The following is a 72,089-nucleotide window of genomic DNA, read 5'->3' as shown; positions in this document are numbered from 1 at the left end:
CCTTTTATGCGAGCCACGACCTTTGTTTCTTATACCAGCCGGCACACGGACAGTAGGAGGTGCATTAATTACTGGTTGTTGGTAACCAATCAACTTTGAAAACCGGTCAAACTTTGGATCAAGCTGCTTGGTTATACGACTCTGATCAACTCTCACTTTAAGTTGCTTCATTTGATCCCTCACTAAAACAAGTTGATCAAGGTCGGAAATCAAATTGCTAACCAAATACTCCCCTATGTAGATGATTTCACGAGCAATCTGTTTAGCCTTCTGTTGCACATCCTTATCACCCACATTTACATCGAACGTCGTGTTTAATTCATTCGGGACCACATCATTTGTCCATCTCTTCATAACATATTTGTTTGGTATTTCTTTAACACCAAACATCTTGAAAAGAAAATAGATGTGTTTACATAGCATCCCATACTGCTCAAAACGCAAACAGCTACACTGTGCAGTTACATCATTTTCAAGATTCTTGAACCACACGTAAGAAAACCAATATATATATATATATATATATATATATATATATATATATATATATATATATATATATATATATATAGGGTTGTAAACGAACCGAACGGACACGAACACGAACAAGGCTTTGTTCGTGTTCGTTCGTTAAGGAAATAAATGTGTTCACGAACGGTTCATGAACACTTACCGAACTTTATGTTCGTGTTCGTTCATTAAGGAAATAAGCGTGTTTGCGAACGGTTCACGAACACAAACGAACACAAATAAATTTGGCGAACGAGACGAAGGATAAAAATAAATGGCCTAGAGAGTAGCACTCGAACTTGAATCCCTTATTGTGGAATGGAAGTCGATTGTATCATGGATGCAAATAATGAGAAATGAAAGGGAAATGATACATAAACAAGGTGAAAGTGGGTTTTCTAGTTTAATTGTTAGGGAAATAAAATAAATAAAAGTTTAATGACATAAAAAGTACAAATAAAATATAAGAAAGTACAAATAAAATATAAGAAAGTACAAATAAAATATAAGAAAGTATAAAGATCTTCAATTAAAACACAAACATACGAACATAAATGAACGCAAATCAACAAATGTTCACGAACACCTTACCGAACGTTCACGAACACAATCGAACGAATGAGACCTCTGTTCATGTTCGTTCATTTAACTAACTGAACGAAATTTCTTGTTCATGTTCGTTCGTTCATTAAATAAACAAACATAAACGAACTTCCCGCCGAACGGTTCACGATTTGTTAGCTGAACGTTCGGTTTGTTTACAGCCCTATATATATATATATATATATATTAAAATTTAAAATCGCATGTGTAAATTAACAATTTCGCATGTATAAAAAATCATTTAATTGTACAAATTTAAAATCGCATGCGTACATCAAAATCGCATATTGCAAAATCATGTTCTGAATTAAATTCGCATGTAGGTTTTCAAAAAAGCATGTTTTAAACATATATGCTACTAGTCTAAGTACTCGTGTAATACACGGGTGGCTACACAAAATAATTTAAACTTTAACATTGTTGACATAAATAATTTAATTATGCATACTTTCAAATATTAACGTAAATGATGGAGAGTACATCAAATAATTGAAATACATGAATACCATAAAATTTCACAACTCATTGAAGATCTCTTTATATACGACGTTAGTTGTTTTATTTGTAGGTTTGTCATTGTTGTCAAGTATTAGTTCATAAACTCCATCTCGTGTTTTAACCATTGATAAAGCTACGTACAATTGACCATGTGTGAAGACTGGTTGTCTCAAGTACAAACCAACTTTTGAAACCGACTGGCCCTGGCTTTTGTTGATCGTCATGGCAAAACATAAAGCTATTGGAAACTGCCTCCATTGAAACGCGAAAGGAATCTTTCTATCTGAATTTGCTTTTAATTTTAATGAGAAGATTATGCTAATTAAATCAAAATCGGTTTAAACTTATTATTAGTTACTAAATTTAAATTTAAATTAAACTTGAAAATGATTTCCTACTATATACAATTTGATTAATTTTAATGTTAATGAGATGATTATGCTTATTAAATCAAAATTGGTTTAAACGTATTATTAGTTATTGAAATTATATTTAAATTAAACTCGAAATGATTTCCTACTGTATACAATTTGATTAAAAAAACAAAATTATTTGATAAGTTAAAAAAGATATAACTATTATATTAGTTTAATCTTTACGTATTTTAAATCAAATTTTGTGATAAGGAAATAATTAACTATGGAATTTGAATTCGAATTAGTGTTGAAACATTTAATTGATAATTAAGGAATTAAGGAAAAAATTAGTTATTATATTTGTTTTTAATGTTAATGAGACTATTATCTTTTTACATTAAATTTTAGTTCATAATTAAGGACATATTTAAATATACATATTCAAGATTCGATGAGCAAACTTTAAACCATAAATTGGCAGTAGCGTTTGAATTTCTGTACCACACGAACTTAACACAAAATTTGCTTATTTGGGTTTTAGTCTAAATGGTCATGTCAGTTTCAGATTAAACTCACGAAATAACTTTTGATAATAAAATCAAAAACAACTTGTACTAATTTGAATTTTATTAGCCCTCTAAACAGTGTATGATTCAGTTTATCGCCTTTTTTGAACGGAAAGGAACGACGTGCCAACCACCGTGACATCGGGCGTTGTGGCCAAGGTCGACTACTCGACCGTCGCCAGCCCCTTGGCTCTCCCCAGATGCGCGGAAACCCGACCTCCACCCACCCGAAGGCCCGACAATGGATAATCGATAAACCCTCGCCTCCCATCCAAGTCGAACTGGCGCCACTCTATTCGCTATTCACCTGGATGCCGTAGAAAATAATGAGGAGGGTGGGAATCGAACTTGGGTCACAAGGAACCTCAATTCTTTCCCAACCACTCTTCATCTGGATTCGCTCTTCAGTTTATTGCCTTCTAGCAACTTGCTAGTATGGTCGGCTTCAATAAAAATCACCCGCCTTTAAGAAAAGGTTAAGAAAAACAAAGCAAACATGCCTCTAAATGACCAGGAAGGGGCTGTTTGGTAGCCTCTTAATCCATTCAGAGGCTGTCTTTTAATGAAATCATTTGTGGCCCTTATGTCTGAATGAATAAGAGGTAACCTTATATCTGACTGGATAAGAGGTAACATCTGAATGGTAAACCATCACATGTCACATTCTTCTACATTATCTTTGTTTAAACTCTTAAATGATTTCATTAAGAGGTAGCCTCTTAATGTCATTCAGATGCTACCAAACAGCCCCGAAGTCTTATAGTCAAGAAACATAATTCTAGTAACCCACCCAATGTTTTAAAAGCTAGTTTTTATACCGTCCCGGATTTGGCTCAAAAACGGTCTAACCGGGTGTATCGGACGGTTCAACCGGCTGTACCGGACAGTTTAACCGGTTCTACCGGAGTACTGGACGGTTCAATCGGTATAGCTGGCCAGTTTGAACCGGTTATTTAAAACATTGAACCCACCTTCATTACTACTACAAACATGATTCTAAAACAACTCATAACGCGTGTAATTCTTGAAGCAAGTCTTTCGTGTTGCGTGCTCCCATGAAATGTCAATTAAATCAAAAGTGAAACCAAAGAAAAGATTAAGTTATTTTGTTTTCTCCATCATTAATCAACATCATATCACTACACATATTTTTTTTTCAAAGGCAAGTTTTATTTCAACACCAAAAATTATACACAGGCCTAGCAAGTTGTTGTGATCCCAACTTTACAAAAAATAACCACCTACTGTTCTAAACATAATAACCACACCTAGACCCGACACATATTATAAACTGATTTTTTCCAACGATCCCGCTCCATGCCTTGCAGTTTGGACCTGCATTTCACCCACAAATAAGATGTTGCCTGGGTTTCCCGAACATCACTGCACATAATAAAATGAAGTACATCTCAAGATTAGAAGGAATCAATGGCGGTGAAACGGAATTTGTGATACGTAAAAAAAGGAAAATAATATAACAAATGAAATTAATATTATAAATTTAATATAAAGCATTTTTTCTAATAAGCAAACACATAAAAGTGATATGATCCTATAATTTATTAAGTGCATAGATATTTACTAAATATTAATTTCTAGCTAATATTAACACATAGTTTAAACAGTAATTAATTCCATAAAAGGTTAACAGTAACACATAACGTAACTAATACTTGTAAATTTGAATAAAACAAAATGATGATAATTATATTTTCATATAAGAAGTTACATATTACATACATAGCATATGATAATAATTTTAGTACCTGTAGTCTTACTTCCGTGAAACATCACCAACTAAAATCCAATGACTATCTCATATCTCATTCACAACCTCAAGTATATGACTCTAAAGGACAACATGCCCTACCTGGACAATAGGTATTTGTATTCACACCCAATTCTATCGAAGTTGTTGCAACATCAATTAAGTGTGAATTCATAGAAGCCAATATCAAATGAGTCTTTCCTTCATTATCCATCCACTGCACCTGAAACAACTATTCATACATAATTAAAAAACCGTTTGCGATTAAATCATCATATAAAAAAGTTACCATTCAGTGTAATTTGAAGCTTTCTTTGCATATAAATAGAATCAACTTCCCTCTGACGTTTGCTGGGCTGAAAGGCAAGACTATTATGGTTATAATGTGATGGGTGAAGAAGAATAGGAAATCACATGAATGCAAAAAATTTAATAGTAAAAAGTTCATAAAAGAACATGATTTTTATGTTTAAATAGTAGAAAGATAATTACCCAACTATGCTCGTCCTGGTTAGAATAGTTATCACTTTCGATATAACTTGGGTTATATAAAATGATTTATACTATTACGAAAAACATAAGACCTTTCATGTCACACCCTCAAAATACCACCTAGGGAGTGTCCCTGATAGGCGTGTGACGTACCAATAACGAGCCACCAATTACATTGAACCCATACAAGTTATAAATAAAATCCCCATTATTAATAAATATATACTCAACAAGTTAAAATGAAAATCAATAAGTTCAGCGGAAGCAAATAGTAAACCAAGTTAAATTGTTTCATAACCAAAGTATAGTCTCATGAAATCAATCACATAATCCTTCCAGTCGACCCATGAACACTCCAGCTACTCCAGACAGCAAGTTCCCCAAATCCAAGATACCTAACGACCTGCGAGCATGTAACAAGTGTATCAGACAAAGCTGGCGAGTCCACAGTTTAAGAAAACGTTTGTTACCAGATGAATGTAAAACAGTTCAATAACCAATGCAAGTAATATTGTTAATATCTCAATTCCGAACAAGACGGCTCCTGAAATACATGACTGCCCTTCCCACGTACTCCTATCTAGTACTGGGCCACGACTGGGTCATTAGTTCACATCCGTCCTATCTAGGAGCGGTGTGAGGGTGCCAAACCTAAGTAGCGCTACCAACTAATACCCGTTACCCTCCAGGTAACATAATAAGGGACTTACAAAGATGATAGGTGAGAATATTAACCAATATACCCGTTTTTACCCAAAAGACTTATCCCTCCACGGGATACCCACTGACTGTCCCCAACCACTGGGACGCATGCTCGAATGTAGTGAACTCACCTTGGTTTGCTCGGCAGATAGTTTACTTGTTAAAACTCTAGTCAATCACATCCTATTATAGTTACCATGTTTTCATTAGGTTTGTATTCAGATATTGGCACGTATACACATATTCAACACGTAGCACAGGTATCACGTATACATGTATTTAGCATATAGCACACAAACGCATATTTTACATCCGTGCACATACAATTCCCAATATACTGTGCGGCTTGTTAGTGAGTGCGCGGTTATAAATCAAGTGTGCGACTCAATAAAATAAAATTGCACAAACTTATAAGTAACATATAAGTGTGCTACTATACTTCTTGCACATTAGTACATTCTATAACTATCCAATCATCAGACTTTTAAATTTGCATACCCATATTTTATGATTCACACAGATAAGACAAAACATTCATATCACCATTCCTAATAAATCCCAAATACCCAGCTCTCATTCATGAACTCATACCCATGTTTGAATATCGTTGGATTTCTCCTATTTCGACAACATTACTATGATTTTTAACGACTTATCGACAGTCATCGTTATAGTATGAAACCACTAATCCGAGATTATCATGGTTGTATCGAACAGGAGTCGGCCCCTTTCGTTACGTACACAGTCACAAATATTAAGCAACAGATTAATACTACTATCACTAGTAGAAGTACGCCATTATTTCTAATGGTTTTCAAGCCATTTAGCAGAAATCCTTAACACTTGGAACTATAAACAAGGAAATCGTTCCTTATTTCAAATTATACAACTGTGCATGACCAGGTTGTACCCTGAGCATGCATGGTTGTACACCTTCAGGAAAAACCCAGCATAAGACATCAACATCAGCATGTATTTTTTTATCACATAACATTATCATCATTCACTTAACAAGTTAGGTCATTATTCATACAACACTTAACAACCATCATTATTTTTCACTTACATCATTATTCATACAACACTTAACGGGTTCGTTATTTAGCACACAAGAAGAAAAAGATGGTAACTACTCTAGATCTCACAAACACGTATGATCATAATCACAGTTCACACATTACATTTCGCACATATTCGCACAAAGTCAGACACAATCAATCAGAATTTAAAACAAATACGATTATACTAACCAATCGATCGCGTGAGAGGGAGAGAGCCGAATCGAGAGAAGGAGGGTTTCGAGTTCCTCCGGCGACGCCATCGTGTCTCCGGCGAGTCGTGTTGTATTGTAGACGTGACCAGAGGTGCTATCAATCATATAAGAGTCGCGGAACGGTTCCTGTCATGATCCTCCGCGTACCCCGACACATCACTTGTTCCGACAATAAATCCGATAATGGGAGGATATTCATGGCGAGGGTTGTTGTTTAGATGAACTGGGAGAGTGCAAGGTCCAGAACATGATGGTAAAACGATGGGGGGGGTAAAGGGACTGCCGCACGTATACAAGGGATGAGAATAGGGTTTTGTTTTGAGATGATGTTAAGCAACCTATAAGAAATCACATATAAATTCTTCCTGCATGCGTAATACCTACAACTCCAATATGTCCGGCCCACTAGTAACCTTATTCGGCCCACACTAAGCTATTTTTGTGCACCACTAGGCCCAAGCCAATTGGGTATGTGTATGTACTCGGAATAGGCTTGAGTCCATTCACTTGGGCCGACACATAGTGTTACGGTTTGGGGTGGGCTACAGTTGTCATGTGAGCTACGTTCATAGTGTGCAATTTACAAATACATGTAACATTACATAAAATACCATGTAACATAAAATAGGGGTGTGTGGGCTCGGATTGGACTTCAAGTGTTATGAGCCGAGGAAGTCAAGCAATACATGAGGTATTTTCAGTCCATTGTACAAAGTGTGCGATACAGAGATCATGTGCGTCTAGACAATATTATACATACTTAAAACATTTACATAACACATTTATAATTCACAATTGTTCAAATACACTTACCATTCCAAATAGCATGCCGTAAATACATTGAAGCATAAAGCATGAGAAGGGATCAGTGTAAGGGAAAGACTCTACAAAATACAGGTTGTCACATCATCCCCTACTTGAAAGAAATTTCGTCCCGAAATTTGACAAGTAAACACAAAGAAGCGAAATGACAAATTAAGATTGATGTGGATTTTGCTCAGGTGCCACATCATCCCCAACTTGAAAGGGAATTTCGTCCCGAAATTCACCAACTTCACCAGATATAGATTAGTAATTAGGAAAGAGTTAAGGATATTTGAACTTCATCTGATTCTCGCGCTCCCACGTGAGCTCCAGTCCACGTCTTGAGTTCCAACGAACACTCACGATTGGAATTCGACTAAGTTAATGAACCTTGACTCCCTGGTCCAAATGTTCGATGGATTCCTCCAGTAAAGGTGTTGCACGTGTTTCATCAGACAACCACTTCCTTAGATCCGAAACATAAATGACATCGCGTGCGTTACCTGATTCGTCGGGTAACTCGAGTTTGTAAGTTACACTACCGATTCCTCCCAGACTGTTGAATGGTCCATCGTGACATCAGTTAAGCTCACTATGCTTCCCAAGCATCCCACACCCTCCCAGGGTGAGACTTTCAACACGATACGACCGCCTACAGCGATCTCCCAGCGTTTCCCAGGTTTATCAGCTTTCCTGACGGTCACGCGTTGCCGCTGATCGACTCCCGATCCAAACAACCTTCCCAAGAGTTTCGAGTACCAGTCCTGGACTAGTAACTAAGTTGTCCACCATCTCAACCTAACAAAAAGGTTGACACTATTATCTATGTGATGTCTTAATAGAGCTGTCTGATTACTCAGATGATAACTTCCGCAGTAGTACTCAACCATTGGTAAAAGTCCTTCCAATTTGCACCAATGCCAGTCCCACACATGCTCGCAGCATGTCTTCGAGTGCCAGGAGAGCTCGTTTTCTCTGATCGCTTGCCTAACGGCGATAAGCAATGCTCTGGTCCTGATGTGAGTCAAAGGTGTTGTGTAATGGCTGTCATAAATCAGGTATAGATTAAAAATCAAAGATAACAGGAGTTGGCTCCTCATGCCTCAAAAGGCCGCATCTCTCAGAGGGATATTCACCGGCTGTGAGGACTCGTCAGTTTCCTTGATTGCAAGAGGGTGTACTGGTTGCATGAGATAATCAACGATCACCCAGGTGATATTGTTTCTGTTCTGAGTTTTAGGTAGACCAGTGACGGGATCCATGGCTGTCTGTTCCAATCCCCAAATAGGTGTTTCTAATTACTGACACATCCCAGAAGGTTACTGATGTTCCATCTTGACTTTCGCACAAGTCAAACGTCGTTCACATGATTTACTATGTAGGCCTTCAAGCCCAGTTGCCAGTACAGGATCCTTAGATCCTAATATATTCCATCAGAAACCCGTTAGCTAGAATGTCGAGGCCGGTGTGCTTCGCTCGACACAAGTTCTCTACAGTTGCCGAATAAAGAGATCCACCTTCGTTCCATGAGGTAGCGAATATCGTCTGACTTGCCAAAGGTTACTTCTCCATGCCCCGCATGGGTCAATCTTGAAAATCTCTTCCTTCAGTCCTCCAGTTTGAACAGAGTGAGTCTGATCAGGTAAGTTAGAGTTGATAGTGGCCTGCAAAGCTCGTGCACGTTCAGGTTTCATAGTCGTAATCAGTCAAAAGTTCCATCCAGCGACGTCATCGCATGCTTTAGCTCGCTTGAAACAAGGGTATACGGAAGGCCCTTGTGATTAGTCTAAACAACGCATCTGGTACCGTTCAAGTAATGCCTCCAATTTAAATCCATAGACTACGGATTCCACCACAGGTCGTGACTCGTGCAGTCCTTCCTGTAAGTCCAGCACGTGGGCCATCTCCTTCTCAGGTTGCATCGATGTGTAACTGGGACTCTGATTCGAACCGTCATGGTATACCACTAAGTCACCCGCACCCTCGGGTAAAGATGATGCTCAATGCATTATGGAGTTGAATTCCAAAAGCTACAAAGACGTTTTCCTGTTTTGTCTTCCACGAACACAGTACCCTGCTGTGCTAAAGAGGTTAGAGCTGCGAAATCCTCGAACACCCTGTGATGAATCGGTAATAGTATCCCGTGTGACTAAGAAATTATTGTATCCCCGAAGGACTCTTCGGTGCCGATCAAGTTCCAGTGATATGGATTTTAGCGAGATCCACGTGTATTCCCAATTCGTTGATTACATGACCAAAGATGGTATCTCTCGATTCCGGAAGTTACATTTAGGGAGACTTCACGTGGAGTTGCTCCTCCCCTAGGAGTTATAGAACGAATTTCAGGTGCCGTTCATAGTGTTCCTTTCTCCTGGTAGTGATTCTAAACATCATAGATAATCGCGGTCGGTGAATCTGGTGAGACGAGGTTGACACATGCTACTCCTGTGATCTCTGAGGCTGCTGGTGTGTTGGATATCCTAGATAACTTGAACAGGAAATCGTAGTGGCCGTACAGGGTCTGTATCGCCGTGTTAGGAATCATCTTCCTTCTGGACTTCCGTCTGATAATAGTTCATTCGTTAGTCATTCTTCGAATGGAAGCTTGTCCCTCGCAGTCGACAGGTTGTCACCACATGGTCGAGGCAAACGGTTCTCGACCGTCACCTTGTTAAGTTCTTGATAACCAGTACACGTATGGTAAGGCTTGTCTTCATGGGTGTAACTGGGGCTCCCCAAAGCGAAAGGCTAGATCCGCCAAAACTCATGTTCAACAGTTCCTGTAATTGATTAAACGGCTCTTGCAACCCTCCTGGTGGAAGACGGTAAGAATATGAATATTCGAATGTAATCCTAGAAGTCCTTCAAGTAGCTCATTGGAAGGAATTGTAAACAACTGGTGGATCCTCGATCCTCTTTTCCTTAGCCTTATCATCAGTAATCGTTGTTAACAATGGCGAGATAATCCCTCCGTAGACACTTCTGGGCCTTCATTGCTGACATGATGCTAACCTTCCCACAGGGTATGTCTACGCGGTATCTAGATAATCAATCTCCACAACTACTAGATTGAAACCATCAAGGATAGCAGAAGGAATGTGACAACCTAAACTTTCAAGGTTAGTAACGTTAATCTTGTGATCTAAACTCTTCGTCATCCCTCTTCGATGTGTTAAACGTTCTATTCAGTCACAACTCCGTTAAACTTAAACGTTCCGTTGAACTTAAGCGTATGATGATTTGGTTAGATAACATATTGGCATTTGTTAGGCCGCGCATGTTTGGGCAACATATTCACACTTTAAGCTACACACTATATCGGCCACGTTGATCATCCGAGCCCAACCCACCCTTCGCATGTTTTAATCATCTTAGCCCAACTTCTTGTAACCAAAGAAGGAATGGGATTTACGGCCCAGGATGCTAAACCTTCGACCCAATCTGTCGACTTAAAACCTAACCCTTCGACCCTATATCCTTCGACCATAACGCATAAGATGATCTTTCGACCAAAGATCCTTCGGCAATCTTTCGGCCCAGTCGAACCCAACAGGCTCGGCCCATCCCCTTCTGTGGATATATGTACATAAATATGTGTGATACGTTGAGTGGTTTCTAAAAACCCTAGTCCCATTTGTGTGTGTGTGTGACGGCATAGCAGCCCCCCTCTCGTAGAACACTCCTCCAGCCGATCGGGTTAGTAATTCTCACTTGTTGATCTTATTTTGCGCAATAATGTTTGATCCATTGTATCGATTAACTATTGCTTGGAGTGATTGTATATATATATACTGAATTATGATGATGGGAATTTATATAAACGAATCAGGGTTTACTTAGGCCATAGGTCACAATAATAAGAACATGATCTTGTGCATAAAAGTGTGATGATTATTTGGTTTGATTGATTAGGGCATCGATACATGACTGTTGTGATTAGTTTTGTATGTGATGATATGTGGGTTAAAGTTTCGTATGATCTTGTGGTAAGGAATCTTGTATACACTTGCATAACACAAACATAATTGTTAGGAGAGATAAATCGGTAACTTGTGTACACTTTTGTCGATTGATGGCCGAATATACTAGTTGGCAGTATATGTTATTGGATCAATAATCCAAACCGAGCACTAGACACATCATATGATTATTGAGGGTTGGTTGATCGGGTGCTGGGTTGGACAGGTTAATCGGAAGTTATAAACATGAAATACATTGAGTTGCACACCATAACCTGTGAATCGAAAGATAACTATGATCGAAAGATATGTGTGATCGAAAGACATGTGTGAATCGAAAGATATGTGTGAATCGAAAGATATGTGTGAATCGAAGGATGACTGTGAATCGAAATATAACCGTGTGTCGAAACACAACAGTTGACCGGAATATAACAGGTTTGGGCTTGATTAATTAGTATGCCATGCCTAGTGATGAATGTTAACACTTGTATTCGTGTACACTAGTTGATGATTAAATGTGAAATGATACGTGTTGTGCTGATATGCAAACTGACTGTTATGTGTAACTATCATAGGGCTTGGTAAATCACTGTTGTTAAACGAGTAAATAATTCTACCGAGCAAACCAAGGTGAGTTCACTACATCCGAGCATGCGTCCCAGTGGTTGGGGACAGTCAGTGGGTATCCCATGGGGGGATGAGTCTTTGGGTAAAAACGAGTATATTGGTTAATATTCTCACCTATCATCTTTTGTAAGTCCCTCATCGGGTATTAGTTAGTAGCGCTACTTAGGTTTGGCACCCTCACCCCGTGCCTGTAGAGGACGGAGGTGAACTAATGACCCAGTCTGGCCCAGTACTAGATAGGAGTACGTGGGAAGGGCAGTCATGTATTTCAGGAGCCGTCCGTGTTTGGAAATGAGATATTAACAATATTACTTGCATTGGGTATTGAACGGTTTTACACACAACGGGTAACAAACATTTTCTAAAACTGTGAACTCGCCAGCTTTGTCTGATACACGTGTTACATGCTCGCAGGTCGTTAGGTATCTTGGAATTGGGAAGCTTGCTATCTGGGAGTGCTGGAGTGGTCATGGTTCGAGGCCCTTGGATTAAATTACATTGGATACATTGGTTTTAAACATTATTATGAAACAATTGCTAAACAACTTATCACATGCTTCCGCTACACAACTATTGAGAATTAATATTATGTTGACAACTCATTTTGGTAAAATAATGTCATGGCTTATTTAAATATTTATCATTGGTTCAATATGATTGGTGGCTCGAACTCTGATGCGTAACACACCTCGCGGGGTTTCCGCAGGTGAAATTTTGGGGGTGTTACAGTTGGTATCAGAGCCACTGGTTATAGTGAACTAGGTTTTAAAACGTTTTATAAAACCAGACTATAACCGAACAACTTCGAAAATCGATCATGACACTCAGCTCCAGATTGCAAGGTTCGCTTCTCTCTCACCTTATACATTACTTGTTTAACAGTCACACACTCACAACGTATATGAACTGAAACAATTAGCACCATAGTGACTTGATAGCGTGACCCCACACATCGACTCATGCGAGTCATAGACCTGTGATATCATCTGTTGTGTTGTTTTAACGGGGGAAACTTTGAGCACGAGCTAAGAAGCACTGAGATAAGCATGCAAATTGCCTTATTATTATGGGTGCACACTTAATAATAACACGGGGTGCATGCAAGTCCCAGTGAGACTTATCGAGCGTGAGGAGGGTTCTGCCCTACTATGTGTGAACTTGGTAGTACGTAAATATCAGTATGATACTTGACTCCCATCTCGTTTCGACTCCTAAATCGGTTTATTCCCAACTATAGAAACATGAGTGGACGAGGACACGGACGTGGCAACATCACCATGACTCAGGCTGAGTTGACCGACCTAATCAACACCCGCGTGGCTGAGGCTTTAGCAGCCTATCAAGCTGGTACGGAATGTACCAAGCATCCTTACCCCCATATTGTGTACACGGCTTTTCACTTCTATTATTTGATTAATGTGACACACAACAGCCTATAGGAGGCATAGCAGTGGGTGACTCTTACATGAACACAAACTTTTTGAAACACGAACTTTTCACTTCTCATCAAACATTTACGAACCTCGATGTTAACAAACAATGCCTGAACACTCATCAGAACGCCTAGCAAACTGTGTAGAATGCTAGGTGCTTGTGCGAACGTCCCTGAGATGGATGTGGTAGCGTCGAATGAATGGTTATTACCTTCCTCACTTATCTTCATTTGTTTGGACCCAACACACTAACGCTCTAAACCTCGGAGTGCGATCACTTTTGCAACACTCTTGAGACACACTGGGAATAATTCGAATCGCTTGCTGGAATGATGGACAAAAGGATGAGTGTAGTATCCTGCCGACTTCAGTAGTTGGACGACCCCGATTACCAGCAACGAACACCAGCGAACTGACTTCAATCTAAGTTTTTAACACTGGACAGCGACTCGTGGGGGTCAACTGTTACAAACCAATCTGGACTTTAGCAATGACAACAGATCTTAGTGTGGGATGTGTAAATTCCAACACAACGAGTAGTACCTTGGAACTCGGCACGAAGTGTGAAGAGAGGGACATTGTGGAGCAACAGTATTCGTGACACCCAGGTACTTGTAATAGTAGCCTACTGTATGGAAATGAAGGTGCCTTCGGCATGTATTGGACGTTGACAATTCAAAACGACCACGACTAAGAGAGCGATGACGGTACGGGAGGAACCCGCGTGATTGTAACAATTACACCGGTAGTGGTGCTCATGGAAGGGGAGTTAGGCTTGATGTGGGCAACGATAGGACAATAACAACATGGTGGCTCGGATGGGTAGTAAATCGCTTCGCCCTAATACTATTTAACCCTGATGATTCGCAAAACCAAACATGTTATGGAACCGGCTGATGGCGAGTCAACTGCGACCGCACATGTTAGTTAGGACACAAACTCGACCTTACGGGAGACAGACATGCGACACCGGTCTCACTCCTACTATCCTGGGTGGTTACGAGATAGTAGTAAGTAATGGTTCATTAACTAGACAAATCACTCAGACGCACCCTGTGTGAAGAAATTTAGCGTCACTCTATGCATGGAAGTACCGGAGTGGTGAGAAGATTTGCATCGTGTCGGTAATGACAGCCCAGAAAGCGTCTGTGAAGGGATGACCTCACTGTAGTAGCAACTAACTCTAATAATCAGACAAAGGGCGATAAGAACGAGGATCTATCAATTGTCGTGACTAATCTCAATGTACAACTCGAAGAACTTTTAGACATATCACCACAACTATTAGTCAGAAACTCGTTGATCTCACGATCAGAGGAAGCTCCGAATACTCGTACTCTTACTGTCTTGCATCAGGATGGGTACAAGAGCAGTATAAGCCACTATGGGGACTGTTCGGCAAGGAGGTCGTCAGACCTATTCTTCGCGTTGGAAAGCCCCAGATATATCCGGGAAGATGGGCCTTTTGGTGTGTGTACTGATTATCGGGAACTCGTCAAGGCGACAGTCAAGGAACCGTTTGCTATGACCGTGTATTGACGACCCGTCGACTAGTTGCAAGGGGCGAGCTTTATCAGATGAAAGTCCAGGGGGAAAAAGATTATTAAAGCGACACATAGGACGCAATTCAGCCATGCAACTTTGTATCCCATGACCTTTGGGGTGGTCATCACACCCGCAGCTTTACGTATCATGTGGACCAACCATGTTATTCGATGAAGTTCCGAATCCTTCCCAAGAGAAAAAGGACATCACAGGCATTCTTGCATTTTATTAGAAGAGCCCCTGAGAGAGGAGCCATACCGCACGAAGTCTAGATAAATATAACTTTTGGATTCGAGAGGTGTTTTTGGTGGGTCGTATAATCAACGAAACAGGGATGCACGTGGATCTCGCTAAGACCCGTTTTGGTTGGAAACGGAGTCTCACTGAAGAATCCCCCGAGGATACAACGATTACCTGGTCCCGCTTGATGTTACCGCAGGTTAATCGCAAGGATTCCGGAGGTCACGTAACCTAGATCTCTCTAGTACAGCCGAGTGACGTGATTGCGAAAGACAGAACAGGAGGACGCCTTTCCAACATTCGAATCTTAACCCTGCAAAGCGCTGAGCATCGTTATACCCGAGGGTGTGGGTAAAACAGTGGTATATCATCATGTTTGAATCAGAGTCCCAGCTACACGCCGACGCAACACAAGAGAGTGACGACTCACGTAATGGAGTTACAAAGAAAAACAGCACGACACACGACCGGTGGTAGAAATCGTGGCCTATGGATTCATTTGGAGGCATTACTTGGGCGGTACCGAACGCGTTACTTAGACCGATCACAAGGGCCTCCCGTGTACCCTGGCCACGAAAGAAGCTTTATCAGTTGATGAGAACGCTGGATGGAACTTTTGGAGGATTACGACCGTGAGACCTGAACGTGCACGATCTTGCAGTACGCTATCCACTCTGACACACCAGACCAGACTCACCTTGTTCGAAGTGAAGACCTGTTGGAAGAGAATTCACAAGATGGGTTCATGCAAGGCATGGAGAAGCAACTATTGGCAGGGCGGACGACATTCGCTACCTCATGGAACGAATGTGGATCCCACTATACAGCAACCGTATGGAACTTATACTGAGCGAAGCACACCGACTCCGATGTTCCGGTAGTCTGGACTTGATAGGGGATATTAGGATTTTAAGTCTCGCATGAATAACCGGGCATGAAGGCCCCATAACACTACATATGAACGATGTTGGACATGTGCGAAAGTCAAGGTGGAACACCGGAAACCTACTTGTTTGACAGTAACCAGAAACACCCATATGGAAACGAGAACGAACACCATAAAATTGTCATTGGTTTACTTAAAACTCAGAACGGAACCGATATCACCTGGTGATCGTCAATTGTCTCACGAAACCAGCACACTCTCTTACAATCAAGAAAACTAGCGGGCCCTCACAAGCTGTGGATGTTCTTCTGAGAGAGGCGGTCTCAGGCATAAGGTGCCAACTTCTGTTACTTCTGATGTTGGAGCTATACCTGATTTATGACAGGCAATACACGATATCCTCAGCTTACGTCTAGGCATGGACATCTCGTATCATCGTGGGGCAAACGATCAGAGTAAACGAACCATCCCTGCACCCGAGGACATGCTGTGAGCATGTGTAGGGTTAACTGTGGTAGAACTGGAAGGACGCTTATCTTTGGGTGAATTCTACAGCAGCAGTCACCGTATTGGTATGCATATAGCCTTGGCTGAGGCATCGCTTGGACGGTAACGCTAATCTCCTTGTTGAATTAAGGTGGGTGAAAACCTAATCGCAGAACCAAGAATTGAGCTCAAAACTCTTGAAGATTGGTAGATCGGAAATTGTTTGATGGCAACGCGTAACTGCTAGGAAAAACTGATAAGCTTAAGAAATTCTGGGAGTCCGTTGTGGACGAACGTGTCATAATCGAAAGTGTCACCCTAGGAGGGCACGGTACGCTATACTAAACATTCGAATTACTAGGATGAAACGGTGACATGGCTCACAAACTCGGAGTAATTGATGGAGTGGGATAACTGTCGTAATGATATGTATACCATGGATGTGAGACTGTGTTGTCCGATGAAAACCCTTATGATACCCTGGTCGAAATATGAAGTCATCGGAACAATTCTATTTATCAGGGAGCCTATCGAAAACACGGACTAAGGAGTCAAGGTTCGCTAGCATAAGTCGTATGACAATTGTGAGGATCGGTTAAACCTCAATACGTGGACTGGAGTTCACATAGGAACATAAGGGTCTGTCTAAACTTTAATATCCTCAGTGGTTCAAAGGGTTGAAACAACTGTTGTTATCACTGGCGAATTTCGGGACGAAATTCCTTTCAAGTTGGGGATGATGTGACACCCGACTGATTTCACAACTCTGTTTCTACAATTTGGTTCACGTAGGTAGTGTCTGTGTAGTTATCTGAATGATTTGGTAATTGCGTGTAATGCTTGATTATCAGGTATGTGGTGTTGCATATAGTTTAGTTTGATTCTCATCCTTGCATTGCTTATCAAATTTCGGGGACGAAATTTCTTTCAAGTTGGGGATGATGTGACAACCTAAACTTTCAAGGTTAGTAACGTTAATCTTGTGATCTAAACTCTTCGTCATCCCTCTTCGATGTGTTAAACGTTCTATTCAGTCACAACTCCGTTAAACTTAAACGTTCCGTTGAACTTAAGCGTATGATGATTTGGTTAGATAACATATTGGCATTTGTTAGGCCGCGCATGTTTGGGCAACATATTCACACTTTAAGCTACACACTATATCAGCCACGTTGATCATCCGAGCCCAACCCACCCTTCGCATGTTTTAATCATCTTAGCCCAACTTCTTGTAACCAAAGAAGGAATGGGATTTACGGCCCAGGATGCTAAACCTTCGACCCAATCTGTCGACTTAAAACCTAACCCTTCGACCTATATCCTTCGACCATAACGCATAAGATGATCTTTCGACCAAAGATCCTTCGGCAATCTTTCGGCCCAGTCGAACCCAACAGGCTCGGCCCATCCCCTTCTGTGGATATATGTACGTAAATATGTGTGATACGTTGAGTGGTTTCTAAAAACCCTAGTCCCATTTGTGTGTGTGTGTGACGGCATAGCAGCCCCCCTCTCGTAGAACACTCCTCCAGCCGATCGGGTTAGTAATTCTCACTTGTTGATCTTATTTTGCGCAATAATGTTTGATCCATTGTATCGATTAACTATTGCTTGGACTGATTGTATATATATACTGAATTATGATGATGGGAATTTATATAAACGAATCAGGGTTTACTTAGGCCATAGGTCACAATAATAAGAACATGATCTTGTGCATGAAAGTGTGATGATTATTTGGTTTGATTGATTAGGGCATCGATACATGACTGTTGTGATTAGTTTTGTATGTGATGATATGTGGGTTAAAGTTTCGTATGATCTTGTGGTAAGGAATCTTGTATACACTTGCATAACACAAACATAATTGTTAGGAGAGATAAATCGGTAACTTGTGTACACTTTTGTCGATTGATGGCCGAATATACTAGTTGGCAGTATATGTTATTGGATCAATAATCCAAACCGAGCACTAGACACATCATATGATTATTGAGGGTTGGTTGATCGGGTGCTGGGTTGGACAGGTTAATCGGAAGTTATAAACATGAAATACATTGAGTTGCACACCATAACCTGTGAATCGAAAGATAACTATGATCGAAAGATATGTGTGATCGAAAGACATGTGTGAATCGAAAGATATGTGTGAATCGAAAGATATGTGTGAATCGAAGGATGACTGTGAATCGAAATATAACCGTGTGTCGAAACACAACAGTTGACCGGAATATAACAGGTTTGGGCTTGATTAATTAGTATGCCATGCCTAGTGATGAATGTTAACACTTGTATTCGTGTACACTAGTTGATGATTAAATGTGAAATGATACGTGTTGTGCTGATATGCAAACTGACTGTTATGTGTAACTATCATAGGGCTTGGTAAATCACTGTTGTTAAACGAGTAAATAATTCTACCGAGCAAACCAAGGTGAGTTCACTACATCCGAGCATGCGTCCCAGTGGTTGGGGACAGTCAGTGGGTATCCCATGGGGGGATGAGTCTTTGGGTAAAAACGAGTATATTGGTTAATATTCTCACCTATCATCTTTTGTAAGTCCCTCATCGGGTATTAGTTAGTAGCGCTACTTAGGTTTGGCACCCTCACCCCGTGCCTGTAGAGGACGGAGGTGAACTAATGACCCAGTCTGGCCCAGTACTAGATAGGAGTACGTGGGAAGGGCAGTCATGTATTTCAGGAGCCGTCCGTGTTTGGAAATGAGATATTAACAATATTACTTGCATTGGGTATTGAACGGTTTTACACACAACGGGTAACAAACATTTTCTAAAACTGTGAACTCGCCAGCTTTGTCTGATACACGTGTTACATGCTCGCAGGTCGTTAGGTATCTTGGAATTGGGAAGCTTGCTATCTGGGAGTGCTGGAGTGGTCATGGTTCGAGGCCCTTGGATTAAATTACATTGGATACATTGGTTTTAAACATTATTATGAAACAATTGCTAAACAACTTATCACATGCTTCCGCTACACAACTATTGAGAATTAATATTATGTTGACAACTCATTTTGGTAAAATAATGTCATGGCTTATTTAAATATTTATCATTGGTTCAATATGATTGGTGGCTCGAACTCTGATGCGTAACACACCTCGCGGGGTTTCCGCAGGTGAAATTTTGGGGGTGTTACAAGGAAGGTCGGCGTTGAACACTTGTCCTACAAGGTCGAGTTTGCACCCCAAAAAAACATACGAAATTTCATTTGACTTGCCATCAGCCGAGTATCAGGGTCAAGCAGAATAGAGACGAAGCGAACAACTACCCATACAAGCTACCATGTTGCTGCTATGCCTGGCGTCGCCCATGCCAATCCTAAATGCCCTTCCATGAGCTTCATTTCCAGTGTTGTTTTTCATTACGAGAATTTCCAGTTCTGCCATCGTTCCCTTGGTTGTCGTCACCTTGACTTAACACAGTCAATCCTTGTCGATGTTACCTTCGTCTCCATACTGTAAGATACGATCACGGGTACCTTAATGTTGTCGCGACTGTTTCCTCTAATATCGTTGCCTGTAACGGTGTCCTGCGTCCTTTCACTAACAAGGTCCATCTTTTCACATTCCGTGCCACGTCCTAAGGCACTACTCATGGTGCGGCCGGTTACACAGTCCGCTCTACAGTCAATCGTCATCGATTTTATCCCGATTGGTCCGTAAGAGTTGACTCCCATGAGTCGCTGGCTGGGGTCAAGGATTCGATTGGAGTCAAATCGCTGTTATTCGTTGCCGGTAACTAGGGTCGTTCAAATGCTGAAGTCGGTAAGGTACTACGTTTACCCTCTTGTCCATCGTTCTTGCAACTTGCAAGTTGACTGAGTAATACACAGTATGTCGCGAGAGTGTTGCAGAAGTGATCGCACTTCGGGATCTAAGACGTCAACACATTGAGTTCCAACCAACAAAGAGAAGTGAGAAGGTTATTGACCAAACATCCAACGCTGCGACATCCAACTCAGGGATGTTCGTACAAGCACCTAACATTCTACACAGTTCGCTAGGCGTTCAGATAGGTGTTCAGGTAATACTTGATAGCATCGAGATTCGAAAGGATTCATAGAGGAGTGAAAAGGTCACATTCAAGTAGGAGACAATCACTACTATGACTCCTATGGACTTGTCACGTTTCGCATTGATCAAATAACAGAGCAGAACCCCTTTTTCACTTGTTAAGCCTCACTGGGACTCACATGCACCCCACATTATTATTATGTGTGCACCCACAATAATACTGTGATTTGCATGCTCATCTCAGTTCCTCCTAACTCATGTCAAATGGTTCCTCAAACTCAGATGTCAAACAAAGAATATCACAAAATGGGGGTCACGATTCTCTAGGGTAACACCACATTATCAATCACTTAACACATGCAAGTAATACATGAACTCGTATTGTTGTGCTAAACGTGCAATCACATGCAATATCATATGTAAGTGTTCACTAGTTATGCTGTGCAATGAGTAAACGAGAGACAAACCTTGCTATCTGAAGCTGAGTGTCATGGTCGCATTCTTGTTTTCAGAACTGTTCGGTTATAGTCTGGTTTTATAAAAACGTTTTAAAACCAAGTTCACTATAACCCGTGGCTCTGATACCAAACTGTCACACCCTCAAAATACCACCTAGGGAGTGTCCCTGATAGGCGTGTGACGTACCAATAACGAGCCAACAATTACATTGAACCCATACAAGTTATAAATAAAATCCCCATTATTAATAAATATATACTCAACAAGTTAAAATGAAAATCAATAAGTTCAGCGGAAGCAAATAGTAAACCAAGTTAAATTGTTTCATAACCAAAGTATAGTCTCATGAAATCAATCACATAATCCTTCCAGTCGACCCATGAACACTCCAGCTACTCCAGACAGCAAGTTCCCCAAATCCAAGATACCTAACGACCTGCGAGCATGTAACAAGTGTATCAGACAAAGCTGGCGAGTCCACAGTTTAAGAAAACGTTTGTTACCAGATGAATGTAAAACAGTTCAATAACCAATGCAAGTAATATTGTTAATATCTCAATTCCGAACAAGACGGCTCCTGAAATACATGACTGCCCTTCCCACGTACTCCTATCTAGTACTGGGCCACGACTGGGTCATTAGTTCACATCCGTCCTATCTAGGAGCGGTGTGAGGGTGCCAAACCTAAGTAGCGCTACCAACTAATACCCGTTACCCTCCAGGTAACATAATAAGGGACTTACAAAGATGATAGGTGAGAATATTAACCAATATACCCGTTTTTACCCAAAAGACTTATCCCTCCACGGGATACCCACTGACTGTCCCCAACCACTGGGACGCATGCTCGAATGTAGTGAACTCACCTTGGTTTGCTCGGCAGATAGTTTACTTGTTAAAACTCTAGTCAATCACATCCTATTATAGTTACCATGTTTTCATTAGGTTTGTATTCAGATATTGGCACGTATACACATATTCAACACGTAGCACAGGTATCACGTATACATGTATTTAGCATATAGCACACAAACGCATATTTTACATCCGTGCACATACAATTCCCAATATACTGTGCGGCTTGTTAGTGAGTGCGCGGTTATAAATCAAGTGTGCGACTCAATAAAATAAAATTGCACAAACTTATAAGTAACATATAAGTGTGCTACTATACTTCTTGCACATTAGTACATTCTATAACTATCCAATCATCAGACTTTTAAATTTGCATACCCATATTTTATGATTCACACAGATAAGACAAAACATTCATATCACCATTCCTAATAAATCCCAAATACCCAGCTCTCATTCATGAACTCATACCCATGTTTGAATATCGTTGGATTTCTCCTATTTCGACAACATTACTATGATTTTTAACGACTTATCGACAGTCATCGTTATAGTATGAAACCACTAATCCGAGATTATCATGGTTGTATCGAACAGGAGTCGGCCCCTTTCGTTACGTACACAGTCACAAATATTAAGCAACAGATTAATACTACTATCACTAGTAGAAGTACGCCATTATTTCTAATGGTTTTCAAGCCATTTAGCAGAAATCCTTAACACTTGGAACTATAAACAAGGAAATCGTTCCTTATTTCAAATTATACAACTGTGCATGACCAGGTTGTACCCTGAGCATGCATGGTTGTACACCTTCAGGAAAAACCCAGCATAAGACATCAACATCAGCATGTATTTTTTTATCACAGTAACATTATCATCATTCACTTAACAAGTTAGGTCATTATTCATACAACACTTAACAACCATCATTATTTTTCACTTACATCATTATTCATACAACACTTAACGGGTTCGTTATTTAGCACACAAGAAGAAAAAGATGGTAACTACTCTAGATCTCACAAACTCGTATGATCATAATCACAGTTCACACATTACATTTCGCACATATTCGCACAAAGTCAGACACAATCAATCAGAATTTAAAACAAATACGATTATACTAACCAATCGATCGCGTGAGAGGGAGAGAGCCGAATCGAGAGAAGGAGGGTTTCGAGTTCCTCCGGCGACGCCATCGTGTCTCCGGCGAGTCGTGTTGTATTGTAGACGTGACCAGAGGTGCTATCAATCATATAAGAGTCGCGGAACGGTTCCTGTCGTGATCCTCCGCGTACCCCGACACATCACTTGTTCCGACAATAAATCCGATAATGGGAGGATATTCATGGCGAGGGTTGTTGTTTAGATGAACTGGGAGAGTGCAAGGTCCAGAACATGATGGTAAAACGATGGGGGGGGTAAAGGGACTGCCGCACGTATACAAGGGATGAGAATAGGGTTTTGTTTTGAGATGATGTTAAGCAACCTATAAGAAATCACATATAAATTCTTCCTGCATGCGTAATACCTACAACTCCAATATGTCCGGCCCACTAGTAACCTTATTCGGCCCACACTAAGCTATTTTTGTGCACCACTAGGCCCAAGCCAATTGGGTATGTGTATGTACTCGGAATAGGCTTGAGTCCATTCACTTGGGCCGACACATAGTGTTACGGTTTGGGGTGGGCTACAGTTGTCATGTGAGCTACGTTCATAGTGTGCAATTTACAAATACATGTAACATTACATAAAATACCATGTAACATAAAATAGGGGTGTGTGGGCTCAGATTGGACTTCAAGTGTTATGAGCCGAGGAAGTCAAGCAATACATGAGGTATTTTCAGTCCATTGTACAAAGTGTGCGATACAGAGATCATGTGCGTCTAGACAATATTATACATACTTAAAACATTTACATAACACATTTATAATTCACAATTGTTCAAATACACTTACCATTCCAAATAGCATGCCGTAAATACATTGAAGCATAAAGCATGAGAAGGGATCAGTGTAAGGGAAAGACTCTACAAAATACAGGTTGTCACATTTCATGTTTATCTTATTCGGGGAAGTAGAAAGCATGCTATATACATGTAATAAAATGGGCAGAAAAGTACGTGCCTCAAACCAATAGGCAATGGAAACTATAAAAAACATAAATTACAAAAAGTAACAAACTTCAAATATTAGATTACCAGATTATACAACTCCAACGACCTGCCAAACAGATAGTGTAGAATTGTATCTCAAAACCGATTATATATAACATATGGAAATCCACACGTCGGTGGAGTTATACTCTCACTCAGAATCAAGTACATAGGTGATTTGATATTCTTAGTCTATAAATCAAGATGTGGAGGGTCAACTACTACCATCCTTTTTCAACCCTACCTTAAAAACCTAGTTATGTGCAACTAAGAACGATTGTTGACTTTAAAAAGTCAAAAAAACAACTAAAACCAAAGAATTACATATAATGCCACCACGTCAAATCTAATATAAGTATCTCCTGTAGCTGATTGTGGCTAAGATCAATCAGTTGCTTAGCTAAAAAGCCAGTAGACGAAACTGATCCATACGATGTCATTGTGTCGCTGCCACTGAATTAAAAATCAAGAGGTAGGTGATAATTATATAGCTTGGCCTCTTAAAGTTACCGTGGGTACATAGTTTGCCTATTCTCCTATCAAACATGACAGTTAAGTGAACCACAAAAATTAGAAAATAATGTGAAGCTGCTAAAATACTTGCCAAAAATATTTCCTCAAAAATTAGAAAATAATATGATGCTGCTAAAATACTTGCAACTATAGAAAACATCAAGGACCAAAGTAGAGACGCCCACCAAGCATCATATTTAAGACTATACATTATCATTTTCCAGCAACAATCATTTGAGTTCACATGAGTAGTTGCAAATCATTAATTATATGGCTCAGAAACTGGTACAAATAGAGTAATACATTAAAATCTCAATTCTAGCCTAAGAATTGAGTGTAAAAAGGCTAGACCTAGAAATATTTCACTAAATGATCCGCTTCCGATTTTGCTCGCTGCGATAACCGAAGAATGAAAAGAGATTACCTGCTTAATCTCGGATCCGATGGTGGTGATTGCCTCAATCGTCCTGTTCCCCAAAAAGAAACGACCTACAAAAACGAAAGCCCCTAAACCAAATATAGGGATGCAACAATAATGGCTTCTGGCAGTGATGGCTAAGATATTACCATCATATATCCCATCTAGCACTTAAAAGATCGACAACGCGGACATGCATTTGAAGGAAAGCCACCAATAATGAATGTCTAAGGGTTGAGAAGGAGAAGTAGGACATGTTCATTTGATCTGCATCACATTCAGTAAAATACATATTAATAAATTAGTTATACAAAATTAGCATTGTTGTATAGCCGCAATTCACGATTGGAGCAAAACTTGTGCTTACACTTGGAAGAGGAAGGGTCTCCAAAAGCTGGGACTGGCTGCCAAGAAAAAGAGCATAGATCTCTCACTAAATAGGTAAAAACAATGTTGAAATAACAATAAAAATCTATAGCAATCAATTCAAATATGTTATTCACATCAATGTTCAAGGTCCTCACTGCCGAAATTTAACTCAAAGCTAAGATTAATTTCTCTTTACCTGAAACAATTGTGCCATCAGACCAGAATTACTGTGCACTTGTTATCGGAAAACAGCTTGGTTCACAACAGCCCATCTTGACTTAGGCTAACTTTATTCCAGTGAGACCCCAACTCTAAAGTCACGTCTGTACATAAAAGTCAAAGTAAAACACACATGGCATATAGAAATTGAAAACTTTCTATATCCTACCAACAATGAAAAGAAGATGAACATCAGAAACCTTTTCAAGTCAGCATAATAAAGTGACGAATCTGAAGTGACAGAAGAAAAATACCAGCAGCCTATATAAGCTTGGAAAAGACGTAATCATAACGTGCCCGGCAGCCAACCAGCAGAACTTACACACAGAGAGCAACAAACATCATAACTGATCATCAAAGGACGAAGAAAACCTAAGAAACACATATAAGATAACTAAATGAATTAACCAACAAATAAATAACTAAATTGTGTCCTACGCATAAAAATCCAGTAATCTTTAGCTAATAAATGCTGAAAAGTTCCTCAACCACCACCCCTGGAAAAGTTCCTCAACCACCACCCCTGGCTCTCAATTCGGCTAAAAATGGAATTAATGTTGAACGGGTAATATAGATTATAGGTCACCCAAAGTCTATCTTTAATGCATACAACGGGTTGTAACTATAAAAACCAATATTTACTAATAAAAATGAAAAAAAAAGTTAAGATGTGATTCTATGGGAAGTTTAAACTTAAAAGATTACTTATGCGTATCTAATAGATCAGCACAAGAGCCCCACAACTTCAGCCATATCCCTACCCAACAACTTATTTGACCCATAATATCTTTTTCTCTGTGTCCTTTCTCTAAACTCTATATTCTCTCTACTTCACTGGGCACCACCAAATACATGGAAGTGCAGGTTAAGAAGAACATTGGTGACTCTTACCTTATTTTTACTATCATTGGTGATGGGGAGAGTGGAGGCGTATTCTTACATGGCTTGGCGGAATGTGCTTCCCGCTAAGAAGGTCAACCAAAAGACTCCCAAGGCTATATATCATGCTTTCAGACGTTACTCTTCCTATAGGATGGAAACAAATTTCTGAAAAGCAAATGACAAAAAAATTACTCACGTCATATCTAAAGTAGAAAATCAGTGATTTTGATTTTAAATGTTAAAATGCATCTTTCTATAATAAAAAATACTAATTGTACCAAAACCAGAACACACTGATTCTCCAAAAAATTGGAAAAAGATAACATGGAATTTGTGCTTTGGCACTAAAACAATAAATTATATGAAATCCCAAAACTAAAGTTAAAAATAACTCACTTCACCTTAAAATCAAAATCAATCCTTCTGACAACAAAAGTCAAAATGCTCATATTCCCTGAAAATAATTAAGAACAATGTTGTAAAATAATAATGTACCTGTCCTCAGATACAGATACACGGGAGGAGTGAAAGCAAGATTCGTGCTATAACTTTTTCCATCCAGGTTATTCTTCATCAAGCCAAAGCACGAAAGTCAAGGATTACCTTCCTGCAAGAATCTAATGTGTGAATATCGGTTTTTAAATTTAATAATGTGAAATATAGAAATAAAAAAGTTAAAGGTTTGACCTCATCAAACAAAATTCTATAGGCATTGAGATCGTGATAAAAAGCACCCCCTTTATTTGTTCAAAATTCAAGAGCTTCGACTAAACGTAACACCACTTGTAACCTCATTGCCCATTTCATTGGTTGTGATTTCTCTGAATCACAAGAACTACATTAATCTTTTAAACTAACAATAAAAAACATTACGCTTTGCAAGAGCGAGTGACTGTGAACAAATTATGGATATGTAGATGTTTTGCTTGTTCCTTTATACTTGTTCCTTTAGTTAAAAAAAACAAAGAATTGCTTACAATGAAAAGATGTTTTGCAAGGGTGTTATTGGGCAAATACTCGGTCACAGGTAGTCGTTCTTTGTTTTCACAACAGTAACCAAGAAGATTTAAAATATTTCAATATTCAAACCCAAATTAAAGAATTGGGAATATTAAAAAATTTGACAAGAATTGCGAATATTTAGAAAATTTCAAGAATCAAAATCAAACTGAAGATTGAATCGAATAATTCCATCCAATTAACCATCACATATTCGAATTACGATTCAGTGTGTTTTCAAAATAAGCGAAAAAAAAAACTCAAAAAAGTACACAAAAATGAATGATCTTGGAGAATTTCCAACAGCCTTTTTGCAATAGAATCATTTTGATTTGTTCAATTCCTCAAAAGGATTCATGTTTGATCAAATTTAACAAACAAGGCATTTAAATTGCACATACTATACATAAAGATTTACATGGCAGATTTCAATTTTCAACAGATAAGAATATTAAAATAGGATCAGGATTTCAAATAGTAACTTTAAAACTACTTTAGGGTTCTAGCAAATTACATTATATAATACATATAAAAACCAAAATAACCATTTAAAGATTTAATCTTTAAAGCATACAGAACAAAACCCACAAAGGAAACACCAAAATTAGCACAAAAGAAAAAAAAAATCTTACCTTTTGTTGCAGAACTTTTCTTGTTTGCTGATTAAGGTGTGAAAAGAAAGGGTTAAACTTCACCACTTTAAGTTTCATCATCATACTTTTATATCAGTCAGTACATATTAACTCCTAATCTCAAATTGCCACCAAAACATTTCCAGGACCAATTACCTAACCTATAACACAAATGAATTAGAAGGTAGGGGGTTGCAAAATAAAATTATGCACTGAAAAATCTGAAACGCGATGTTAGATTTTAGGAAAAATACACTGAAAACCATTAAAAAGCTTGAACAATTCTTGAATGTTGATTTTTAAGAACCCTAAAATATGAACATAGGGATGGTAATAAATCAAGATTAATATACATTAAACATGAATCATCAAAGAAAGTTACATTTAGAAGATCAATAATCAAGAAAAAAGTTACCTGGTTGCTTCCAATCGCGATAGAAGATGACGATATCTAGGGTTTTTTAGACAGAAAAGCAAAAACTATTAAAGGGATGGTTGCTTCTAATAGCGATCAAAGATGCAGATATTCATGAATCTTGAAACTCAATTGTTAAAGGAGATCGTGCATTATCTAGGGTTTTTGATTTGAAAACAAAATGTGAAAGGAAAGGATTTCGTAATTTAGGAAATAGGGATTTGATTGAGAAGAGAAATTAAGAGAAATTTATGATTTCCCAAGATATAAAGCCACGGTTTCAAAGAGAAGGAGGAGCAAGAGAATTGAAATCCCTCCTATTTTCTGAATTATCTTGATTAAGAGCCATGCCATCTCATGCCACCTCATCAAGTGAGGTGGCAAAGTTATTTTGCTTTAGTATAAGAGATAGATAAGGGGAATGTTCATTTGAGAAGAAAATTTAATTGAGAAGAAAAAGAACAAAGGGTAATTTTGTAAAACATTAAATAGTTTTTTCACTAATCTCATTTATTATCATTTTGACTAATTAATTAGTCATAAAAACTAGTATCCTCCACACTAACTTTTTTTGCCTACACACATCAAAAGTTATCTTACATATTTTGAAATTCATCCTACACGTTGAAATTTATCCTACACAACTCGTAATTTATCCTACACAACTCATAACTTATTATACACTTTAAATTATTTTATCTTATTTTTTTGAAAAAAAATATATATTATGAAGATAAGTTACAGAAAATTTAATGTAGTTAGCTATTAAAGAGGAAGACTACAAATTAATAACCTATGTAGATTTACCAATGTACCCTTATAGTAATATTAAATACTTATATTAAATGAAGTAAAATAAAGCATTCTTATTGGTCGAAATTTCTTCTTTTTTCTTCTTAAAAAAAATTTCTTCTCATTTGAACTCTCCACTATGCTATAATACCTCTAATAACCCATCTCCATGAGCTTTAAAGTCTTTCAATGATATCCTGATCTGTAGACCCTCGATTTTGGTGTCCATCTGCAGACATTCGGTAATGGTTCCATATATCTCTATTTGCTGATCAAAGAATATAGACCTGGTGTATATCTTAGCAGCATCTTTTTACAAAGTAGTTTCGCTCCAATCATTAGGCTCAATATATCTTGAAATATGATCATTCTTTCTGTGATTGAAACTTTGGACATCCATTGCACCGTCAAAATGATTCATAAACTCTACAAGAGTGAGTTGTGAATTTGCCACCTGGCAAAGAAAATGATTCTCGCTCTCTGATCTCGAAGTTGTTCGCATGAGACCAGACATGGGCTCATTGTAACACCCTTAATAATTTAACATAATTTAACTAAATATTTCATGAAACTTTATAAAAATCAGAGTTTACAAAAAAACTTTCGAGTTTAATTCCATACACCCTTGTGATGATACCAACCACATCCAAGATATTGCATAACTAGATAAAAGTAACCCCTGCTAGTATACTAATCACTAGTTCGAGGGATTTAAAACATAATCAACAAAAGAAAGTACGACATGTTTAAAGTTTAGACAAAATTAAGTTTAGTGCGGAAACTTCGAGTTATGTGTTCGGTTCTTGACATATACTTGATCGCCATCCGGGAGGACCTCATTCATACCTGAAGTCAAACACTAAAAACATTAGTTTGGACTTAAATAAGTTACATATAAACAATTCCCGACATCAAAAATCAACGAACAAAACATAATTTTTCTGGGTTCCACCGTAACTTACGGTGTCACCGTAAGTTACGGTGAAGCTGGAATGTCTTTGGTTCTGCCGTAACTCAGGAAGATCTCACCGTAATAGTTTGAGCTCCACCGTAAATTACGGTGGAACCGTAATTTACGGTGGGCTCTGCACATTTACCCTTTAGCTATTTTTCCACTTTACATGTTTATAACTTTTTACTCGCTTGTCCGTTTTAGCCGATTCTTTTTACTATGAGTCCGAAATAACATTACGGATTCAACCATGTAAATTTTATATCGCGGAAACCAAGATACCCACAATTGGTTCACAATTTCCTTATTCCCATTATTCGACCCGTTAGTGTGAGTGCATCGCACCTCTTTTCATTCTTAAAATCCCCTTAAACATAATTACCCAATTACCCGGGCTCACCTACTTGGTGTTTTCACGCCAATTCCATGGCTTTGCAAATTCCTCTAGGGCAATTACTTGATTACTCGGAATTCCAACATTCCTTTTCAAACAATCCATTTTCCTTTAACATTATAGTTTGACCCATATCCCGGGTTCTTATGCTTGAATTCGATATCACCAAATCATTAGTATAGCACAATTTATCATTTAACAAGGTAGGAGACTTTCAAGTCTCTACTCTCGTAATTCTTTTTAAAAAAAAAAACATCATTTTGACCCGTTTGGCTAACTAGTGAAAACTATCACTTTGTTGACATACCAAACTGAATTCCAAGTTCTTATTTTGACCCGTTTGATGGTCGGGTGTACTTCGTCACTTAAACGACACATCAAACGCATCCTTTACACTACAACATCAATTACATATCAAACCAAAGAATTTAAGCATAACTTAACGGGACTAAGTCACGTACCTTCAAAGCACACCTTTTCCGCGGGTATCACCTCCCGCGTGTCCACTTGACGTTCCGGATTCCTTGCCTAAAGAGTCCAATTCATAACAAGATTAGAACTCTTTTTCATAAGCTTTAACGCATTCATTCATTAGATATGTAAATCTGCGTTTTTAGCAATCTTTAACATTTTAATCCTCATTTAGGCGTTTTATCAAACACCTTGCGGGTCAGATTTTTACATGATCTAAACCAAGTTCATAACTTGAATTTATCACTCAAATCAACTTCAATTAGACAATATACACATATTTTAACATCAACAATTTCAGAGATTATCTCACAATTTCAGTTTTCACTAGAACAAGAGTCTTAATCCTAGTGTTTATCAAGTTCTACTAACTTACTAATCACCCACTATAGTGATTTTGATTTCTACAACTAACATGCAAGATTTTAACAAGAAATCATCTAGGGTTTGTCCCTAGACTTTACATTACTTCCAATTTCATGTTTTACAACACATAATCAAGCTCAACCTTCGATTTCAATCTCATGCAAGAATTTGAGTTGTATCAAAACAACCTAATTTGACATACCTTATGACCTTCTTGACGAGGAGATCACGATTCTATGTTTAGATTCCGATTTCAACTGAATTTTGGCCTTCAATTTGAGAGTTTTGTAGATTTTTAGGTTTTGGAAGTGTGGGTGTCGCCCCCTTCCTTCTGTTGATCGACCAGGCCTCATTTGAGGTGTTTGGTTTGTTTTATTTCACTAATATTAGTATTTTAAGTTTCTATTTTAACAACTTTAGTCCCTCCACTCTTATTTAGTTTATATTCTTGGCCTTTTAACTCATTCAAGTGTTACTACAAGACTCTTGACTAACTAGGTTATTTATCCTAGTTAGTTTATTCTTGTTTATTATACACTTTATAATTCTAGTATAAAGTTTTGAAATTTCGGGATGTTACAAGTCCACCCCCCTTAAAGAGGGTTTCATCCCCGAAACCGAATTACGTACCGAATAACGTAGGGTAGAGCCGTTGCATTTATTCTTCGGTCTCCCATGTAGTATCCGCACCCTTACGGTGTTCCCATTTAACCTTCACTTGGTTGATCTTTTTGTTTCTCAAACTCTTCACTTTACGATCTAGAATTGCAATTGGCCTTACCGCGTAGTTAAGGCTGTTATCCACCTCGATGTCGTTGTAGTGAACATGAGCAGTTTCGTCCGCTAAACATTTACGGAGATGTGACACGTGGAACGTGCTATGTACTCCACTCAACTCCTCAGGTAGCTCGAGACGGTATGCTACCTTTCCAACCCGTTCCACGATTTCAAATGGCCCAATAAATCTTGGGCTCAATTTTCCTCTTTTTCTATATCGAATTATCCCCTTCCACGGCGATACTTTCAACATTACCTTATCGCCCACTTGGAATTCTATTGGCCTCATTCGTTTATCCGCGTACGATTTTTGTCGATCCTGAGCTGCTTTTAAGTGAGTGCGGATTAAGTCGATCTTACCATTTGTAGCTTGGATTATATCAGTCTGAGCTAACCCCCGTGGACCAACTTCTCCCCAACAAACTAGGGTTCGGCACTTTCTACCATATAACATCTCGTATGGAGCCATTTTAATACTCGCGTGATAGCTGTTGTTATATGAGAATTCGACTAAGGGTAAATGGACATCCCAACTGCCCCCAAAGTCGATAATGCAAGCACGCAACATATCTTCCAAAGTTCGTATTGTTCTCTCACTTTGCCCATCCGTTTGGGGATGGTAAGCAGTGCTAATAAACAGCTTGGTTCCCATTTGTTCTTGGAAACCACGCCAAAAATCCGAAGTAAACCGGGTATCTCTGTCGGACACTATGGATATCGGTACTCTGTGACGCGCCACAATCTCGTTAGTATACACTTCTGACATCTTTTCTGATGTATAGGTCTCACGAATCTGAATAAAATGTGCACTTTTTGTCAATCGATCTACTACTACCCATATGGCGTCAAAACCACGGCTAGTTTTGGGCAGTTTAGTCAGCAGATCCATCGTAATTTGTTCCCACTTCCAAACTGGAATGTCTAATGGCTGCAGCTGACCGTATGGTTTTTGATGCTCTGCTTTGACTTGTAAACAAGTCAGGCACTTCTCCACATACTTCTGATATCTCTTTTCATTCCGGGCCACCAATAATTTTGTTTTAAATCATTATACATCTTGGTCGCCCCTGGATGTATCGAATAACGAGATTTATGGGCCTCGTCAAGTAAAAGTGCTTTGGCTCCACATGTATTGGGAACCCAAATTCTCCCAAATCGAGTTTTTAATCCTTGGTTGCCGTCCTCCAAGTCTTTTAACTGCCCTACTATTCTTTCCTTTTTCACATTCTCTTCTTTTATTGCTTCACTTTGAGATTTTCGAATTTGGTCGAGCAATCCCGATGTCACTATTAGTTGCATCGATCGGACTCGAATAGGCGCATAATCTGTCTTTCGGCTTAGCGCGTCCGCTACTACATTAGCCTTCCCGGGATGGTAATGTATATCACAATCAAAGTCTTTGACCGTCTCCAACCACCGCCTTTGCCTCATATTTAATTCCTTCTGATCGAAGAAATACTTTAGGCTTTTGTGGTCGGTAAAAATAGTGAACTTTACCCCGTACAGATAATGCCTCCATATTTTCAAGGCGAACACCACCGCCGCTAGCTCGAGGTCATGAGTAGGATATCTCTTTTCGTGAGTTTTCAGCTGCCTTGAGGCATAGGCTATAACCTTGCCTCGTTGCATCAGAACGCAACCAAGCCCCGAATGCGAGGCATCCGAGTAAACTATCATATCATCCGTTCCATCCGGTAATGACAATACCGGTGCTTGTGTCAATTTTTCCTTAAGCGTTTGAAACGCCTTTTCTTGGTCCTCGCCCCACATAAATTTCTCCTCCTTGCGGGTTAGTTCGGTCAGTGGCATGGCAATTTTGGAGAAATCTTGTATGAACCTCTGATAATAACCCGCAAGCCCCAAAAAGCTTCTGATTTCCGAAGGATTCCTCGGTGGATTCCATTTCGCCACGGCTTCTATTTTTGACGGGTCTACTAATACCCCGTTTGCATTGATGACGTGCCCAAGAAATTGCACCTCTCGCAACCAGAAGGCGCATTTTGAAAATTTTGCATACAACTTTTCCCTTCTGAGCGTCTCCAAGACTTCGTACAAATGTATTGCGTGTTCCGCTTCGTCCTTTGAGTATATTAAAATGTCGTCAATAAACACTATTACCGACTTATCTAACATGGACTTGCAGACCCGGTTCATGAGGTCCATGAAGGCCGCGGGCGCATTTGTTAACCCAAAGGACATCACCAAGAATTCGTAATGTCCGTACCGCGTACGGAAAGCCGTCTTCGGTATGTCTTCCTCCTTGACTCTCAACTGGTGGTACCCCGATCTAAGGTCGATCTTGGAGAACCATTTAGCACCTTGCAATTGATCGAATAACTCGTCAATTCTTGGAAGTGGATATCGATTTTTCACCGTGAGTTTGTTCAACTCGCGGTAATCGATGCACATACGCATACTCCCATCCTTTTTCTTAACAAACAACACCGGTGCGCCCCACGGTGACACACTTGGGCGAATAAAGCCTTTGTCGAGGAGATCTTGAATTTGAGACATTAACTCTTGCAATTCTGAGGGTGCAAGCCGATACGGCGCCTTGGCCACGGGTTTCGCGCCCGGAATCAATTCGATCCCGAACTCTATCTCCCGTTCCGGCTGTATTCCCGGTAGGTCTTCCGGGAACACATCGGCGTATTCGCGCACTACCGGCACGTCTTCAATCTTTAACGACCCTTTATTTGGTTCATTTGCGTATATCATGAATGCTCTACATCCGTGCTTCATGAGCTTATAAGCTTTTATCATTGAGCACATAACAGGTTTTCCTTCCTTCTCACCACGTATGATAACCGATTTCCCACTTGGAGATTTTAGTTTTATCTCCTTGCGGAAACACATGACTTTCGCATTATGTCGGGATAGCCAATCCATTCCGACCACTACTTGGAACTCTCCCATGGACATAGGAATTAAATCTATCGGGTATTCCTCATCATCTATGCTTATCTTACAATCTCGACATATATCACATACAAGGAAGCTTTTGTTGTCACCTATTTCTACCTCTAATGGCATAGGTAATTTTGTTAGTACAAAGGAAGGATGTCGAATAAGTCCATGTGAAATAAAGGACTTATTCGCACCCGTGTCAAATAGCACATGAGCAGGAATTGAATTTATGGCAAATATACCTGAGACCACATCGGGCTCCGTTTTCGCCTCCACTGCCGTTAGCTGGAAAGATCTAGCTTTTGCTTTTGGTGCTTCAGTGTGCGCACCCTTGTCTTCCCTCTTTCCGGACAATTCCGGACACTCGGATTTCTTGTGACCCGGCTGATAACATTTGTAGCATACCGAAACTTTCCCCGGGCACAATGCAGCCGTGTGCCCTGTCTTCCCGCATATAGGACACGGCTTGTCCTTAAACCGGCACTCACCCTTGTGCCCTTTCCCACATACTTTACAGCTTGGCGAGCTACTTTTTCCTTCTTGCTTCTTTGATGAGTCATTTACGCGTGCCTTTTTCGTGGGACTTGGATTAACCACTTGCGTCCTTCTTTCACCCTTCTCAATTTGTTTCTTCAACTCTATCTCTCTTTCCCGAGCGGCGTTGATGATTTCGATGAGGGTTTCGTATTTGGAGGGAGTCATGAACTCCCGATACTCCGCGCTTAGCATATTATAATAATAATACACCTTCTGTTCTTCGGTCGTCACCAATTCATCACAAAACCTTAATTTGTCAAGAAAGGTTCCCGTGATTTTATCAATGGATTCGCCCTTCTGCCTAAGCTGGATAAATTCTTCTTTGATTCGATTAATAACCGCCTTGGGACTGTGATGTTTAAGGAAGGGTACCTTAAACTCATCCCATGTCATCGCCTTCGCTTCTTCGCTACCGATTTCCTTTTTCTTATTATCCCACCAGTCTTTTGCTTGACCTCTCAGTTGACCCGTGCCATACGCCACGAAGTCATTCGCGTCACAGTGGGTTCTCTCAAATACCCCTTCTATATCACTTAACCACCTTTGGCACACTATCGGATCCACTTCTCCGTTGTAGAGTGGTGGTTTGCATGCCATAAATTCTTTGTACGAGCAACCCTTACGCTCTACCAATTTCTCCTTGGCTAAATTTGCATTATCCTCCAGTTTCTTTATCCTTTCATCCACCACTGATAACACCGTGGTTTGGATTTTATCGATGAAACCCGACAAACTATTCTCGATTGCTTTTCCTACCTCTTCAGCAATCACTTCTCTCATTTGTTCGGTGACTCTTGGCACCACTTCGTCATTTCCCTTATCCGTCATCTTTGAAACTGAAATGTTTACATTTACACGTTAAACATTTCGTTTATAACATTGCTTCTTTTGTTTTGGTTTAGTCAAGTTCTCAACTTGCTTTAACCGTTTAAATTTAGTGCACTTCCCGGGTTTAAGTGTGTTAACACACTCTTCCCATGCACTTTAATTTCCTTCTCATTCATATATAAGACATAATTTGTTAACATAATAAGTTAATTCTTACCGGACGATCGATCAAGTTTGAACCGAACACTTTTGTTGACAACCTTAAGCTCTGATACCAACTTGTAACACCCTTAATAATTTAACATAATTTAACTAAATATTTCATGAAACTTTATAAAAATCAGAGTTTACAAAAATACTTTCGAGTTTAATTCCATACACCCTTGTGATGATACCAACCACATCCAAGATATTGCATAACTAGATAAAAGCAACCCCTGCTAGTATACTAATCACTAGTTCGAGGGATTTAAAACATAATCAACAAAAGAAAGTACGACATGTTTAAAGTTTAGACAAAATTAAGTTTAGTGCGGAAGCTTCGAGTTATGTGTTCGGTTCTTGACATATACTTGATCGCCATCCGGGAGGACCTCATTCATACCTGAAGTCAAACACTAAAAACATTAGTTTGGACTTAAATAAGTTACATATAAACAATTCCCGACATCAAAAATCAACGAACAAAACATAATTTTTCTGGGTTCCACCGTAACTTACGGTGTCACCGTAAGTTACGGTGAAGCTGGAATGTCTTTGGTTCTGCCGTAACTCAGGAAGATCTCACCGTAATAGTTTGAGCTCCACCGTAAATTACGGTGGAACCGTAATTTACGGTGGGCTCTGCACATTTACCCTTTAGCTATTTTTCCACTTTACATGTTTATAACTTTTTACTCGCTTGTCCGTTTTAGCCGATTCTTTTTACTATGAGTCCGAAATAACATTACGGATTCAACCATGTAAATTTTATATCGCGGAAACCAAGATACCCACAATTGGTTCACAATTTCCTTATTCCCATTATTCGACCCGTTAGTGTGAGTGCATCGCACCTCTTTTCATTCTTAAAATCCCCTTAAACATAATTACCCAATTACCCGGGCTCACCTACTTGGTGTTTTCACGCCAATTCCATGGCTTTGCAAATTCCTCTAGGGCAATTACTTGATTACTCGGAATTCCAACATTCCTTTTCAAACAATCCATTTTCCTTTAACATTATAGTTTGACCCATATCCCGGGTTCTTATGCTTGAATTCGATATCACCAAATCATTAGTATAGCACAATTTATCATTTAACAAGGTAGGAGACTTTCAAGTCTCTACTCTCGTAATTCTTTTTAAAAAAAACATCATTTTGACCCGTTTGGCTAACTAGTGAAAACTATCACTTTGTTGACATACCAAACTGAATTCCAAGTTCTTATTTTGACCCGTTTGATGGTCGGGTGTACTTCGTCACTTAAACGACACATCAAATGCATCCTTTACACTACAACATCAATTACATATCAAACCAAAGCATTTAAGCATAACTTAACGGGACTAAGTCACGTACCTTCAAAGCACACCTTTTCCGCGGGTATCACCTCCGGCGTGTCCACTTGACGTTCCGGATTCCTTGCCTAAAGAGTCCAACTCATAACAAGATTAGAACTCTTTTTCATAAGCTTTAACGCATTCATTCATTAGATATGTAAATCTGCGTTTTTAGCAATCTTTAACATTTTAATCCTCATTTAGGCGTTTTATCAAACACCTTGCGGGTCAGATTTTTACATGATCTAAACCAAGTTCATAACTTGAATTTATCACTCAAATCAACTTCAATTAGACAATATACACATATTTTAACATCAACAATTTCAGAGATTATCTCACAATTTCAGTTTTCACTAGAACAAGAGTCTTAATCCTAGTGTTTATCAAGTTCTACTAACTTACTAATCACCCACTATAGTGATTTTGATTTCTACAACTAACATGCAAGATTTTAACAAGAAATCATCTAGGGTTTGTCCCTAGACTTTACATTACTTCCAATTTCATGTTTTACAACACATAATCAAGCTCAACCTTCGATTTCAATCTCATGCAAGAATTTGAGTTGTATCTGTCACACCCCGATTTCCACGTGTCTCACCAGTGGGCCCGGTGGGGGATTACCGTGACGATGTTGGCAACAATATAGTCAAACCACACAATTATATAATGCACAGCGGAAGCTTAAAGATAAATATACTGTATAGTATCCCTAAACGATGCTCGTACCTTCAAACGAATAAATCACGGATCGTACGGAAGCGGAACGCAGAAGAAAGTGAGAAATTACAAACCACAGGGGTTAACTGTGTCAACATGTTTAATTATACCTCTGAGTGACCCTTTAACGTTCCCAAGGCTTCGTAACAATATTATACGCTCACTAGAATATACTGTAAAAATTCCGCGAAGTTCCGTTTTAAAACGAGAGGGTTATACTCAAATTCGTATGAGAAGGGTTAAAAGCGTCAATAATGAAAGTTAAGGCTTTCTGAATAATTAATAAACTAACCGGGGACTTAATAACGCGGGTAAATATCACGAGGTCCCTAGTTGTAATTAACCGAGGGCCAAACCGCAAAGTTACCCCTTCAAACCCGAAAGGTCAGGTAAATCATTACGAAAGATTTCGTTATTAATTACCAGATTTTGTCATCATTACAAAAAGATTTAAAAATCCTGAAATTCTAACCTCAGGCGGCCCGCGTGAAGTTTTGGGTTAAGTTGAGGCGGGCCGCGAGCCTCCTCTTTTTCTCGCCTGATTTTTAAAACTCAGGCGGCCCGCGTACAAAAGCATGGATTCCCCCATGCGGGCCGCGTCGGGCGCCCAGATGCAGAAACATGCTTAACTTGGCTGTTCAGCCTTCCAAGAGCCATCATATGCATTTAAACACCTCCAAATGACCCCTAAACGACCCCTAACACTAAGGACAAGTGTTGATCAGTTGTGGTGTGTGCTAGACTTTGTTGTCAATCAATTGTGGTGCTTGAAACCACTATATAAAGCCTAAGTTGCAACCATAAGTTCACACCCCATCATCTGCATCATTTGGTCATTTCTGGAGCTCCAACTTCCTCTCAAGTGGTCACACTTGGTGCATAGGACCTCAGTAAGTGTTCCACTCCTTTCCCATTTGAGCTTTAACTTAGTTTTAGCTTAAAGTCGATCCGTCGTAACTAACGGTCGACTTAGCGATAACTCACAAATGATTCAGTGAATTGTCGAATCAAGAATGGTTATTTGTTGGTAATTATGTGGGTAATAAACCTCTAAAAGGGTTCCCACTGATCACCACTCTAACTATGTCAAATGTCGAGTCAAACGTGCACCCAAAAAGTCAACAGAATGTCGTTTTGACGAATCTTGCATAATCTGTAATGTATATACTATGGAACCTGTTTTGATGATCATAAAACATGATATTAAGTATATAAACTTATTTGCGCTCGTTTGAATCGACCATTTGCTATATTAACCCGGTTCGGAGCCGAATGTCGCAAAAGTTTGACTTTTGCATTGACTTCAGTTCTGACCCGTTTTAGTGAGGTATAGATATGCCTTAGGACTCTCTTCGGACCAGGTCACGTGATGGTATAACCCTCTGTGACCGGTTCATCATTTGTCCGAGTCTTTTACGCATTTCCGTTAATCGCCTAAAAGTTGACCGTAACGCCCTTTTTAAAATAAAACGAGTATTTCGGACACGTGAACGGACCATAACCTTGCTCACTAAATTATAAGCATGTCCTTAAAGTCTCACGTCAATCCGAGGTCTAGAATAGGAGTTATGCTAAATAGCGCAATAAAAATAAACTATTGTGATAAACGGCGCAATTAGCATAACACCTATCTAAACCAAGATTTCGTCACCAAAACTTTTACCCACTGTGGTAAAATAATATTTTGAGAATTTTAAAGATTTTTAATAATTTTTCCTTGCTCATAACCTGCGGTTATGGCTACGGTTCGGTTAATACCGAATATGCCCTTTTTGGCCAAAACGGGAGTTCTACAAGGTCTTTTGACCCGATTCCAGTTGCTACTGGTTTTTAAATAATAAATAAAGTATTTTAAGCTTTATAAACTGTTCGGGAAACTCAGATTTCCTGTAGAACTCTAAAATCCCTTTTAAAAGTCTTTAAAGTGACCGAAAAGCCCCTACGGGGCATAATATAAACTTAAACTCGTTACGGGCGTCACGGAAGGTATCCTACTGATACCAAAATACTTTTAAGGCATATTGACTTAGGAAACAAGCGTAGGACTCTCACGGTTACCCGTTACGCCTATTGCGCGCACGGTTCGGCTTATGTAACTAGTTTACATAAATTAGCCGATACGGGTCAAACCATATCATTTCAACCCCAAAATCTAGAATATGAATATTAAACCCATATAAAACAAGTCTCCGAACTTGTTGGGTGAGAACCACATTCCATTCACGGTTTTCGCCTTTCCGCGCGATTAAACCGTATCTATCTTTTGAAACCAACCGATCTAGGCTACGGCTAATATGAAGACCCGTTAGGATTCTAATAGGTTATCTTGAAAACCTTCGTTCCAGAATAAGGAGCCCCAGTAAAAGATATCAGTGATTTAATTGATTAAGGAATATACATTGCAAAGGTAAATACTTTTAACTTATTTTCCCTTATACGGGCTTGGGATACGGTATTTTTAAATATACCGCTTGGTCGGGTGTAGAAACCTTTTAATCAGAGATGATTAAATTGCATAATCCCGTTTTAATCTGTATTGATTGATAACAAATAACGTTGGGGGTTAATGACCGTGTCCTGGATATCCTTGGCTCATTTTAAAAAGTGAATGGCCACGACGTAAGCACAAGGTGTAGGCAAAACACCTCCTGTTGCGTATGTATAACGTATACTCACTCGTGAGAGTATTCTTCTTGTGAGATTATATTTGTGGTGTGTCGATTAATCTTGTCCGGCTTGTATTGTATAATCACCGGCCCTAAATGTTGGACAACCATGTAAATCGGATACAAGATTTTTATTAACAAAATTGTCCCAAGTATAAAAGATTAATTTTGCCTTTGGGCATTTTAATCAACGTGTCAAAATATTTTGTGCCTTTTGCACTCAAATCAATTTTCCCAACTCTTTTCAAAGGAGTCGGTTGAATGTATTTACCAGTGTAAACTGACGTATTTTCCCCAAAAAGATTAAGTGCAGGTACCTAAACGTAAATTGGCTGGTATTAGCTCCCTAGCATCGTGATAAGTCTCGCAAGCTTGATTGCAGTATCTGATGGAACAATATTTTATTATTATTTTGATCCGCTGTGGATATATTCGACTTCTGTAATACATTTGATATTGCAACCAGAGGTTGAAGTATATATTTATCTTTAAGCTTCCGCTGTGCATTATATAATTGTGTGGTTTGACTATATTGTTGCCAACATCGTCACGGTAATCCCCCACCGGGCCCACTGGTGAGACACGTGGAAATCGGGGTGTGAAAGGTTGGTATCAGAGCCAACATTGAGTGAATTAAACACTATCCTAATGTGTTTAATCTCAGTGACACAATTGCACATACTTGAGTCTAGACTTAACATAGGATTACTCCCGACTCTAATCTGAAATTTATTGCTTCCAATTATTTTTATATATTGGATACGTCGCCAAGAGAAGAAGCCGTAATAGGAGTTCTCCATACCCGGGGTCCTGAGATGCGGAGCTTCGTACCGCGACTAAAATGAAACGAACACCCGAGGAGAATGCAGTCAAAAATAATAATAAAGAAGAAACTCCTCTTATTAAAAATCGTTTTCTTAATTAGTCCCTATAAGGACATAATTATCCTTCAGTCCTTACGGGCCATGCAAATTTTCATATAAGACAAAAGGCAGTGGTGGTCTATGACTCCCTGTCAGAAAAAGGTAATGAACTAGGTTCAAACCTCAAATACTTTGATTCTCTGAAATCATAACATATAAATTATATATGTCCGTGTGACTAAGCCTTTTGTGCTATTATTAAATGCCTCGATCCTAGACGATCAAGGCTTATAAATTAAACTTGTCCACGAGACTAAGCCTTTTGTGCTATTACTAAATGCCTCGATCCCAGACGATCATGGCTTATAAATTAAACTTGTCCGTGTGACTAAGCCTTTGTGCTACTACTAAATGCCTCGATCCCAGACGATCATGGCTTATAAAACTTGTCTACGCGACTAGGCCATTTGTGCTAATATTAAATTATAAATTAGGATTTATGATAAAATCCTAAATAAAAATGAATATCCTTCCTTCCCTGCCAGTAGGCATTTTTAAAAGGAATCTTAAAGGTGAAATCTAGCCTACGCGGCCAAGAGGGTGAAACCTACCCAAGGGATTCAAATCCTTGTTAACACCTAAAAACGTGTTAGCACTCCTGACAAATGTGATTCGATAAAATCACAGCAGTCATCCTTATTTTGGATTCTTCCAATTTTCTTATCTAGTCTAGTGATCTTGAGATCATGGCTTGTGTCATCCTATAAGATGATCACGTTATAAACATCCGATAGTGATGAAGTGCCTACGGGCTAAACTTGTTGTCCGATAAGACAACGACAATGGTGGTCTGTGACCTCCTGTCTGAAAGTGTTGGACCAGGTCCAAGCATAATAGTCGGTAGGATCCATACGATCTCGACTAATAGCATCTGAGAAGATGATCATATTATAACCATCCCTCAGAAGGGAAATGCCCACGGGCTATACCTATTGTCCTAAAAGACAAAAGACAGTTGAAGTCTACAACTCCCTGTCAAGAGAAGGTAATGAACGTGATTCAAACCTTAAATGCCTCGATTCTCTGAAATCATGGCTTACAAAAATTTAGAATTGTCCTTGTGACTAGGCCTTATGCGCCACTTCAATATCCTTAAATGTTTTATAACTAGGATAAATTAAAATGGAAAATACTAATTAAATATAACTAACAAGTTAACCAATATGGTTTATATTACCATGGTTGATAAATCGTCAAAGATGATGATTCCATAATAATCTCTGAATAAATCATTGTTAATATTTATGTAGCAATCAAGCTACATGGCTGGATTAGATGAAGCTAACAGTCACTTGAAGGGCAACAATGATGCTACCAGAATTAATGTAACTGGAGCAGAACTGCAGGCAATAATAGATTATGCTGTTACTCGAGCTCTTGATCGACAGTATGATGAACCAAATGATACCCACTCCAAGACTCTATCTATGGCTTGTAATAAGCCCACTCCTAAAACGCATGAGTCAAGGGAGGACGATGTCCATGACTTGTCAAATCAAGGGAGTATTCCGTCTAGACAAGTTGTGTTTCATCAAGAGGCATCAGTTAAGACCTGTTCATATAAATATTTTGTCTCCTGCAAGCCCAGAGACTTTACAGGAGAAAATGGGGCCATCGATTGCATGACATGGCGTGATGAAATGGACGCTGTTGTTGACATCAGCGATTGTGCGGAGCAAGATGTTGTGAAATTTGTTTCACAATCATTTAAAGGAGAAGCGTTGGCATGGTGGAGGTCATTACTACAAGCCACGGGGAAGATTCTACTCTACAACTTATCTTGGGGTCAATTTGTTGCATTAGTCAAAGAAAACTATTGCCCTCAGCATGAGGTAGAAAAGATAGAATCGGACTTCCTGACCTTGGTCATGGAAAATTTGAACTGTCAGGCATACGTGACAAGTTTCAACACTATGTCCCGCCTAGTTCCTTATTTAGTCACCCCTGAACCTAAACGCATAACGCGTTTCATTGGAGGCCTAGCACCAGAGATAAAAGGAAATGTTAAAGCATCTAGGCCAACCACATATAGGTCCGCGGTGGACTTATCCCTATCTCTCACCTTAGATGCAATCAGATTTAAGTCTGTTAAGGCTTCTGGCGAGAGAAGAAGGGAAAGAGAGGAGGAAAACTCTCATCAAACTAACAAGAAGAAGAAGGAAAGCTCGGAGCGTGGGAAAGATTCTGAGTTTGGAAAGAACTCGAGTCCGCCTGATAACAAACCCAAATGCAGTAACTGCAAAAAGCAACATTTTGGAAAATGTACAATCAACCCACGTGCTAAATTGTGTGGAATTTGCAAGACCAAGGGTCACAAAACCTTAGACTGCAAGGGGTTAAAGAACGCCACATGTTACAATTGCAACGAGGAAGGGCACATCAAAACCAGCTGCCCAGAGCTTATAAAGAAGCCGGGAGAGGCCAGGAAAATAAACGCATGAATCTTCAGGATGAACGCCCAGGGGATAATGCAGTATGATATATATATAGCAGGTACCTTCCTTATCAAACAGTATGCAGAAATTAATTACCACTGGCACATATAACTCTATAATGAATAATGATTGTTGAGAATTATTGTCTCCGTCTGATAGGACTCCTATCGTTTAATCCGAGATGAAAAATTTGTCGTTAATACTTAAGAAAACACTCCAACGAATCCTAGATTGATGTCTGTATCTATTAGGAATCGCTCTTTTCTAATATCCTTATGGCAAGCTTTCGAGCTATCCAAAATTCATCAATATAACAAAGACGGATGTGACATTTTGATCCCCTGTCAACAAGATGATGAATTAGGCCCAAACCTTAAATGCCGTTGATGGTCCCACGTGACCTAGGCTAAACATAATGAATATATATTTAATAACATTCATTGAGAATGTTAGTACTATATTAACCAATATGGTCTATAAATGCCATGGTTAGTATATGTTAAGGCCATCAGGATGAAGAATAGCAGTTGTTGGATTGCGACTAAGAAATTGTTTTATTGGTGTTAGGAACCCACATCGAGTATGGCAAACTCGGATAAGACAACAGTCAATCGCGCCATTGATGACGCGACGCATGCTAATGATGCTGAAATTGTAAGCCTTAGAATTTCCAAGGATGTTCTTCAGACCATGATAGACGCAGCCGTTAGAAAAGCTGTGAAGAAGGTTGTGAAAAAGTTAAAGGAACCCCTTGTGGCTCGGTCCAAGTTTGACCTAGGACCACCTTTCCTTACTCCTAAGGAGGATCTTGTTCATGCCTCTGATGCAAAGGATGAACTAAAAAGGAAAAGGGATGTGGACAACTCCCAGAGTTCCAAGAAAAAGAACAAACAAAAGTCCGACCAGAAACCAGAATGTGAGACCTGCAAGAAGCGCCATTATGGGAAATGCAGGTTCGAACCAAAATCTAAATCACAGCCCAGGACTTGTGGAATCTGCAAGTCTAAGGGACATAAAACGTTGGACTGCAAGGACATGAAGAATGCCGTCTGTTTCGGCTGTAATGAGAAAGGCCACATCAAGACTACGTGCCCTAAAAATGTCAAAGGAAATGCGGCGGAGGAATTAAAGCCTAAAATTGAAGACGCCTAAAATGCCTGAGCTAGTCCATAAATAATGGCAACAGGTATATTCCTTGGCATTTTATCAGTAATTTAAATACTAAGAGTTTATTTTGGTTCGGATACCAGTAAATTCTTCATAAACAGTAATCTTAGAGAACTTTTATATTAGCCACAAGGTATAAATCATCGAGAAAACCTTAGTAACCTATTCTTCTAGTATCGACAAGGAATCCTTCCGAAAAATCTAAGAGTCCTCTTTCTTCGCATAGAGTACAACAACATATGTTATTTTTATTTTCTTCCTTCATTTTTCTCTCTTCTATCGCCTGCGAATGCCAAACTATGTTTGATAAAAGTGCCATATGAGGATTGGCGTATTCTAGTGTGTTCCATAGATTACTTCCATGCCTGATCAGTATGGAGGTTTAATACATGGAACCCCTGAGATATCCCAATGGTTATATTGTACTAGAGTCGACTAGTAGTATTCAAGGAAGATATCCATAATATAGTTAATTGACACGAGCAATGATGGGTGAACTGGAGTCTGAGATATGGAAATCTTTATAACCTCCTCGTATCTTGACTACATCCTCTTAAGTTTTCCCTGCTTACCTCCTGGAAGGCAGGTAGAATTAATTTTAACATCCCGCTGTGGGCTGGAGTATTACGAAAACTCCATAATGCTTATAAAACAATCGAAACCTTGATTAAGTAGGATTTGAGATATAGGCTCATATAGCCTGACTCAATATTCAGAAAGTTTTATGTTATTAAATAAGAAAGACGGTTCATATTGCTTATATATTAGTGACCGCAACCCTAATTAAGCAAAAACTGAGAATTGCCATAAGATGCCCAGGATCTAAAGGCAATTTATTGGTGGATGGGCTTGAAAAAGTCTGTAGCCGCCCATGTAGCAAAGTGCTTGACTTGTGCTCAAGTCAAGGCCGAGCACCAAAAGCCATCTGGCTTGCTACAACAGCCTGAACTTCCCGAATGGAAGTGGGAATGCGTAACTATGGACTTCATAACCAAGTTACCCAAAACCAGGAAAGGAAACAATACAATATGGGTCATAGTCGATAGGCTGACTAAATCAGCTCATTTTCTACCCATCAAGGAGACGTATAGCTCCGATATGTTAGCCCAACTTTATGTTGATAAGATTGTAGCCTTACACGGCATACCTGTGTCTATTATCTCCGACAGGGATACTAGATACACATCTCATTTCTGGAAAAGTTTCCAGCAATCTTTGGGCACGCGTTTAAACTTTAGTACGGCTTACCATCCACAGACGGACGGTCAAAGTGAGCGTACTATCCAAACGCTAGAAGACATGCTTCGTGCATGTGCGGTCGATTTAGGTGGTAACTGGGATAAAAACCTACCCCTGATCGAATTCTCCTACAATAATAGCTACCACACCAGCATAAAGGCTGCGCCTTTTGAGGCATTATATGGTAGGAAATGCAGGTCGCCTGTTTGTTGGGCGGAAGTAGGAGAGGTTCAATTATCAGGACCAGAGATTGTTTTCCAAGACAACGGACAAGATTGTCCAGGTCCGGGAACGTCTCAAGGCTGCCCGTGATAGGCAGAAGAGCTACGCTGATCCAAAGCGTAAGGATTTTCACTTCGAAGTGGGTGAAAAGTTATTACTTAAAGTATCACCCTGGAAGGGGATGATGCGTTTCGGCAAGAAAGGCAAACTGAGTCCGAGATACATAGGACCTTTTCAGGTCATTGAATGAGTCGGATCAGTCGCCTATAAGTTGAACTTGCCTGAAGAGCTCAATGGAATTCACAATGTGTTCCACATCTGCAATCTCAAAAAGTGCTTCGCCGACGAGTCGTTGGTGATTCCACACACAGATGTGCATATAGATGAGAGCTTAAAGTTCATAGAAAAACCTTTGTCGATTGAAGATCGACGGGTGAAGAAGCTTCGCAGAAAGCACGTACCGATTGTAAAAGTCAAATAGGATGCTCGTAGAGGTCCCGAACATACGTGGGAAGTCGAAGCTACAATGAAAAAAAAAATACCCCTATTTATTTGAGTAAATCTCGGGTCGAGATTTATTTTAAGGGGGTGAGGATGTAACACCTCGAAATTTTTGCGTCCAATAATGTGCCGACACGTGTCCTAAGTTTACACGTGGCATTAATATTAAATAAAGGACTAATGTTGACAAACCTTGAAAGTATATAAATTCGAGGGTTATAAATGTCAAACAAAGATAAATATACTGTATAGTATCCCTAAACGATGCTCGTACCTTCAAACGAATAAATCACGGATCGTACGGAAGCGGAACGCAGAAGAAAGTGAGAAATTACAAACCACAGGGGTTAACTGTGTCAACATGTTTAATTATACCTCTGAGTGACCCTTTAACGTTCCCAAGGCTTCGTAACAATATTATACGCTCACTAGAATATACTGTAAAAATTCCGCGAAGTTCCGTTTTAAAACGAGAGGGTTATACTCAAATTCGTATGAGAAGGGTTAAAAGCGTCAATAATGAAAGTTAAGGCTTTCTGAATAATTAATAAACTAACCGGGGACTTAATAACGCGGGTAAATATCACGAGGTCCCTAGTTGTAATTAACCGAGGGCCAAACCGCAAAGTTACCCCTTCAAACCCGAAAGGTCAGGTAAATCATTACGAAAGATTTCGTTATTAATTACCAGATTTTGTCATCATTACAAAAAGATTTAAAAATCCTGAAATTCTAACCTCAGGCGGCCCGCGTGAAGTTTTGGGTTAAGTTGAGGCGGGCCGCGAGCCTCCTCTTTTTCTCGCCTGATTTTTAAAACTCAGGCGGCCCGCGTACAAAAGCATGGATTCCCCCATGCGGGCCGCGTCAGGCGCCCAGATGCAGAAACATGCTTAACTTGGCTGTTCAGCCTTCCAAGAGCCATCATCTGCATTTAAACACCTCCAAATGACCCCTAAACGACCCCTAACACTAAGGACAAGTGTTGATCAGTTGTGGTGTGTGCTAGACTTTGTTGTCAATCAATTGTGGTGCTTGAAACCACTATATAAAGCCTAAGTTGCAACCATAAGTTCACACCCCATCATCTGCATCATTTGGTCATTTCTGGAGCTCCAACTTCCTCTCAAGTGGTCACACTTGGTGCATAGGACCTCAGTAAGTGTTCCACTCCTTTCCCATTTGAGCTTTAACTTAGTTTTAGCTTAAAGTCGATCCGTCGTAACTAACGGTCGACTTAGCGATAACTCACAAATGATTCAGTGAATTGTCGAATCAAGAATGGTTATTTGTTGGTAATTATGTGGGTAATAAACCTCTAAAAGGGTTCCCACTGATCACCACTCTAACTATGTCAAATGTCGAGTCAAACGTGCACCCAAAAAGTCAACAGAATGTCGTTTTGACGAATCTTGCATAATCTGTAATGTATATACTATGGAACCTGTTTTGATGATCATAAAACATGATATTAAGTATATAAACTTATTTGCGCTCGTTTGAATCGACCATTTGCTATATTCACCCGGTTCGGAGCCGAATGTCGCAAAAGTTTGACTTTTGCATTGACTTCAGTTCTGACCCGTTTTAGTGAGGTATAGATATGCCTTAGGACTCTCTTCGGACCAGGTCACGTGATGGTATAACCCTCTGTGACCGGTTCATCATTTGTCCGAGTCTTTTACGCATTTCCGTTAATCGCCTAAAAGTTGACCGTAACGCCCTTTTTAAAATAAAACGAGTATTTCGGACACGTGAACGGACCATAACCTTGCTCACTAAATTATAAGCATGTCCTTAAAGTCTCACGTCAATCCGAGGTCTAGAATAGGAGTTATGCTAAATAGCGCAATAAAAATAAACTATTGTGATAAACGGCGCAATTAGCATAACACCTATCTAAACCAAGATTTCGTCACCAAAACTTTTACCCACTGTGGTAAAATAATATTTTGAGAATTTTAAAGATTTTTAATAATTTTTACCTTGCTCATAACCTGCGGTTATGGCTACGGTTCGGTTAATACCGAATATGCCCTTTTTGGCCAAAACGGGAGTTCTACAAGGTCTTTTGACCCGATTCCAGTTGCTACTGGTTTTTAAATAATAAATAAAGTATTTTAAGCTTTATAAACTGTTCGGGAAACTCAGATTTCCTGTAGAACTCTAAAATCCCTTTTAAAAGTCTTTAAAGTGACCGAAAAGCCCCTACGGGGCATAATATAAACTTAAACTCGTTACGGGCGTCACGGAAGGTATCCTACTGATACCAAAATACTTTTAAGGCATATTGACTTAGGAAACAAGCGTAGGACTCTCACGGTTACCCGTTACGCCTATTGCGCGCACGGTTCGGCTTATGTAACTAGTTTACATAAATTAGCCGATACGGGTCAAACCATATCATTTCAACCCCAAAATCTAGAATATGAATATTAAACCCATATAAAACAAGTCTCCGAACTTGTTGGGTGAGAACCACATTCCATTCACGGTTTTCGCCTTTCCGCGCGATTAAACCGTATCTATCTTTTGAAACCAACCGGTCTAGGCTACGGCTAATATGAAGACCCGTTAGGATTCTAATAGGTTATCTTGAAAACCTTCGTTCCAGAATAAGGAGCCCCAGTAAAAGATATCAGTGATTTAATTGATTAAGGAATATACATTGCAAAGGTAAATACTTTTAACTTATTTTCCCTTATACGGGCTTGGGATACGGTATTTTTAAATATACCGCTTGGTCGGGTGTAGAAACCTTTTAATCAGAGATGATTAAATTGCATAATCCCGTTTTAATCTGTATTGATTGATAACAAATAACGTTGGGGGTTAATGACCGTGTCCTGGATATCCTTGGCTCATTTTAAAAAGTGAATGGCCACGACGTAAGCACAAGGTGTAGGCAAAACACCTCCTGTTGCGTATGTATAACGTATACTCACTCGTGAGAGTATTCTTCTTGTGAGATTATATTTGTGGTGTGTCGATTAATCTTGTCCGGCTTGTATTGTATAATCACCGGCCCTAAATGTTGGACAACCATGTAAATCGGATACAAGATTTTTATTAACAAAATTGTCCCAAGTATAAAAGATTAATTTTGCCTTTGGGCATTTTAATCAACGTGTCAAAATATTTTGTGCCTTTTGCACTCAAATCAATTTTCCCAACTCTTTTCAAAGGAGTCGGTTGAATGTATTTACCAGTGTAAACTGACGTATTTTCCCCAAAAAGATTAAGTGCAGGTACCTAAACGTAAATTGGCTGGTATTAGCTCCCTAGCATCGTGATAAGTCTCGCAAGCTTGATTGCAGTATCTGATGGAACAATATTTTATTATTATTTTGATCCGCTGTGGATATATTCGACTTCTGTAATACATTTGATATTGCAACCAGAGGTTGAAGTATATATTTATCTTTAAGCTTCCGCTGTGCATTATATAATTGTGTGGTTTGACTATATTGTTGCCAACATCGTCACGGTAATCCCCCACCGGGCCCACTGGTGAGACACGTGGAAATCGGGGTGTGACAGTATCAAAACAACCTAATTTGACATACCTTATGACCTTCTTGACGAGGAGATCACGATTCTATGTTTAGATTCCGATTTCAACTGAATTTTGGCCTTCAATTTGAGAGTTTAGTATATTTTTAGGTTTTGGAAGTGTGGGTGTCGCCCCCTTCCTTCTGTTGATCGACCAGGCCTCATTTGAGGTGTTTGGTTTGTTTTATTTCACTAATATTAGTATTTTAAGTTTCTATTTTAACAACTTTAGTCCCTCCACTCTTATTTAGTTTATATTCTTGGCCTTTTAACTCATTCAAGTGTTACTACAAGACTCTTGACTAACTAGGTTATTTATCCTAGTTAGTTTATTCTTGTTTATTATACACTTTATAATTCTAGTATAAAGTTTTGAAATTTCAGGATGTTACACTCATGCCGATAAAAAGCCGGAATCCACATGTATCTCATCGAAAACATATCATCAATCCATTTGTTTTCAGTGAGACCAAACTCAATAATAACCAACTTCCACTGTCTCTCGAATTCTTCAGGCTCAATGGAATCAATCCATACAATATCACACATCCTCCTTTTAAACTCATCATTATTGCACAACTCGTGTCCAACCTATACCGATAAATGCTTTTTATATCAGCCTATAACAAAATCTATATTATAAGAAAACGCTAACGAAAGACAATATAGCATGCTATACCTTATCTGCCACTTTTTTCATTATGTGCCACATGCACAATCCATGTCTGCTGGTAGAAAAAACCTCCTCAATAGCCTGTTTCATAGCAGGGTCTTGGTCCGTCACTACAACCTTTGGCTGCCAACCAAATGACTTTACGAATGAATTCAGAAGCCATTTATGGGATTCAATGCTCTCCGATGCCAACAACCCAGCTCCAAGGGTTACATTTCGACAGTGGTTGTCAATCCCAGTGAACGGAACAAACACCATCTTGTACCTTACCAAACACATGCGAAAACACATCGTAACATGCAAAATAGTCAAAATATAACATGCGAAAATAAACAGTATAGCATGCGATATATTCAACACCTACTCTTCAATGTATATTAACATGCGATATTGCAAAGTTTAGGGAATCATATAACATGCGAAAATAAATAAAAACCATTTTATGTAACACTTACCTATTTGTCTTGAAAGTTGCATCGAACGATATCACATCTCCGAACTCCATAAAGTTACGCTTGCACAACCCATCGGCCCAGAACAAACCAGTTAACCATTTGTCATCATCAACAGAATATTCAAACGAATAATCAGCTAAATACTATTTTTTGTCGGTCAACCTATTAATCACCATGTCAGCATCATATTCTCCTATATAGTTGTTAATTCGATTCCTAAAATTTTTGCAATCATCAACCGTGGCACCAACGTTCTTGAAACCACCGTAACGTTTCCTCATTATATGGAAAGCTTTGACAGGACCAAGGTTTAAAGTGCCTAGTTCCCATATCATCTCCTCCTGGACATCTGACAATTGTCTGTACGCTGGCAGCATATGAATATCACGTGGACATACAAACTTATGATTATGGCCATCAACAAATCTCTTTACTGTATATAATCTACCATCCACCGTCCAAATCATAAGTTGAGCTTTGCATCCAGTCCTAATGGTCCCCCTGTTCCTTGATTTGAATGGCTTTTTTGACTTCGAATAACGATTGTCAATACACAATGGCTTATGTCCCTCTTTAGAACAAACAAAATACTTAGTTTTGATTATACCACCACTGTGTACTTCACCACCTTTCCGAGTAGAAAAACCAACTAACTTAGTATATGATTGGTAAAACGCATATGCTTGTTCAATAGAGATAAATTGCATTCCAACCACAAGTGTAGCTGATGCTTGAACATCCGGAGTGTAAACCCTTTCATCTACATAAATCAAATCAAAAAAAGAAAAACACATGCGAATTATCGGACTCGTTACATGCGATATATTAATAACTGCATAATTTCATCATAAGAACACACAACACGTGCGAATTGTATGAACCATAACATGCAAAAATGATGATTTTGATAAATATGTTTTACAAATGCGATTTATTATATCATAACATGCAAAAATCAGTATTTAGAATAAACATCACATGCGAATTGCAAAAGACTCATAACATGTGAACTTATACATGTTGCTTTCATATCAAATATACTCAACATTCAAACTTCAAAAACAGATACAACAATGCAAAATCATTGCTACGATTAAACAAAACAAGTCTACGAACAATTTAAATATCTGAATTAACATAATTACCGTTAGAACACTCATTTACACCCGTTGTACTTGCATTTCGATTTGGATTTGCAAGTTCCGGATTTAAAACATCCTCAATCGAAACTCTCTGATACGCAGATAATTGAGCATGATCACCGATCGGTCGAGCTTCTTCAAAATCAACATATGTGTTTCGTCCGGTGCTGCTCTGTGGATCCATCGAAAAAAAAAACAATTGAATCAAACCCTAACGCAGAAGAATGAAAACTACAAATTGAGAATTATGAAAAATTTGAAACTGATTCGAATAATAATTCCCGGGATATCAGTATAACGAACTTCTCGCTGATTGAATGAAGAGACGAATTTGCCCTCAGATGGTTGAATTAATTGTCTAATTTAACCTTATAAGAGAAAAACGAATCCGGACACGTGTACGGCCAATAAAGTCACGTATGTAATGTACGATTAGGGGATTTGTATCCTACACTTTACCTATATATATATATACACATAATAAGTTTTCATGATGGTTACCCTTGAAGACTGTTTGTTTTTTTTTTAATCAGATATGAACTCAGTTTTTTTCATCTTAAAAGATAAGCTATGGGCCCTTTTTTTAAAACATCTTCACAAAAACCCTAATATACTCCTCCTCGTACAAGTTTAAAACATCAGCCCCTCCCAGACGCCGCTGCTCCTCCTCCGACTAGTTTTCCGGCGACCTCCCTCTTCTCCTCCGACCAGGTACCTCTCCTCCGACCAGTTTTCCGGCAACTATCCACATGTGGATAGTCAATGGGCAGTGTTATAAATGCACCAATTATTAGTGACTATCCACATTTCTAACTCCCATGTTTTATTTATGTTTGTATTAATGTTATAGCCTATATATAGTGGCTCATGTATTTTGTATGAGATACATCAATAAGAATGAGCTTCTTACATTCTCTATTTTCCCTTTGTCTCCATAATCTCTATAATCTTAGTTCATATGTTTATATACTTTATATATTGTTGCTAGTAGGTCGTTGTTTCACAACAATCTTCACAAAATTTCCAACATGTTTTCAAGAGGTAGCAAAACTGATTGGAAGTTAACTCTAGACATTTCAATGTTTGGGCACAAATCTAGTCTCCCAAACATTTCAAGGATGAAAAATAGTCGAATAAACTTTATTAATTTCGATAATGAAACCATTTTCAAAAACATCATATTCAATACTTGAGAAAACGATGAGCAATTGAGCATATTCTTTTTGATATAAACAAGTCGATTAGTTGAATAAAAGCAAATACATTGACTTGTAAATATAATACCTACCTTACACTTTTCCCAAATGATTAAAGTAAAACATTCACCTTAATTTGTCATATGATTGACTCTTTGGAAAATATGGTCTAGCTCGGTTAATTTATAGATCCATTGGAAGAGAGTGGCCATAAATGATCGGTAATTACAAATTACAAAATAGTAGAAACATCACAATTTTATTTTTATTTTAATAATACTATAAATATCAGTTGACAATTACTCATATTTAGGCATATTAAATTAAATTATCAATTCAAGGTTAACTCAATTTATTGTTATTTATAAATATTTTTATTATTATTATAATTATTATTATTATTATTGTGATTATTATTATTATTATTCTTATTATTATTATATATATACTATATAATAAAAGAAACCATTTGAGGGACACATGTCGCTCTATGAGATGGTCTCAATTTTATTTTCCCGTTTAAATAAATATTATTATGAAAAGTCAATTATTAATAATATTAAATTTAAAATTTATAGAAGAGATTTAGGATTTTTTTTAAACTGGATCCACGAAATAATCTTATTGATTGTATCAATATAAATATCATATTCATGTTCAATAATCTTATTGATTGTATCAATACAAATATCATATTCACTAGGTTAGAACCCCGTGTATTACGCGGGTTGAATAAATGTATTTTTATATAACAAATAATATAAAAATATATATATCTTTAAAAATCTTGTTTATTATACGGGTTGAATAAATATAATTTTATTTATCAAATAATAAAACAATATATAATTAAAATCTCGTTTATTATATGGGTTGAATAAATGTAATTTTATATATTAAATAATAAAAAAATGTTGTATTTTTAGAAACCCTGTGTATTGTACGGGTTGAGTAAATTTAATTTTATATATTAAATTGTGAAAAAAGTTACATTTTTAAGAATCTCATGTGTTATACGGGTTGAGCACACATGTAATTTTATATATCGAACGATAAAAAGTTATATCTTTATAAACTCTATGTATTTTATGGATTGAATAAATCTAATTTTATACACTACATAATAAAAAAAGTTATATTTTTAAAAACCCCGTGTATTACACGAGTTGCATAAATGTAATTTTGTATGATAAAAAATAAAAATGTTATATCTTTAAAAAACCACGTTTATTACACAAGTTAAATGAATTTAATAAAAAAATATATCTGGTGACTACTTTTTTTGGTGTACGTAATCATTTTTCACATGATTTGCCTCTAGGATTTTTTTGACTCGTTAACATTAATTAAATTTACCTAAGTTATTTCTAATCTCTATATTCTTCATGACATTTCCCTAACAACTTATCCATCTTTTTTCTGTCTATAGCTCCGTTTTAATCTTCAAAATAACATCTTTAATTTTACTAAATTATTTTATAATATTACCCACTCATTTAGAGAATTATTTATTATTATTATTATTATTATTATTATTAAATCTGATAAATATTTTAAAATATTAGATTATCTCCTATACGAATTGTTTAAATTTATATAAATTTAATTTTATAATTATCTTTAAATTGATGGCTTCAATGCATGACATGTGTCCCTTTATTGGTTTCTTTTATTATATTGTATAGATGTTCAATTAAAAATTAAGTTTACCTATAATATCATAATATTTTATTAAGAGTAAATTAAGATTTTGGCCCTTGTGGTTATATCACTTTTACTCTTTTAGCCTAAAAAAGAATTTTTTAACATCTGAGCTCCCAACGTCTTTTTTCTAACCTTTTTGGCCCTAACGTCTTTTTTAAACCCTTTTGGCCCTAACATTTAATGGATGGGGTTAGTGTTAGGGGCCAAAAGGGTTAGAAAATAATGGAAGTCGTGACAGTGGAATAGTCGATAAAACCTAGCCTCCCATCCAAGATGAACCGGCGCCACCCATATTCGCCCTTCACCTAGATGCCGCAGAAAATAAGGGGGAGAGTGGAAGTCAAACCTGGGTCACAAGGAACACCAAGTCTTTCCCCAGCCACTCCACCACTACCTCCTTTGAACCTACTTCACCCCATAAAATATATAACATAAAAATATACAAATAAAATGATTGTTTGTTTGTTTAGAGTTCTGAAATTCCTGTAATTATTTATAGTTTTAAAATAAACACAGATGAATAAAACTAGAGTTAGACGTTCTTAATTAGTGGTGTTTCATATCATGATTAGTAACATATATGGCATTTATGAAATAGACTCATAAATGTTGGTCATTGTAAGGATATTGAATGAATGAACAAAGAAAATTGATTTGGTTTGAAAATTTTATTTAACAATTTAACATAATAATAAATAAAAAACAAAGTAAAATGTTATAATAAGTGTATAGTATATCAAAGTTTATTTTTTTAGAAAACACATCTTAACGACTACATGTGTTAATGGATTACATTATACGTGTAATACATGTGTTTATTCAACTTGTGCAATACACGACTTTTAAAAGATGTAACTATTTTATTACTTAGTATGTAAAATCATATTTATTCAACCCGTATATTACACGGGGTTCTAACCTAGTTATTATTATATATGAAGTGGCCCTCGAGGAGGTTAGGAAGACAAAATGAAAGCATTAACCGAATTATTACTATTTATTTTGATATAAATCTATTTTAAACCTTGTTTATTTTGAACTAGGTTAGAACCCCGTGTATCACACGGGTTAAATAAATAGAATTTTATATACTAAGTAATAAAATAGTTACATCTTTCAAAAACTCGTGTATTGCACGATTTGAATAAACACATGCCTTACACGAATAATGTAATCCATTAACATATTTATTTATCAAGATGTTTTTAACAAAATGAACTTTGAGGTACTATTTACTTATTGTAACATCTCACTTTATATTTTATTAGGTTAGAGAGTTGTGTATTAAATGGTTTATAACTTTTTACTTTGTTTTTTTATTTATTGTTATTAGGTTTGAAACTTACGTATTACCTAATGTAGGATAATCAGTAGGAAAAAAAAAAGAAATAAATATTTTAGTAAAAAATATTAAATATATAAGAGATAAGCTGGATATTATGATTAAATAATTAATATATGATTATAATAATTAATATATTATTATCAGTTATCTTTGTCTTTATCATTAAAATCTCTTCTACAAATTTTAAATTTTAAATTTAATATTATTAATAATTGGCTTTCCATAATAAATATTTAGAAAAATACTTAATTAAGACCGCCTCATAGAACACCATGTGTCCCTGACGTGGTTTCTTTTATTATATAGTATAGATTAAATAGCTCCTAAAAACAATTTTACCCATTTACTAAGCTAAGTACGTATTGTACCATAAGCAATATACATTGTAATTGCTTTTGTGAAAGGCTTTATATATATGCCAACTATTGGATGTGGTGAAAAAGGCCCCGATGATAACAACAGTGGTGGAGGAGGCTGTGACAATGTAGGCGTCAAACAATAATAGGTGGTGGCGGTGACACTTCGATGGCAGTGGCAATGGTTGTGGTGGTCATGCTAACATTGATCTTTAGGTGCGCTTCCATTTGTTTATAACACTTCTTTAGTTATACATTGTTTTTTTTTACGTAATTTAAGCCTGAGCGTTATATTAAATATCCAAACTAACCCAAGCGATTAGATTTAATTCTCTAGTATAACTTTTTGAGTTTTTAATTAGATATGGTGTTCATTATTCTAACTTTTTTCATAAGTTAATATACCATTTCTAGTTGTGACCATGAATGAACATGCACTATAATAATAATAACTAAAGTATACACATACTTGTCATATTGGTGAGCGTAGAATGTGATAACACATGGCTACTGGCTAGCCACAAGTGTGGGCCATGGTGGGTGCGGGCCCAATCGAGCCCTCGGATACCCATTTAAGGGTCTACTATCTCACCCATTTGGTCATTAATATTCGCTTCCCCGTTAAACAACAATGAATATAGTCTTTTTTAACATTATTATAGCGTGTTTCCGTCACACTCAAAACTTAGTATGTTGTCAATAACATGTTGATACATCCCATCATTCACAAGTTACGAAGATGAAAAGAGATGCACTGTCCAATAAATGAACAAAAGAGATAAAAACTCAACCACATAACAAAAGAGAACGGTGAATGAGACAAGAATCTACGCACATTGTTGCTAAAAGACAACTAGTGTTGGGAGCAAATATGGAGGTCGAGAACAAAATATGTATGTTCTCTTAGTCACAACCCATTATCACTTCTATATATGGAAAGAATCATACCGTTCAACAATGTCCCATTTGCTAAACGATACAAACAAACGAGTCTTTAAAAGGTTCAAATAAATACATTGTAACTTGATTTCGCTACAATGTAAATCTTAAAAACCCATTAGTCTACAACCCACCTCTATGTCACAACTTCATCTTTTCCATCTTTATTTTTATAAACATTTAACTCTAAAATAAAACGGGTTAAATTGATACAATTCTTAGCTTAAATATTTTAACTCATATGTTTTAATTCCCTTTATCAATTCGAAGATCATATAAAATTGATAAAATAGATTTTGCATGCAAATTATGTTTACTAAATACTAATTATAAACTTTCGGCGGACCCATTCAAGAAGTTGTGTTCACCATTTGAATATCCTTCGTCCATTGACCTCCGTGTGGTCAATATTTTTTGTGTAAAGAAAGTAATCAACATCGTAGCTATACACTACAAGAAACGACACTTTTAACACTATGTATTTTACGTACATATATAAGTATGGATTTTACGTACATATACTAGTATTTATATCTAGTTATTATTATAAATCTATATGTAGATAACAATATATATTATAATTTCATTGTTTTTATTATACTTGTAATTGTATGTAAAATAATATGAGTTTTGCTTTGTACTTGTATAAGTAACATGTTCGATTAGCCTCGAGGCTCATTTATTTTATAGGCTTTAACTTTAGTTTGAGTTCGAGTACAAGCTCGTTTAATTTCAAATTAATTCAAACTTTTGGCCAGTTGATTTCGAGTAATTTTTCTTTTGAAGGTGTGAATTATTCGTGAATATCGGGAGGTCTAGCATATGTTGTCTTAACCGGGTCCGTGCTAGAGAGACCCCTCGCACAATAAATCCCCAATTTAAACCTCTCAATGAGAAACTCCTATCACCCAGACTCGAACTTGAGACCTGGAGGGAAAACTCACCGAAGCCCACCATAGGTGGAACTTAAATACCCATGGCCACCATAGTAACTGGCGGATGGTTTTCTTCTTTCTATCCGATCCGACTAGATTTCACATTTCCATAGGGAACTTTTGACTAAGTTTTCTTTTGAATGGCTAATTTTTCTTTAATCAGTTCGATCATTCAATGTGTTTCTAATGCATAAATATAACCATTTTCAATCCAACACGCTCAACCGCCACTAAAATATTCAGTCTAGCAACATTTTTTATTTACTTATAATTATTGTTATTTTTTAACCGCAATTTGGCATCGTTTGAACCAAGCTACAAATAATAATCTATTAATCATAGGTGCCTAGGTGATTATTTTTTTGTGTTTTGTAAACAACATGTGGTACTATCAGTTTTTTTTTCATATAAATACTTTGAGGGTTAGTATATAATAGAAATTATGTTTTAGGTAGGAAAGATAGAAAATAATCTTAATCGTTCATTAAGACCACCCGTAGTGGTGACGTTTTCCGGCGTTATTTCGCAAAAACACCCCTCCAGCGTGATTTGAAACACGCTCAAATGCGTCTCTCTTCAGATTGTTTGGCCAATGAGATTATTCCATGTCAAATACAATTAGTTTTAAATTAAAAAAAAACTAGAAAATAATAATTGGGTAATCATTGATGAGGCATTATTGGGCATTATCCCACTACGTCCATTTGTGAAAAACGCCCATAATACCCCTTTGCTGACTGGGATGACACGTGTCGCACAATGTCCATGGGTGGGGCATTATTCATATGTACCACTACACATGGTCCAAGTAATAATGGACTTAGTTTATATGGGTTAAATTTATGGCGTGTGGGTTTTAATTAAGGATCTCTACGACAACATGTGGTATCGCGCCTTTTCTATTCTATGAAAGCTTATTTCCTTGGTTTTTGATTTGGTATACTATATGCTTAGTGTGTGATTTGTAAACAATCTCTTATAACCGATCAGGGCTCCAAATGTTTAGGTCAAGAGACCTCAAAATACTGCGAATCATCAAATATATCCAAAAGTGCATTCAAATGGGGAAAGAAGGAACGTGTAGTATTTACATTTCTTTGCATTTACAAAGTTGCTTTTTTGGAGAAAGCCAAGAAACATGGATACTTCAGACTCATTCTTTCGACTTTTGGATGCACTTTCGGAAACATGACACATTTATCAAATTAATATTGTTTTCGTATTGTTCACCATACTTTATATTTACTCTTGTATTAAATTATATTATGTTTAAAAATAATTTTCACAAATAATGGGTACTTGTTACACGTGAAAATAATCAACAGACTCCATAATAAGAAAATTATATAGCACCCGAAAGATTTACTAATTAAACTAAATTAACAGACAACATATTATACTCCATAATAATAAGAACATTACATAGCACCCAAAAGATTTACTAATTAAACTAAATTAATTACAAGTGTTCCGTTGAAGAACTAACAAATCACGAGGTGCTAATTAAGGTACTTAGTGTCACGAGGGCCCCTGGTCAGGCTCCCCGTCTTAGGCTACTTAACTGAGCTCTCTGAAAGGCCCATACTTGTATTCTCGAAGGGCCCGACACATGAAGAAAAGAACGAGGACTTGAGGTTCACCAACAACAAGCATGAATCGTGATGCCATCTCGTTCTACCTGATGAATCCATTTTGACGCGTTTCCAAACCCACCCAGCCTACTTAACTTTCCACCACTATACAAGATTAATTGATTAAAATGTTGATCCATACGAATGGTTTGCGGTTTGGTCTAGTGAAATAGCCACGGACCACATCAATGAACCAAATAGATGGTATGAACTTTTCTTGAACCGAACCGAAAAGAAAACACACACTCCAATAAATCAGATTCAAGTTTAATCTTAATATATCATATCTAATGTTATTTGCATAATAATTTAACCCATTGAGTCGAATTAGTGAGATCATGTTATTTCAACGCCCATGTTTTCGAGCCGAATATTTTGAAACGATATGTTGAATACAACACATCGATGACATTTAACACTATACACGCAATTAAAGTAATAAATCTATTCTATACTATATAATAAAATAAACCAATGTGTGACACGTGTCATTCATTGAATACATCTATTTTTAGGTTTTTTCGTCATTCTTTCATACTTATCTTCTAATAAAATATTATCTTTAAATTTAAATTGTTTATTTAAGATATTTTTAAATGAACCAGATTATTTATCACGAAAACCAAACTTTGTATTAATATATATATATATATATATATATATATATATATATATATATATATATATATAGTGGAAGGTTCAAATGAGAAGAAAAATTTTGTAAGAATAAAAAGAATAAGTTTTAAACCAATAGAAATGTTCCATTTACTTCATTTAATATGTGCATTTAATGTTATTAATAAGGGCATATAGGTAAATTTCTAATTGCAATTAATTAATAACTAATCAAACTTGTAACTCACTTTTAAATATTCTTTTTCAAGATAAAATAATTTAGGGTGAAGGACATTTTTCAACATGTGTAGGATAAATTTTAGTATAAATGGGTAAGATAAATTCTTAAATGTGTATGATAAATTTAGATATGCGTAGGGTAAATTTCGGTAAGTGTAAGATACATGTTGGATAAATGTTGAAATGTGTAGGATGAAATGTTTTTTGATTTATTAATTAAAGATAACATAATTAATGGGAGGAGTTATAAACTATTTAATGCTTTACCATTATGCCCTTTCTTCTTTTTCTTCTCACTTTAAATTTCTTCTCAAATGAACCTTCCCCTATATATATATATATATAGAAAGAGTAGGAGTTGTGTGGAAAGTCTAATTTTCCCAGAAAGTCTAGGAAGCAATAGTATATTGACATGTGGCATGGATGTATTTTAACTAGAAGGGTAAACATGTAATTGCATATATTTTTTTTATTTTTGGCAATTATCTCAAATAACTATATTTTTTGCATGTTCGTATGTGTAACCGATTATATGCATGATATGCGGGATTATAGTTTTTTTTTTGAATCCAAATCTATTCCAAATTCCACGAACACGAAACACATCTATATATTATAATTTCGATCATTCTATTCTTCACCAGAATCGTTCTTATTCTATATTATTTCAGTCTGATAAATCATGGCTTCGAACACCCTCGCTGATTGTGGAGATGGTAATTACAGTTACTTTTGTAGGCTTTTGTGTTGTTTCATTATCATGTTTATGCATATTCGTCAGTTTGTTCTTGATGCTGTGTTTTAACAGCAGAGGTTTTGAGGTTTAGTGTTCAGTGATTCTATAAGATGACCGATGTTTTTCTAATCTGAAGATTAATTTTTTTTTCCTTAAGATATTTCATGGTGTGTTTTAAAATCCATACTTGTAATTTATGTGCAAAAACCATCATGTATGTTATTGGTGCTGTGTTTTAACAGTCATACAGATTCAGGTTGTTTGTGTTTTTAACCGTAATGTGTTTAACAAGTTATGTGTTTTAACAGGTTTTGAGGTTGTGTTTTAAAAGTTATTGAGTCTGAAGCCAATTTTTTTTTCATAGTTCCATATTCAATGGTGTGTTTTAACAGTAATGTGTTTTACTAGTTATGTGTTCTGTTATAGTTTCTTCTCGAATGATGTGTTTTACTCTGTAATGTGTTTTACCAATTATGTGTTTCAACAGATGTTGAGGTTTGTGCCAAACCATCATCTTGTTATTGGTGTTGTGTTTTAACAGTCATACATGTTCAGGTTGTTTTTGTTCATTGATTCATATAAGTGTGCTGATGGTTTGTAGTATCATGGTCACCCTTTTCTTACATATTTGAATAGTGTGTTTTAACATCGGTAGTTGTAGTTTTTTGTTCTGTTTATTTAAACTATTTATGAGAAAAAAATCAGTTGTTATATGTGATGTGTTTTAACAGTTATTGAGTTTGAAGTAAATGTTTTTTATAGTTTCACCTTGTATAATTGAATCGGTTTTTTTTAAATTGCATTATGTTTGTTTAGAAATGTGTTTTATACACTTTTTTTGTCATGTGTTGTAGATGCACCTAATTACCAATTACGTGGTGTTGAACAAGTCTCTCCAAACACTGGAACAAAGAGATATATTCCAGATTCACCCTCTTCGTTGACGCCGGCAGAGGGAATGTTATTCGACACAGTTGATGACGCGTATAACTTTTATAAAACTTACGCAGAAGCGGGAGGTTGGACCGTAAGGAAGGGCACACAGCACGAGAACCGTGGTATTGTTATAAACAAGTACTTTTTTGTTCAAAGGAGGGTCAAAAAGACTTTCAACCGGTTGATACCTTAGTCGAACAGCCGTCTGATAGGTGGGTACGTAGGGTACCATCCAAAAGGACAGGATGCCAAGCTGCGATCAGAATAAAGCTTACCGATGCTAAGAAGTATTTGCTGTATCATTTTATAGAGGCGCACAACCATGATTTTGTGCATCAAGAAGATTTACATCTTCTCAAGGAAAACAGGGGTATTAATCGTGCTCACGAGGAGATGATAAACAAGATGTCACATCTCAACATTGGTCCTGTTCGTGCATTTAACATTATGAAGGAAGTGTATGGTGGGTTCGACAAAGTCGGTGCGACCAAAGTCGATTTTTAAAAATTTCAAGAAAGAATTAAATCTTTTTATCGGAGAGTTTGATGCGGAAATGTTTGTTAAGCGACTGATGAGGAAAAAGGAGTTTTTACCGAACTTCTCTTGTGAATATGAAACGACAGACGAAGGTGTGTTGAAGTGTATTTTTTGGGCCGACGAGGATATGAAGAGAAATTATTATATGTTTGGGGACGTTATATCATTTGATGCTACCTACAAGCATAACAAGTAACGATTTGTTTAATTTTTTATATATTCAATGTGTTTTAAAACTTACTGTGTTATAAATACATCATGATCTTTTTGTCATCACTGATTGTGTGTTTTTTTAAGGTATAACATGATGTTTGTCCCTTTCACTGGGATTGATAATCATAATAGGAACGTGACACTTGGTGCTGCAATTCTCGGTTCTGAAACGGCAGAGACGTATAGCTGGTTACTTAGGGCGATCAAGAACGCATATGGGTACGCGCCTCCTGTAATCGTTACTGACCAGGACCCTGCGATGAAAAAGGCTATAGCGGATGTTTGGCCTGAGTCGAGGCATCGGTTATGTATGTGGCATATCATGGATAAACTCACTACTAAGGTCTGGTTTTTTTATGGCAGGGTTTTATTTTTTTTATATGTGTGTTTTTTACTGTGTTTTAATTTTTTTTTTGTCATTCATGATACAATGTTCCCTTAGGTCGGGGCTGCCCTATGTTCAAATACAGATTTCAGGAAAAGATTGTCTGCAGTTGTTTGGACTGATTCTCTTTTGCCCGAAGCGTTTGAGGCTGAATGGGCAGCTATTATTCATGATTTCGGTTTAACCGACCATGAATGGCTGACGTATATATACGGGCTACGTGAATCATGGATTCCAGCTTACTATCGTGAAGAAGAAATGTCTGGTCTTATGCGGACATCATCTAGGTCCGAAAGCGAGAATCACTTTTTTGGCAAGATTAGCAACCCAAAGTGTACGTTGGTTGAATTTCTTAGCCACTTCGATACGACTATTGAAGCGCAAAGGCTCGAGCATCGGAAAAACGATCATGACACTCGATACACCAACCCTGGAGAGTGGAGTGTTTTTGTTCTCGAGAAGCAAGCAGCTCAGATATATACCAGAACTTTATTTTTGGATGTTCAACTCGAGATTCAACATGCTATTCATCGTTGTACTAGTGTCAGATTAGATCACGTCGGTGATTTCATTAAGTTTTTTATAAAGGATCTCGACCAGCCATGTTCTTCGTTATTCGAGGTTATTTTTTTTGTTTTACTTTATGTGTACCCTTTTTTTTTCATTATACATTTTTTATATGAACTGTGTTTTATGGATATTAAATGTTACAGGTTATGATACGCGAGGAAGATGTTACTGTTAAGTGTATCTGCAACAGGTTTGAGCAGTTTGGATTGTTGTGTAGTCACATTTTTTGCATGTTACGGATTCTTGATATAAGGGAGTTTCCGAAACAATATATATTGAGGCGTTGGACGCGTGAATCTGTTCCAAATAGTTCCCCCGGGTCCATTCTTACGGATGGTGGAGATCCAGATCGTAGTGAGGAGGTTAACCGTTGTGTTCGTGAGATTAGTCACGCAGCTGAGTATGTTGTGAACAAGTTGATATCAAAATTTGATAAGTTGTCTGATTTTTGTGACCATATCAAGCAGTTTATGTCAGTTGCTGATGAAGCTCAAATAAATGCACCTCCCAAGACACGACGTAATCGATTTGCTGAACTGCTAGGAGTTGCTCAAGAGAGCACGGCCACTATCCGTGTTCCAGTTGGTACCAGGTTCAAGGGTTGTGGGTCTCATAAACGCCTTAAATCTCAAAAGGAGCGAGCCATAAGTCAGTCTGGGAGTAAACGTCGTCAATGTTCATTATGTAAAAAATACGGTCATAACAGAGTAACGTGCTGGAAATACACCGTGGGTGTGCCTGAGGCAGGTGCTTCGCGGAATGCTGGAGGTAATGAAGATACAATTCGCGAAGGAGATGCTGCTTTGGTTGTTGAAGGTGATGGTCCTGGTTCGAACGATGATGACGATGTGTTTTACACATCTGGAAACGATGCAGATATGGATGATGAGGACATGGCAGAGTAGGATCTTTTATATCAATATTTTAAGTCTGTTGCTGAACTATTCAATTTTCTGTTTTATTTTTCTCTTATGTTTGTTTTGGATTTGGTTTTGTTGATTTTAAGACTTATTGGATTCGACATTTCATAATATTTGTTGCTTTGTGTTTTAGTGTTAAGTTTGTTTTTTTAATAGCCATCTGTGTTTTTATAGGATTATTGATTTGTTCGTGGTTTTGGCATATAGTTTACTTTGTAAAAAAAAAGTGTTTTAAATATGTTTAAACTATAAAGTGCTGATGAAATAGATAGGCTGGTTCCCAGTTCACAGTTTAAACTATAAAGTGCTGATGAAAAAAGTGTTTTAAATGTGTCTGAACTATAATGTGTTTAAACTATAAAGTGCTGATGAAAAAGTGTTCTACTGTGTTTTAAGTATTAACTATGTTCCAGAGAATCCATCAGCCTTTAATATGTAATGTGTTTTAACAGCTAATGTGGTTTAAGTTCCTTAAGATCCATCAGCCAGTTATATGTAAGGTGTTTTCACACATATTCGAAGCTGAAGTCAATGTTTTTTATACTTGAATATACGGTGTGTTTTATTGTCCATTATATTGTTTTACCCCATGGTTATTACTTTATTAGCATGGAGGTTTTGGTATACAGTTTAGTTTTTGTATTGATTTTAAAGTGTTTTAACTTTGTTTTTGGTAATATAGATACTTGATGAAATAGATAGGTTTGTTACCAGATCACAGTATTTGCACGAAGTATATAGGCTGTGTTTTAAGAGGTCATACAACTGTATGTATGATGTAGATCGAAACAAAGTAACAATATCGTCATAAATTCATAAGGTTAAAGAGGTTCAAACTACATATTCTAACTGAACAAAATGGTAAAACTGTTCTTTTAGAACATCAGTGCACAATACGTCAACAAACTACCGCCAACGAAGTTTTTTACGAGAACATGCCATGTTAACTTAGTTATCCAATCTTGCAAGGATTGCGTCATAGGCTTTTGCTTCTAGCCTCTTTTTTTCATCGGCCGACAACTTGTTATATCTAGCAACCTCAGCTTTAACAAAACCTCTGTACTCGTTTCCTTCACTTAGGAGCATCTTCGTGATGTACTTACGCCTCAGATCATCAATTTCTTTGCATTGCTTGTATGAAATCTCACCCGCATCAGTGCACTCGTTTGAGAATCCGCATTCCCAACCTTTTCCAGATACGCCCTTGTATGTTTCCATATGGCGCATCAGGAAGACGCCACAATCGATTACATTATTTTTTATACGCCATGGCATCTCCAATCGTACCGGCTCAACTTTATCAATCACCCCGCCCGCTGGATGCCCATTTTTTTCCAAGTACACTGATAAAGCATCACGCTGCATGATAAACAGTTTTCATCAGATTGTGTTTTAAACTGAATTCATTAAAATGCACAACGTAATTAACAAAGGGATTATTTTTAAAGTTCTGACTCAGTGTGTTTTAAGTGATTTTTTTTTAAACAGTTTTAATCAGATTGTGTTTTAAACTTAATACACTAAAACACATTGTTCAGGGTACAAACCCTCTATCAACCTGACTTTAAAACACATCTCTTTAAAACACATGTGTATTAAAGTATTAATAGTGTTAACAACGTAGCATTCAGTATAACTGTGTTTTAACAACAAATTTTAAATTTTTGATGTAGTGTGTTTTAAGTTTATCTTCTATGATATTATGTTTTGTCATATTACACTGTGTTTTAAAGTATAATTAGTGCTGATAACGTATCATTCATTTATCAACTGTGTTCTAACATAAGACTTTTATAATTATGTTGAAGTTGGTTTTCAATTAATATCATTTTAGTATCAATTGTGTTTTAACATCAAAGTTTATACATCTTTATGAACTATTTTAAACATTTTTTTGCAGTTTGTTATTTTGTGTTATAACAAAGGTGTAATCAAATGGCATGCATTTCTATAACAAAGGACGTTTGTAGTTTATATATAAAGGGACGTACCAATTTTTCCGGTCGTTTTTTGTATTTCGCTTGCATTGAGATATCCTTAGCGCTGTTGTCCAAAACTTCTACCTTCATGTCCCTCAAATTAAAAGATACACAATAGAAATGAGCGTCGTGTAAGACTGGTACAAAAATGATCGACTGCTCAGGTATCTTTTTCACATCAGCTGAAACTAAAACCGGTTCCATGTTGTCTGCGAATATTTTGCCCTTGATTTTGCATTTTTAATGTAGTCGTCTTCATTCTGCATTTTAAAGTGATCGCGTTAAACAATATCACTAAAGTCGTCAACTTAAATTTCAATTCCATTATGATCAGCCTTACCAACATATTTACTGAACAGAATAGGCGTGCGATGCTCCCCTTTTGCTTGAATTTTTCTTCATAATTCAACAAATCCGCCCATGCGCTTATTACCAATATGTGCACCTCGATTCCCAGCAATAATGATTCGAGCGGAGATCTCATCACCGGCACTCCTCTCTTAGTTCTAAACACAACATCCCTAATGTATACAAATGTGTTTTAATAAATGTGTTATAATATATTCATCATAATCAGTTTCATATATTGTGTGAAAATATTTTTGTAGAAACATTCTTATTTTAAAGTGCATTTTTATAACATACCACATCGAACCCCAGGCTGAAAACATGTAGGAGCTGACGGAGAGCTCAGCGTTTTCAAGCTTTGCCTTAATCTCTACTGCCCGCTTCACGTAAGGAGACCTTAGAGCATCGGTCAACTCTGTTTGTCTTTCCGGTCTTACTTTCCGCTTTCCAAGGTCCAAATCGTGTATAAGCTGCCCACGTCTAATCGTATATTCATATTCCTCCTGTGTTTTTTGGGAGATCGGTGTGACGGCGAGTGCGGTCTGCTCCATTTCTTCAACCTGAGTCTTCTGTGCGGGCTGCTCAATTACTGCAAGTTGAGTCGTCTGTGTGGTTGTCTTGTCAATTGTCTTACATACCTCTTCTACCAATGAAGGTGTCCACTGCGACAACTGTGACATATCCAAATTCTCCTTATTTGCCTCTTTTTCCGGTGTTTTATCCGCAGGAGTTTGTGGTTGTGCAGTTGTCGTACACGTCGATCCGGCCTTTTTCAGCTTATCAGTCCACAATGTGTGTATATCTTTTATTTTCTCACTTTGTGGGTACAATTGGAAACCTTCTTTAAAAGTGTCGTTTATCCTTTTTACACATTCGTCGAATTGATTCAAGAACACTTCCAACATTCCCGCATGTACCTAAAGTATTTACCAGTGTTAAAATGTGTTTTTCCAATCATTATTTGTGTTTCTTTTTTATTTTCAATGTTTATTGTGTTTTACCTACCAGCATTGTGTTTTAGCAATCAGAATGTGTGTATCAAATGTTCAGTGTGCTATTTTAATACTTCAATGTGTTTTACTACTCATAAAGTGTTTTACCATATTGAAAATGATATCTACTAATCATTTTTTGTTTTTTATTTTTTTTTCATCATTATTATGTTTTTCCAATCAGCAGTGTGTTATTACTAATGCAAAATTATGTTTTTTGGTATTCTGATTGTGTTTTAAGGTGTTAATTTTGCAACATCTCAAAAAAAAATTATTTCGGTTTGTGTTTAAGTATAATTAATTGGAAAATTAAAAGATTACCTCGTCATTTTGTGTCGTTTGTGTTGATCCATATTGGGATACCATAGGTGAGGTAATTCCCGGCTGACTTTGTTGTGTTTGCTCCCACTCGCCTGTTTCTCTGTAGTATTTTTCTATATCTGATGTATCTACAAAAGGCACTCTTTCCAGGCCAACTTCTTCATTCATGTCTTATGCAAAATCTCTATGGAAACCCGCATTAACTGGGATTTCTTCGACAACACGTGCATTTTCCCGGCCACTTTCAACATCAGTTTTCTTCTTCTCAGCCTCAGCGGTTTTCGCCAGCTCCTTTTCAATTTGTTTTTTTTCGGTACCGGTGAGACCGGAGGTTTTCCATGTGTTTTACCGGCCGGCTTCACAACAGATTTTTTCCTTTTTTCCGGAACACATTTGCTAATGTGTTTTCCAGTCTTGGGTTCATCTTTCTTTTTTGTTTTCAATTCCTTTGCTTCAATTTCTTCATCACACTCTTTTGCAAATGGATACCTTTGTTCCGGTTGCAACTCATATGCATCCACTAAGATTTGTTCAAGTCTGACCGAGTCCAACTTTATGCTGACTGCCTCGATATCGTCATCAGTGATATCTTCGATGAGATGAGGTGCTCTTGGCTCACCTTCTTCGTATATCTTTTGGTCACGTATCAACGCAGCCTGTAAAAAACAATAACAAAACTGATGTCAGATGTGTTTTAAAGTTCTTATATACAACAGATTGTGTTTTATCACATATAATGCTGTTTAACTACACTTCGAATGTGTGTTGATGGTTTTTATATACATAATGGTTTTCACAATATGTTTGTGAGTATACTGGTGCATTACTATATTTTGAAACAATATTAATGTGTTTTACCAGCAAACAGATGTGTTTTAAAGCACATTCATAGTGTGTGACTTGGAAATTTACATATGTATTTAGAACATACCACTAGCAATGGCATTGGTCCAAGGAAGGGCTCCTTTGGTGTCCATGTTTCCACCGTTCGATCCAGACACCTGATCATGTACTCACACCAGTTAAAACTTGTTATATCCTTCCCGCGTTGCAAGGCTGGTAAAAACTTCATATTAATTGATGAATTTGTAGTTGTCTCTCCGAGCAGTGTGTTGTAGAACACCAAAAAGTTCAACACAAAGATCCTCCCGCTCGCTTGTTGCCCCTGCATGTATGTTTTGAATTGAACAGGCGTCAAGCGTGCAGGAGCGCTTTTGA

At 37.6% G+C, this 72,089-nt stretch overlaps 1 protein-coding gene and 3 long non-coding RNA genes across 4 annotated transcripts; 1 reads left to right on the top strand and 3 right to left on the bottom strand.

Moving 5' to 3' along the window:
- Positions 1-4,483: 4,483 nt before the first annotated feature.
- On the bottom strand, positions 4,484-4,856 carry LOC110928251. Its single transcript, XR_002586241.1, has 3 exons — positions 4,794-4,856; positions 4,591-4,657; positions 4,484-4,533 (listed from the first exon to the last, which is right to left on the bottom strand). It is a non-coding gene; the product is annotated as an uncharacterized LOC110928251 (long non-coding RNA).
- Positions 4,857-26,692: 21,836 nt separating this feature from the next.
- LOC110928252 lies at positions 26,693-28,929 on the bottom strand. Its single transcript, XR_004883302.1, has 4 exons — positions 28,712-28,929; positions 28,297-28,604; positions 27,161-27,272; positions 26,693-26,830 (listed from the first exon to the last, which is right to left on the bottom strand). It is a non-coding gene; the product is annotated as an uncharacterized LOC110928252 (long non-coding RNA).
- Positions 28,930-37,216: 8,287 nt separating this feature from the next.
- On the bottom strand, positions 37,217-51,833 carry LOC118488031. The gene is made up of 3 exons (XR_004883301.1): positions 51,718-51,833; positions 38,298-38,364; positions 37,217-37,339 (listed from the first exon to the last, which is right to left on the bottom strand). It is a non-coding gene; the product is annotated as an uncharacterized LOC118488031 (long non-coding RNA).
- A 13,344-nt stretch (positions 51,834-65,177) lies between these two features.
- On the top strand, positions 65,178-67,216 carry LOC110926771 (protein FAR1-RELATED SEQUENCE 5-like). The gene is made up of 4 exons (XM_022170463.1): positions 65,178-65,335; positions 65,441-65,699; positions 65,799-66,362; positions 66,455-67,216. Exons 1-4 carry the CDS (start codon positions 65,178-65,180, stop codon positions 67,214-67,216), a joined length of 1,743 nt encoding a protein of 580 aa, XP_022026155.1.
- Positions 67,217-72,089: the final 4,873 nt, after the last annotated feature.

The sequence above is a fragment of the Helianthus annuus genome, chromosome 16 (genome assembly GCF_002127325.2).
Source record: "Helianthus annuus cultivar XRQ/B chromosome 16, HanXRQr2.0-SUNRISE, whole genome shotgun sequence".
Classification (NCBI taxonomy): domain Eukaryota; kingdom Viridiplantae; phylum Streptophyta; class Magnoliopsida; order Asterales; family Asteraceae; genus Helianthus; species Helianthus annuus.
This window is presented reverse-complemented; position numbering and strand designations above follow the sequence as displayed.

What these genes read in the sequence shown, in the direction of transcription:
- LOC110926771 (XM_022170463.1), top strand. Translation starts at nt 65,178, where the DNA reads ATGAGGAAAAAGGAGTTTTTACCGAACTTCTCTTGTGAATATGAAACG. An exon ending in TGGATAAACTCACTACTAAG is followed by an intron (nt 65,700 to 65,798) that starts GTCTGGTTTTTT and finishes ATGTTCCCTTAG; the next exon opens with GTCGGGGCTGCCCTATGTTC. An exon ending in CATGTTCTTCGTTATTCGAG is followed by an intron (nt 66,363 to 66,454) that starts GTTATTTTTTTT and finishes TAAATGTTACAG; the next exon opens with GTTATGATACGCGAGGAAGA.